The sequence below is a fragment of the Chionomys nivalis genome, chromosome 5, assembly GCF_950005125.1.
Source record: "Chionomys nivalis chromosome 5, mChiNiv1.1, whole genome shotgun sequence".
Taxonomy (NCBI): domain Eukaryota; kingdom Metazoa; phylum Chordata; class Mammalia; order Rodentia; family Cricetidae; genus Chionomys; species Chionomys nivalis.
The window spans coordinates 54,682,199-54,753,876 of NC_080090.1; the positions used below are offsets into that span (position 1 = coordinate 54,682,199).

A 71,678-nucleotide genomic window follows, 5' to 3' on the forward strand; every position below is an offset into this window, starting at 1 on the left:
CCCTCTTCTGGACTCTGTGGACATGTTTGGTCACACATACATGCTATCCTAACATATATGCAAGCAAATGCACACACACACAATTTTTGATAAAAATGAAAGCATGACTAGAGAAAAACAGCCACATAGGAAAACTACGCAAAAAAGGGAAGGAAAATAACTACAGATATATCAGAAAACAGTAATACACTGGCACATAGCACATAACCTAGCAATAGCTACCTTAAACGTAAGTGCATTAAAATCTCCAACTAAGAGATGTAGAGAGTTCAAATGGGTTTTTAAAAACACAAACACCTACCTGCTCCTGAGAGACATGATCTCTAAGAACAAAATCTGAAAGTGGAGAATTGTGGAAGCATGCTTTCTATATAAACGGAGTCCAGAACAAAGCCGGAGCAGCCACACTCACATAAGATAAAGTTAGACTTTAAATAAAACACATGCACAGGGAGATCTTTATCTAGTGATAGAGGTGTTGGTTTAACCAGAGAGAAGAACAATTATAAACATGAAAACAATATTAGATATCTAAGCAAATTTCAATGAATCTGAAGGGAAAGATAAACCCACCCAGTAACAATATAGTACTTACACACATCACCTTCACTACGGGTGGATCATTCAGGCAGAAAATCAATACACCAGCAGTAATTGCACCTAGGCAAAATGGACCTAAGAGACATCTACAAGGATTCTGCCCAAAGCTGGAAAAAAAATTCTTCTAAATATCATGTTTACCATTCTCTAGGGCATGTCATGTGACCAGTCACAAAACAATAGCTTCTAACGCTTTTTAAATTGAAACCATATTAGTTTTTCTAACTTAAAGACAGTAAATATGAAAACAAATGGCAAGAAAATGCTATAAACAATACAAATATGTGTAAATTAAACATCTTCCTAGTAACTAAAGATATTTCTGATTTCTTGGATAAAGGATAATACAGACCTCACATACCAAAAACTACAGTGCACAACAAAAGTCATATACTGAGAGAAGCTTGTGGAAATAAATGTGTTTTAAAAAGAAGTTCTCAAATGAACAAGTTAACATTGCACCAAAAGGAACTAAAAACTAAGAACAAACCAAACCCAAAATTAGTAGAAGAAATAATAAATATTAAAGCAGAAATCAATCAGATGAGAACAAAGTACAAAAACCCAATGAACCAAAGAATTTATTCCTTCAAAAAAAAAAAGGAAGAAAAAAAAGAAAGCAAAAGAAAGAAGGAAGGCACAAGCCCATAGCAAGACCAAGCAGAAAAGGCAGAAGACGCAAACATGAAAAGGTCAGAAATGAAAAATGTAGATATTGCAGCCAGCACCACAGACACATACAAATGATCACTAGACTGTTATGAGAAACTGCACACCAGAAATCTAATAATCTAGAAGAAGCATAGGCGTTCTTAGACACAAACACCCAACAAGACTAATCATGAAGAAACAACACTTCCATAGCTCCATGTTATTGTCTGAATGTGAAATGTCCCACAGAGGCCGTGCATTTGAGCACCTGATCACCCGCTGGAGGTGCTGTCTGATCTGAGGAAGTTATGGGACCTTACGGAAGTGGAACCTTACTAAAAGAACTATGTCATTGAGGACAAGTCTCAGCGATTAAAGCCTGGCCCAGCTGTCTGCTCACGCTCTGCTTCCGGACAGCCAAGTGAGGGACAAGCCTCATTTTCATGCCACCATATGGACTATATCCTTTAGAAACTGTAAGCCAAAATAAACCCTTTCTCCCATAAGTCACTTTTGTCAGGGTATTTATCACAGCAGAAAAAGGGGGAACTAATATAGGTAATAATAATAATAATAACAGGTAATAGCAATAGCAAGTAATGGAATTGGATCAGTAACAATTCAATAAGTTCCTTATTGACAAATAACTTATAGGATATTAGTAAACAATAGAAGACTTAAATGTGTTTGGACAGAGGGTGATGTGGGATGTCCTTCTGTATATGTGTTGCTTTATTGGTTCATGAATAAAGCTATTTTGGCCAATGGCTTAGCAGAGTAAAGCCAGCCTGGAAATCAGAACAGAGAGAGAGAGAGAGAGAGACAGAGACAGAGAGAGACAGAGAGAGAGTGGGCAGAGTCAGAGACACTATGTAGCTGCCAAAGGGAAGCTTAGGAACCTTACTGGTAGGCCATAGCCTTGTGGCGATACACAGATTGATAGAAATGGGTTAATTTAAGATGTAAGAGATAGTTAGGAATATGCTAGAGTCATTGGCCAAACAGCATTGTAATTAATATAGTTTCTGTGTGATTATTTGGGTCGGAGCAGTCAGGAAAAGTAGTTTCCACCTACAGGAGGGGATTTCCCCCCTGTGTTCTATTATCTTGTATGAGAAAAGTTTCTGAAACCCAAAATAGACAAACCTGTGTCCAGCCCAAAAGCTGGAATCATAAGCAGCCGGCCATCTGCAAGTGGGTAAGCCAAGACCAGATGGACTAGACAATGGTGGACTTCCAGTCCCGTCAGGAGGAAAAAAAGGCTCTGTAAATGAACATGACTTTTGTAATGGCTTTTATATGCCACACTGGAGGTTTGCTTGGCAAACACAGAGGAGTGTAATTAGAAGTGAGCTGGTGCTGAGGCTAAAACCTTAAGGCGTATTTCTGACTGGGTAGCAGGTGTCCCAGTATCCATTACAAGAAGCTAGTGAGTGGTGTTCTGTTAGGAAATGGTTAAACTGTCACCCATGGTGGCCAGGAAGACTGGCGTCAGACCTAAGGAAATGACTTTTCCGTCAGACTGTTAATGGTGAACTAACCACTACTAGATGCATTTGATGAGGTAGCAGGACAAATAGTCAAAATGATGAGGAAATTGATTGTGTGTAAATATAAATAGACCCCAAGTGCACAGAAAGTGCAGAGTTAGAAAAACGAAACTATTTCCCATTAAACTGCAAGAACTGTCAGTAAAACCAGGCTCCCACCTGGCATGGTGACATACACCTGTAATTCAGCATGCGGAAAGCCAAGACTTGAGCTGCGCAACAAGGTATGTACTTCAGAGACGTGGCACTTGCCTAGCATGCCTGAGGATCTTGGTTCCAGTACCAACTGCACCCTCCCCTCCCCACCCCCAGCCCAAACTAGCTCCAAAGGGAAAGAAAAAAGAGTAACACGAAGGCTCAGACACTTTAGGTACTTTCTAGAGATAAAGATGAAAAGTGTGCTCTTTGATGAGACTTCAGAGAGAAATCAAACACATGGAGTGTGCCCTTTCAGCTGCATTCGGGGATTGGTGGGAACATTGCATGTCTTGTCTCAAAAGCCTGAAGTAACTAACTATGAAAGCAAACTGAAGAGCTGGAGAGCTGCCTCAGTAGCTCTTCCAGAGAACCCAGGATCAGTTTCCAGCATTCACGGAGTGGTTCACCACTGTCTGAAATTCAAGTCTCAGAAATCTGATGCCCTCTTCTGGCCTCTGCACACATGTGGTATACAGACATACATGCAGGCAAAATACCCATACACATAAAAATAAAAAGAAATATTTAAAATTGACTTTTGTTCAATATTTAAAATGATTTGCAAGCTTCAAAGTCCTGTGCTGGCGGAGACTGCTCGTTTGTTTTGTGACCATCCAGGTGCGAAATAATTGCACAGGAACTGTATTAATTACAACACTGCTAGGCCTATTAGCTTAGGCTTCTTATTAACCAACTCTTACATCTTAAATTAAGCCATTTCCATTATTCTGCATTTTACCACGAGGTTTGTGGTTTATCAGTAAGGTTCCGGGGCATCTTTCTCCTTAGGCAGCTACATGGATTCTCTCTGATTCCCCCTACTTTCTTCCATCATTTAGTTTAGTTTTCCCCCACCTAGCTCTATTCTGCCCTGCCACAGGTCAAAGCAGCTTCTTTATTAACCAATGATAATAAAACATATTCACAGCATACAGAGGGGAATCCCACATCACTCCTGAAGGAAGGCAGCAGGCTGAGGTTGTTCTGTCTTCAGGAACAATGCACGCCTCATTGACCTCTTCAGAAGAGCGAAGGATAATGGTGGAAAAGGACCTCCCAGAACACATAAGCCAAGCACTGAAGAACAATCGGTTCTGGTGTCACTCAGAACAGAGCTGAATCAGGGCCCACAGGACAGTCTATACTCCCAGAGCAAGGTGATCTGCCAACATTTGTCCACTGGAAAGTCAGATTTGTTACAAATATGATTATTTAAGTTACCATCCCCCATTTTTCATGTAAAATCATTATTTCTGTTATCCTGTCTCTAAGTCATTTTCTTAACCCATAAATCTGATCAAGTAAACCTGATAAAAGCCATTAAAATTTGGACTTTGTGCTGGTGCTATGATTAGTCTTTGGGAGATATTGGAATGGGTATGGGTCCTTTCTTTGTTTGCATGAAGGAGCTCAGATATAATGTTGAAACCAAATTATTGCTCTTACTTTTTCTTTACGTTTCTTTGTGACAGTACTACTTGTTAGCACCCTTGTCATGACCTCATGGGGGGCATAATCAATCTCTATGTCTGCTGATTTCAAGTCTGACCCTGAAAGTATTTGGTCAGTGGTATATCAGTAGTGTCAAAACAAAAAGGTAATTCTCACCTCCAATGCGATAAGAAATAGTTTATCCTGAAGCCTAATATGAGTGACTATGCCCTGGAAACATATATTTAGGGCACTCCAGATTCTATGTTCCAACATGATAACAGTATTGGGAAGTTTTCATAGTAAGAGAACATATGTCACAGATCAAGACATGTTTCAAATGCCCTGGTGGAACCACTACGGAGAGTCGAAACAAAAGTGGAAGCCTGTGAGAAACTGTTGAAGAAGATAGAGGTACTCAGAGGGAACTTGAAGGGGCACATTTTATTGTCAGATGCTATCTGACACTGTACTGGGCTTTTGGTTGGTTGGAAAACCAGTGCTCTGTTTGTACATTCCAAATGACTTTCCTAATAGCCACAAAGCTGTAAAATCAGGTACAGAGGATAGCAATAAATGTCTATAGGAGGGTTAAAGATACCCAAAGATCATTGGTATTAGACTCTAGATCTGCAGCACCCCAATCCATAGCCACTGAGTTTCTAATGAATGAATCCGCCTTGCAGAAGGTGTACCTTTTCCCTGGGAACTTTTTTCCCACAGTTGATATGTAAAAGCTAAGGATTAGTGCTTTTGCACAGTGGGGTTTTTGTTTCATGACAAAACTTTTCCTAGGGAGACACAGCAAATACTTCTACTTACCCCAGACAGAGAAACCACAAAAGACCAAGGTACAGAAACTGAAGGGGCACTAGTCCAGTTAAACATGTGGCTCTGGCAGCCTTACCCTACTCCCCATTCCCTCTGCCTTACTAAAAACCATTAGATTACATTCCTAAAGCCAGCCACCAAGGTCTAGTCCCTTAATAGGCAAGCCATTTCTTCCTCCTGAGGTTGACTACCAAAGTCCAACAATCAGAAGCTCCCTTGAATCACCTAATTAATATGCCCAATTAAAGTTAAACACTTCACCCTAACCCAAGGTTTCCCCCTTTACCTTTAAACTTCCATTTGCCTATGGGCCATGTCTGTCTTCCCCTCTATCCTGAAGCAGTCATTTGCCCCTCTGGGACAAATATCCCTGCCCCCTTTTGTTTGTCCCCTTCCCCTTTTCCGTCACCCCCATTCCCTTTACCACTGCAACCTAGCCCATTCTGATACAGACTTCTCCTTTGCAGCCTATTAAAATTGTACCTGCAAGGTCATTTGCTGCTGTTTTTCTGCCTGAGTCAGAAAGCAGCCACTTTAACTTTCCTTTCCTGATTAATAGAGGATCTCTCCATGAAAACAAGTGTTTGGGTGTGTGGTGCCTAATCTGGGAACTGGAAGGGAGCCCCCACTGTGCAGGAGTCCCCTTCAAATCCCACCAAAGTCTTACTTGGTGAACTATAAGTTTTATTGGGGTTACTTACAGGAATATCAGTGAGCAGTTATAGGAAATTACTCAAATACAGCTGCATCACCATGGCCCACCCCAGCATGAGTGACAGCTCACAAAAGCTGGGAAAACTGGGGCACACTGCACAGCATGTATACAGCTCAACAGGTTGGAGCATGTCCTTTCCTAATGACCCTTGACTAAATGTCTTCAGGTAGCTCAGCTGGTTTCTGCTTCTCCCAGGCAGCTGGGCTTTTCTGAGTCTTGTTGGTACTTTGGGGGCCTGAGAGTCTTTGCATCTTGGCTCTCTGCTTTCTCTGGTAGTGAGGGGCCTAGAGAATCTAGTCAGTTTCAGGGACTTCCTGAAGCTATTTTGAGACCTTCCAGTTTAAAGTGCTTCCCTGTAGGTTTCAATCCCAGTGGAAACTGTCACACAACAGAATAACATCTGGGGCTCCAACAATTGGCAGCAAGAGGCTTCCACTAGGTAACTAATCCCCCCAAAATAATATTTATAATAATATTTCTTTTCATGTTCACTGGAAAATATCATTTCTCAATTATTTTCTAGTTAATTTAATGGACAAGAAACTCGAAACCATGTCCTGTGAGAAATTGTTGAAGAAAACAGAGTATTCAGAGGTAACTTGAAGGGACACATTTTACCTTACTATCAAAGCTTTCAGGCTTGATTTATTTGACCTCTCCCATTGTAGTTGGAGGACACTTGTTTGTTCCTGGCTGCTCAACCCCAAAATAACCACACAGACACTGTATTAGTTAAATCACTGCTTGGTCTATTAGTTCTAGCTTCTTATTGGCTAGCTCTTACATCTTAATTTAATCTATTTCTATTAATCTGTGTATTGCAACATGGCTATGGTTTACTGGCAAGGTTCCAGCTCACCTGTTCCCAATGGCAGCTACATGGCCTCTCCCTGACTCCACCTTTCCCCCCAGCATTCAGTTTAGTTTTCCCTACCTACCTCTATTATGTCCTTCACAGGCCCAAGACAGTTTCTTTATTAACCAATGGTATTCACAGCATAGAGAGGGGAATCCCACATTATCTCCCCTTTTCTGTTTAAATAAAAAGGAAAGTTTTAACTTTGACACATAAAAATTACATGTAACAAAACAAATATTCAGCAAGAATTATAGTTAAAATATTTGTATCTACTTTATCTTTTATCATAACTAAGGAAAACTATAACTATTCTTCAATTCCATCAAAGTCTCCAGAAGGATATAATAATACCTAAGTAAATAGAAAGTGCTTTATAAGCAACTTCCAAAACTCTAGAATTGACAGAGACATCTCACTGCCTGGACAGTCACCCAAAGGTCTTCCGTGTCATTGGAGCATCCATCTTCAGCCTACAGGCCCATAGTATACAGCAGACTTTCTTTGCAGCAGGAAATGTGAAGATCTGTTTTGCCTTGTAATGGCAAAGTCCATCAGTTGCTTTCCTCTGTGTCCTGCAGAATGTCTGGCAGACTCTTTCATGAAACAGGAACCCTGAAGGACTGTCTTACCTTCCTTAGGTAACTTCAGCTGTCATTTTTTCTATGGGTCCTGCATGTCCAGTTCATACAGCATAATATCAAGCAGTCCAGGCAAAATCAGTTTCTTGCTCAAATGGCTAACAAACTCCATAAGGAGCCTCTTCAATGCCCATCATTGTCTTGAAGCAGATTGGTGCTGCCAGGAGCAGATGTGTCTCATTGTCATGAAAAGTCCTAAGTTATTAAAACATTTTAAATGCCATATTCTGAAGGTTTCTGTAAGATTTGAAGAATACCTATCTAGCTGAAATATCTCTAATATATCTAGAAGACCTAACTAACATGACTTCAAGATTATTATAGATGATTATCTATTAACCTATATTTTGTAATTATACATTACATTTTTAAATAAGCTGCACAAACACAATACCTTAATTGAGAGCAGAAATAGACATATAACAAAATTGACCTTAAATTTGTATTAATAAACCAAGATCCATACCAATGCAAAGTATTCATCTCTATATTATATCTCCCTTTAAATGTAAACAAACATTTATAAAAAAATATTTGGGAATATGGGCATAGTTCTCTCCAAACTGCTTCCTTCTTTTTGTTGGGCAAAGTAATTTCTAAGGGTGTTTATGGCGACCTCTCAGGGGACTTGGTCCATCAAACCACATTAGTCTGGAAGGATTCTATAGGTTCTCATCCTCTTTTCCATGCAATATATTCTTAGACTCAAATTTTGAAGTCAAGAAACCTTTATATGTTGCTTTAGTTTAGTAGCCCATACACTGAAATGCCTCTCTGTACTTAGCTCCTTCATAGTCAAAAAAATTCAAAGAAAACACAATAATATACATAATCCAAACTCTCTGTGTATTATCCAAAATCTCTATGTATTACCTTTACATGGCTTATTTTTCTTTAATCCTGCCCAAGACAGTTTCTTTATTAACCAATGGTATTCACAGCATACAGAGGGAAATCCCACATCACCCCATGAATACCTTAATGAGTAATTTCTAAGGGGAAATCATACTTTCCTCTCCCTCTAAAATACCAGAATCTCAGCAGAGAGGATATGCTCATCGGTGACATTCTTCTTACCCTTTTCTTCCCTGCTCATCAAGGGTACCTGAGGATATCTGTCCTCCTACCCCAGAGCATGACTGTGAAAGCTGATGTTGAACACTCTCAGCCCAAGGTGATCTGGCTATCATGACGAGCATGCTCTAAAACATGACTCAGTTCTTTGAAAATAGCGATGATTCCTATGTATAGTTATTTGCCTTTGGGTCATCCAAGATGCATCCATAACACATTTCATTTGATACCCAGTGAATGAGAATGGTCCCCATAGGTTTAGATATTTGAATTCTTGGTCCCCAGTTGATGGAACTATTTGGGAAGGATTTGCGTGGCTTTGTTGAAGGTGGTCTGTCACTAGGGGCAGACTTTGTGGTTTCAAAAACCCATACAATTCTAAGTCAGCTCTGTGCCTCCTACTTGCAGGTAAGAATGTAAGCTCTTAGCCACCACACACACCATGCCTACCTGCCTGCTGCCATACTCCCTGTCATGAATGGTCATGGACTCGGTCTCTGAAACAGTAAGCCCAATAAACTACCTCTTCTATAAGTCAGCTTAGTTCTGAAATCTCTTTATAGCAACAGAAAAGAAACTAAGACACCAAGAATGAAAGTGAAGTTTGATGTTTTTGTCGCGGCAGAGGTCATCAGCTCTCAGAGGTTCATGTGGAAACAGACAAACCTCTTAGAACTTCTGCTCAGGAGTCGCACAGGGTTCTTTCTACTCACATTCTATTTGCCAACGTGCATCACATGGCCATGTCAAGTGAATGGGGCACTGGAGTTCATTCAGCACACAATACCTCAGCAATGGCACAGTGTGTAACGGGGCCACGGGTACACAAAGGACAGAGTCATTAGTTCAATCTGCCAAAGTACCAGAGAAAAGGAGGAAGTATGACAGAAGCCATGCTGATCTGAAGACTACGGGGTCTCCACTGAACAAGGTCAGAAAGGCATGCTCTTCAGAGACACTTCAGTTAAAAGTAAGTATTGTGTGGGATTCGAAGCTTTGGAGAATTTGTGGAAGTTGGGTGTAGAGAAAGAGGTCCAATGTCTGCCTCAACCACTCTCTGCTTCACTCTTTTTAAGGTGGAGTCTCTCTCTAGATCTTGAACTCTCTCTCTCTCTCTCTCTCTCTCTCTCTCTCTCTCTCTCTCTGTGTGTGTGTGTGTGTGTGTGTGTGTGTGTGTGTGTGTCCTAATTTTCCCTAGGGGCTGGCAGGCAGCAAGCCTCAGTGGCCTTCCTGTTTGCACTCACCTCTGTGTTGGCCAGAACTATGTCCAGCTTGTTACCTGTCTTCATATTTACTCTTAAGCACTGAGCCATCTCTCTAGCCCTGCCTTTTGGAATCTTATGGTGTGGTGCTGCTATAATTCAATAGGATCAAGAAAGAAATCAGACCGAGATCACCACTAAAGATTCATTACATTGGTCACATAGGCATTCTGCTGATATGTAAAGCAACTACTAGAAGAGAGGTTGGTTTCAGTCACTCCCCATTCAGATGAAGTTTTTTGAGACAGGGTTTCTCTGTAGCTTTAGAGCCTGTCCTGGTACTAGCTATTGTAGACCAGGCTGGCCTCGAACTCACAGAGATCCGCCTGTCTCTGACTCCCAAGTGCTGGGATTGAATGCATGCACCACCACCGCCCAACTAAGTACTTATTGTTTGCAGAGGACCTGGCTTGGTTCAGTTCCCAGGACTCGCATGGTGGTTCACAAACCATCTGTTACTAGAGTTCCAGGGGATCCAATGTCTTCTTCAGTCCTTCATAGGCACGTAGTGTGCATAAATACATTGTGCTGGTTGTTTCTGTCAAGTGTGCATAAATACATTGTGCTGGTTGTATCTGGGAAGAAGAAATGTCAATTGAGGAATTGCCTTCTCCAGATTGGCTTATAGGCAATTTTGTGGGTCATTTTCTTGATTAATGATTGACATGGGAGGACCTAGCCTACTGGGTGATGCCAACTCTGGGAGGTAGTTCTGGGTGGTATAAGAGAGTAGTCTGAGAAAGCTTTGGGGTGTTGGGGTCCAGCCCCAACATAAAACATTTCTCATACCAGGGTGGAGGCATGGGAATGAAGACACAATTCATACATGAGTATTGGGAGGGACTTTCAGTGATCATTCAAATCCTGAAATCCACACACATTTATTTTTCAAACAGCTTTTATATCAAGGTAAACTGAGGGGGAAGGTGACACAAACTTCATTAGCATGTTTCCTAGGTAGTGGGGGGAGAGGGAGATGATTTAGGTCACAGGTCACATCTTGCCTATGCCTATTTTGTTATGAAAACTGAAAACACCTCTTCCCCAGGTGACCTCCTAATTTACAATAGAAGGAACAGAATGTCATTAGCATATCCTGGCACCTGCTCAGATTCTCTGACCACCAGTCAATGTGAAATATGGGCATAATTCGGCCCCTACATTGGGGAACCAACCAATAAGCAGCACTCCTTCCTGGTCTCTGCTTCAGTTCCTGCCTCCAGGTTTCTGCCTTGAGTTCCTGCCTCAAGTTGCCTTCGTGATGGACTACCACTGTTAAGCTGAAATAAACCCTTTCCTCCCCAAGATGTTTTTGGTCATGGTGTTTTATCACAGCAATAGAGAACAAACTAAGACATACATGCAAACACTCACACACATAAATAAATCTTTTTGATACAAGTTTAAAAGATTCAAATAGGTCATTGAAGAGCCTCTTCTTACGGATACTTAAATAATATTGGAGCTCTTAAAGACTAGAACTTAGTATTGCTTTTTCTTTTCTTACATCAGAACGCACATTCATTTTTTTTTTTTTTTTTTTTTTTTTTGGATTTTTCGAGACAGGGTTTCTCTGTAGCTTTTGGTTCCTATCCTGGAACTAGCTCTTGTAGACCAGGCTGGCCTCGAACTCACAGAGATCCGCCTGCCTCTGCCTCCCGAGTGCTGGGATTAAAGGCTCACATTCATTTTTTAAGGAAGTTGAAGTGCCAACAATGACTCAGTACCCTTGTCTCTTCCTGACAACCTTCTTGCTTTTCCACTGGAAACTGCCCTTTCTCTCAGAAAAGCTAAAATGAGAGTTCGAGACCAGCCTGGTCTACAAGAGCTAGTTCCAGGACAGGCTCCAAAACCACAGAGAAACCCTGTCTCGAAAAACCAAAAAAAAAAAAAAAAAAAAAAGAAAAGCTAAAATGAGAATAGTAATCAAGTTAAGCTGTCACTCCTGCTTCTAAAAGATTAAATTTACACATCAAAAGAGCTGTCCATTAAGACAACAGCAAGGAATTTCTAACCTCTGCTCTCAATATTGTAGTTTCTATCCATTGATTAAGCCTTCTCCCCTCTTGCCAGCAGTAACATTTCAAAGCTGTATCCATGGTACTGTACTTTATGTGTTAAAAGCACAGTACATCTATGCCATGGAAATTGTGCTTACACGTACATCTTGTGCATGCACACGGGTGCATAAGCAATGCGTTTAAAATATATAAAGAAAGCTTCCCTTGGGGCTGTGGAGACAGCTCAAGGACTGAGCGCACTGCTCTTGGAAAGGATCAGAGTTTGGTTCCTAGCATCTCCATCAGGGTGCTTCACCACAAACTGTTAACTTCAACTCCAAGGGTATTCTGTTTATCCCTTCAGGCATAAATATATACCACGCACGTTTAATTTAAAAAAAATAAATCTTTTTTTTTTTTTTTTTTTAAAAAGGTTATTTCTTTGATCAGTTAGGCTTGAGTCCTCTCCTGAGAGAGGCCTCTCTGCCTTGGTGCCTGCCCCATCTTCGGCTTGCCCAGCAAGAAACCCCCTCAGTCAGTTTAGCACCCTTGATATCTGATCACTCCAGCCTGCTTTCAACAAGAATCCTGCTCAGTGAGTTTAGCAAGAATCCCTTAACCTCTGATAATTCCTCTTGGTAATTTTCCATCCCCTCACATCCACACCCCTTCCTCTCAGCTATGAATCAGCCCCCAAGTAGAACTCAGTCTCTCCTAGGGTTTTAATAAGTATCAACAGGGTGTTTGTTTTTTGTTTTTTTTTTTTTAAAAAAAAACAAGCTCCCAACATAAATCTAACCGGAGAATCTTCTAGAATAATGAGGGTTGCGGGGTCTCTTGGAACATTGTGAAAGAAACTAAGAGACCATGGATGCAAGCCCAGACTACTGTACCCAGCCAAGCTTTCGTTCACTATAAATGGAGAAAACAAAATTTTCCAGGATAAAAACAAATTTAAACAATACGTAGCCACAAATCCAGCCCTACAGAAAGTAACAGAAGGAAAATCACAAACCAAGGAGTCCAACAATGCCCACAATAACTCAGACATCTAATGACCCTTCACCAGCACAACTTGAAGAAGGGAAACACACAAACTCTACTACCAAAAGAAAGAAAGAGAGAAAGGAAAAATGACCGGAGTTAACAACCACTGGTCATTAATATCACTTAATATCAATGGACTCAACTCACCTATAAAGAGGCACAGGCTAAGAGATTGGATTCGAAAACAGGATCCAACATTCTGCTGCTTACAAGAAACACACCTCAACCACAAAGACAGACATCTACTCAGAGTAAAGGGCTGGAAAAAGGTTTATCAAGCAAACGGACCTAAGAAACAAGCAGGTGTGGCCATACTAATTTCTAAGAAAGTTGACTTCAAACTAAAATCAATCAAAAGAGATGGAGAGGGACATTTTTTACTCATAACAGGAACAATTCACCAGGATGAAGTCTCAATCCTGAATATATATGCCCCTAATATAAAAGCACCCACTTATGTAAAAGAAACGTTACTAAAACTCAAGGCAGTCATCAAACCACACAAACTAATAGTAGGAGATTTCAACACTCCTCTCTCACCAATGGACAGGTCAATCAGACAGAAACCTAACAGAGAAATAAGAGGATTAAGGAAGGTAATGAATCAAATGGACTTAACAGACATCTATAGAACATTCCACTCAAATAAGAAAGAATATACCTTCTTCTCTGCAGCTCATGGAACCTTCTCGAAAATAGACCACATACTCGGTAACAAAGCAAACTTACACAGTTACAAAAAAATATCGGTAACCACCTGTGTCTTATCAGATCACCATGGATTAAAGTTAGAATTCAACAACAATGCTATCCCCAGAAAGCCTATGAACTCATGGAAACTAGACAGTCAACTACTGAACCACACCTGGATCAAGGAAGAAATAAAGAAAGAAATTAAAGTCTTTCTTGAATTCAATGAAAACGAAGACTCAACATACTCAAACCTATGAGACACTATGAAAGCAGTGCTAAGAGGAAAGTTCATAGCATTAAGTGCCCACTTAAAGAAAATGGAGAAAGCACACATTGGAGACTTAATAGCCCACCTGAAAGCTTTAGAAAAAAAAGAAGCAGACTCACCTAGGAGAAGTAGAAGACTCGAAATAATCAAATTGAGGGCTGAAATCAACAAAATAGAAACACAGAAAACAATCCAAAGAATCAATGAAACAAAAAGCTGGTTCTTGGAGAAAATCAATAAGATTGATAAACCCCTATCCAAACTAATCAAACGGCGGAGAGAGAATACGCAAATTAACAAAATCAGAAACGAAAAGGGAGACATAACCACAGACACAGAGGAAATTCAGAGAATCATTAGATCTTACTACAAAAACCTGTATGCCACAAAATTGGAAAATGTAAAAGAAATGGACACTTTTTTAGATAAGTACCATATACCAAAGTTAAACCAGGACCAGGTGAACAATCTAAATAGACCTGTTAGTCGCGAAGAATTAGAAGTTGTTATAAAAAACCTCCCCACCAAAAAAAGCCCAGGTCCAGACGGCTTCAATGCAGAATTCTACCAGAACTTCCAAGAAGACCTAATACCTATACTCCTTAATGTATTTCACAATATTGAAACAGAGAAGTCATTGCCAAATTCTTTTTATGAAGCGGAAGTTACTCTGATACCAAAACCACACAAAGACACAACCAAGAAAGAGAACTACAGGCCAATCTCACTCATGAACATCGACGCAAAAATACTCAATAAAATACTGGCAAACCAAATCCAAGAACACATTAGAAAAATTATCCATTATGATCAAGTAGGCTTCATCCCAGAGATGCAGGGCTGGTTCAACATACGAAAATCTATCAATGTAATCCATCATATAAATAATCTGAAAGAAAAAAACCATATGATCATTTCATTAGATGTGGAAAAAGCATTTGACAAAATTCAACATCCCTTTATGATAAAGGTCTTAGAGAGATTAGGAATACAAGGGTCATTCCTAAGTATAATAAAAGCTATTTATAGCAAGCCGTCAGCTAACATCAAATTAAATGGAGAGAAACTCAAAGCTATTCCACTAAAATCAGGAACACGACAAGGTTGTCCACTCTCTCCATACCTCTTCAATATAGTGCTTGAAATTCTAGCAATAGCAATAAGACAACATAAGGGGATCAAAGGGATTCAAATTGGAAAGGAAGAAGTTAAACTTTCATTATTTGCAGACGATATGATAGTGTACATAAGCGACCCCAAAAACTCCAGCAAAGAACTCCTTCAGCTGATAAACAGCTTTAGTAGCGTTGCAGGATACAAGATCAATTCCAAAAAATCAGTTGCCCTCCTATACACAAAGGATAAGGAAGCAGAGATGGAAATCAGAGAAGCATCACCCTTCACAATAGCCACAAATAGCATAAAATATCTTGGGGTAACTCTAACCAAGGAAGTAAAGGATCTATTTGACAAGAACTTCAAGTCTATGAAGAAAGAAATTGAGGAGGATACCAGAAAATGAAAGGATCTCCCTTGCTCTTGGATTGGGAGGATCAACATAGTAAAAATGGCAATTCTACCAAGGGCAATTTATAGATTCAATGCAATCCCCATTAAAATCCCATCAAAATTCTTCACAGATCTTGAAAGGACAATAATCAACTTTATATGGAGAAACAAAAAACCCAGGATAGCCAAAACAATCTTATATAATAAAGGATCGTCTGGAGGCATTACCATCCCTGACCTCAAACTCTATTACAGAGCCTCAGTATTGAAAACAGCTTGGTATTGGCATAAAAACAGAGAAGTCGATCAATGGAACCGAGTAGAAGACCCTGATTTTAACCCACAAACATATGAACACCTAATTTTTGATAAAGGAGCTAAAAGTATTCAATGGAAAAAAGAGAGCATCTTCAACAAATGGTGCTGGCAGAACTGGTTATCAACGTGTAGAAGAATGAAAATAGATCCATATCTATCATCATGCACAAAACTCAAGTCCAAATGGATTAAAGACCTCAATATTAGTCTGAACACACTGAACCTGATAGAAGAAAAAATGGGAAGTACTCTACAACATATGGGTACAGGAGATCACTTCCTACGTTTATCCCCAGCAGCACAGACATTAAAGACAACATTGAATAAATGGGACCTCCTGAAACTGAGTAGCTTCTGTAAAGCAAAGGACACTGTCACTAAGACAAAAAGGCAACCCACTGACTGGGAGAAGATCTTCACCAACCCTGCAACAGACAAAGGTCTGATCTCCAAAATATATAAAGAACTCAAGAAACTAGACTTTAAAATGCTAATGAACCCAATAAAAAAATGGGGCACTGAACTGATCAGAGAATTCTCAACAGAAGAAATTCAAATGGCCAAAAGACACTTAAGGTCATGCTCAACCTCCTTAGCGATAAGGGAAATGCAAATTAAAACAACTTTGAGATACCATCTTACACCTGTCAGAATGGCTAAAATCAAAAACACCAATGATAGCCTTTGCTGGAGAGGTTGTGGAGAAAGGGGCACACTCATTCATTGCTGGTGGGAATGCAAACTTGTGCAACCACTTTGGAAATCAGTGTGGCGATTTCTCAGGAAATTTGGGATCAACCTACCCCAAGATCCAGTAATACCACTATTGGGAATATACCCAAGAGATGCCCCATCAAATGACAAAAGTATCTGTTCAACTATGTTCATAGCAGCATTGTTTGTAATAGCCAAAACCTGGAAACAACCTAGATGCCCTTCAATGGAGGAATGGATGAAGAAAGTGTGGAATATATACATATTAGAGTACTACTCAGCGGTAAAAAAACAATGACTTCTCGAATTTTGCGTGCAAATGGATGGAAATAGAAAACACTATCCTGAGTGAGGTATCCCAGACCCAAAAAGAGGAACATGGGATGTACTCACTCATAATCGGTTTCTAGCCATAAATAAAGGGCATTGAGCTTATAATTTGTGATCCTAGAGAAGCTAAATAAGAAAGTGAACCCAAAGAAAATCATATAGTCATCCGCCTGGAGAGGGGAAGTAGACAAGATTGCAGGGCAAAAACTGGGAACTTGCGGGTGAGGTGGCATGGGGCAAAGGGGAAATGGGATGAGAAACATGAGAAGGGGAGGATGGGAGGAGCTGGGGGATTGGGATGGTTGGGATATAGGAAGGGAGGATACGGGAGCAGCGAAGTATATATCCTAACTAAGGGAGCCATCTTAGGGTTGGCAAGAAACTTGACTCTAGAGGGGTTCGCAGGTGTCCAGGGAGATGTCCCCAGCTAGTACCTTGGGCAACTGAGGAGAGGGAACCTGAAATGACCCTGTCCTATACTGATAAATATCTTACATATCACCTTAGAACCTTCATCTGGCGATGGATCGAGGTAGAGACAGAGACTCAATTTGGAGCAACGGTCTGAGCTCTTAAGGTCCAAATGAGGAGCAGAAGGAGGGAGAACATGAGCAAGGAAATCAGGACCACGAGGGATGCACCCACCCACTGTGACAGTGGAACTGATTTATTGGGAGCCCACCAAGGCCAGCTGGTCTGGGACTGAATAAGCATGGGTTGAAACTGGACTCTCTGAGCATGGCGGACAATGAAGGCTGATGAGAAGCCAAGGACAATGGCACTAGGTTTTGATCCTAATACATGAACTGGCTTTGTGGGTGCTTAGCCTGTTTAGACGCTCACCTTCCTGGACATAGATAGAAGACCTTCGTCTTCCCGCAGGGCAGAGAATTTGGACTGCTCTCCAGTATCGAGAGGGAGGGGGAATGGTGTGGGGGGAGGAGAAGAGGAGTGAGGATAGGGGGAGGGGACTGGGGGGAGGGGGCAATATTTGGGAGGAGGGGAGGGAAATGGGAAACGGGGAGCAGGTGGAAATTTTAATTAAAAAAGAATAAAAAAAAAAAAAGCTCCCAACATAAATCTAACCGGAGAATCTTCTAGAATAATGAGGGTTGCGGGGTCTCTTGGAACATTGTGAAAGACCTGGATAAATCCAGGTGTTCCCCACTCCCCGCCCCCAGCAGGAAGAAAATAGCCAAAAATCTAACCAGGAAGAGAAGAATCAGGAATCTAGCGTTAGCCAGTTTAGTGACTGTGTTTCAGGAACTAGCTGAAGATAAAGTTAGATTGTAATCTTGAGAAACAGGAGAGTTTCCCCCTTGTGATTATCATTGTACTGTGTTTTAGGAACTAGCTGATTATGACCTTGGGAGTGGTCACGAGAGGCAGGGAGTTGACCCCTTGTGACCATCACTGGATTTTCGGAATTTTCTATGACCCTTTTGGATTACTGGGCTGCGGTTTCTTCCCTTAAAAACTCCTTCTCCCAGTCACTCGGGGTCGAACTCTTCCCCTGCGTGGGTTATGAGTCTCGGACCCAGTTGCACCGGTTCCGTTGCAGCAAGGACGGTCTCTCGTGAGTTACTGGGGGGGGGGGGGGGGGGCGGGGGGGGGGAGGGCTGTCGTGTTATCCGTAGACTTTAGTGAGAGTCTCCCCAGCACTGGGGGTCTTTCAATTGTTGCTATATTCTCCACAGAGTTGCAGGCAAACAACTCGAAAGAACTTCTACACAGCAGCTTCGACCAGGGGATTACATGCTTGGGAGTTAATGGTAAATACTGCAAAAATCGCGTCTCTGGTATGTCAGGAACAGCGTTCTGGGCAGAATAGGAACGCGAAGTCGGGTCACCCCTCCACCTCCTCGGTGGGCTAGGGTCACAGTGCATTATTCCTGGACGCCTGTGCCGAGCGGTCACTGGTGTCTCGCCGAGCAAACGCCCACCTCAGCGGCGACAACCGAGCCAACCACCGAGAAAGACCGCTCTGCTCCCGAGTGCTCCAGGTCGGCAGGCAGCACCGAGGTCGCCGGAAGCACCGCCGAGGCCCGCTGACGTCATCGCTCACGCCCCGCCCCTAACACCCTCGGTCCCGCCCTCCCCTCCCCTCCCACCACGTGTCCTCGCTCGGTCGCGTGGGGCCTCGCTGGGGCGGCTGGAGCGGAGGAACCGGTGGCGCGGTGAATGCTGGGCCGTAGCCCTTGTCGCCCTCGGCGGCGACACCGCCCGTTCGGCCGGGGTGAGTGCGCGCTGGACGCGGGGCTGGGGCGGCCCCTCCTCGGGGCTGGTGTCTGGGGGAGGCTGGGCCGCGGCCGGGCGGGGGCCGCGGATGGCAGCTGTCGCCGCCGCCGTCTTTGTTGTGGGCCGGCCGGGGAGGTGGGCGGTGCGGGACGTCGCCGCCCCGCAGGTGCACGGAGCACCCGAGCTGGGAGCGTGTGCAGGGGCGGCGGGGGAAGTGTCGGGCAAGATGGCTGGAGTGAGCAGGGACGACGGCGGCGGCGGGCACCTTCGCGCCGGCCCCTCCCACCTCCCGCCCCGAAGCCTGGTGCAGGCCGCGGCCAACTTCAGGCCCAAGCTCCCGGGACCTCACGGGTATTCCTGCCTCCGTAGGCTGCCTCCCGCCTCCGGAAACATTGGAGACGCTGACTCCGAACTCCGGGAAGATCTTGGCTTCGGAAGTCCCGGAAGATGGGACGCACGAGATACACACTCCCTACACACCCAGCAGTTGCCGGCAGTCTTTTAAGGGGAAGCTCTTTGTACCAGCCTGAGGAAGCTTCGAGTACAGAGAATTTGCGACCCAGAGGCGAGGAGTCCTGCCAGGTCTGGGTTGGCCTTCGCCCCCCAGGCACACCCCCTTCCGTCTCACGGACTTGGCTTTGGGAGGTCCTTTAAGGAAGAAAGACTGTTAAGTTTCTGGACTGGCCTGTGGATAGCGCCTGTGAATCTGGAAAATCCAGGTGATAAGTTTTTGTGCTAACTAGTCAAACGTCCTGTCTAGACTCAGACTCTGGCCTGGTAGCAGATCAGCACCGCTCTCCTCTGGCCCCGGTTCCGTGTTCAGTTGGTACTGGCAGTGGGAAGCTTAGGCCTGTCAGTGCTCTGTTGAAACCTCCCCTTGCCCCTCCGCTGCTCTCACTTCTGTCCTTCTGCACAAATGGTCTGGGATAACTAGTCAGGTTTCCCGAACCACAAAATGCTTTAAGTATTTGAAGCTAGCTAAATATATTATCTGCCTACAGCCCCTCTAATAATGATGAAATAGCCACTTTCCCTGAATCCCTGTCTTCTAGCTGGAAGCAGACAGTGCTTTGCCGGTTTGTGTGTGTCTTAACCACCCTCTCGGTCTGAGAGTTCACACTGACACCTGGCTTGTCTGCTAAATCTTGCGCACAGAGATGGAGTCCCCAGCCTACCCTCCAGACATGACTCCGAAAGAAGAGCAAGAGGAGGCGATTCGGATCCGGGGATTGGAGGATGGCCCCCCCATAGACATGCAGAAAGTACTGATTGGTTCCGAAGGCTCGTGGGTAAGTAAGAGGGTGTGGGAATCCAGCCTGGGAGCCAGGTTTGCCTTCGGTCTCCTCCTGGGGCAGATGTGGGAAGTAAAAATAGCCCAGACTCATGTTTGCATTCCTGAGGGAAAAACCCTGTGGCTTCAAAAGGCAGTGCGGATTGTGGAGGGAGGGATGGTGATGGGAACGGGGCCTCCGCACCAAGGCTGATTTCAGGCCTCGGGAACTGAGACCTTGTCTGCCTGACACTGTCATTCACCCATTTCCTGTGTGCCTGACTTAATAGCATCATAGATATTGTAGGCACCAAATACCTTTAAGACTCGGGTCGCTGAGTGCTGCGCGTGCGAGCGCGTGTGTGTGACTGTGTGTCTGTGTGTCCGTGTCAGTGGAAATGCTAAGCTCCAGGGAATGTACAAGTGTAAGTGCGACGGTATCTAATACATGCGTTTGCTTACAGTAGTTACTGGAGGCATGGAAACTAAGCACGAGTTGTAAATATTTTTAGTAAGTAATAATGGATATTGCTTAGTTTTATATTGTATATAAACATTATCAATATCATCAATACATAATGTCCTTTTTGCCCAATAAAAGGGAAGCCTTTTGTCATAGAACACCTTCCAAATTACCTAGTCCACCCTTCCTACAGGACCTCAGGTACCAAAAGATACCTGCTTTACTGCCCAGATCCCTGTGTCCACTGGCTTCCTGAGCCACAGCCCTACCAGCAGAGTGCGTTTGTGTGTTATGTCTCAGTGTAAACTGCCGGGCATCGCTAGGCTCTGGGCTCACTGATCTGAAGCTGTGCTACCTTTACCCGTTAGCGTTTGTCACCCTGTCTTCTGACTCACGCAGTGGTCAGTTCTGGAACTTGAAGACCTCAAAGCAGCAGAAACCCTGGATTCTAAGGTTATATCGAGCAACCCAGAATATCTAAAGAGGCTGGAGCAGTATGGAAATCGGGTGTAGTCAAAGTAGAGATCTGATTGTGTTGAAGAAATGAGAAAAGCAGGCCTTGCCCAGGAAAGAAGTGAGCAGAGTAGCTGGAGGCTGGAGGAAGAGGCCCTGCAGCTTGAGAGGTGGGCTCAGGTTTGGACATTTGGAAGCTCCAGGAAATCAGTTGTCCATTGACAGCCACTGCACAGCATTAAGACAAATCCCTGCCTTCCTGCAGCCCCTAGTCTCATAAGGGAAAGAAGCAGCCTAGAGCAGCTCAGGATTCTCACTCAGGCCTGACAGTGTGCTTCTTACAGAAAGCCTAGCCTTAAGCAGGGGACAGTTTTGCCCCTCCCCACTCTGGAACATTTAGCAGTATATGGAGGTAATTTTAGTTGTTATGACCCAAAGTAGACGTTGGGGTGTGAGGCCTTTATTGCATCCTTGGTTTGAGCCAAGGATCTCCCTATACATCTGCAGTGCAGTTGAAGGTATCCTGCACATACAGAGAGGAACTGGGTTGTCCAAAATGTCAGTAACATATGGTTGAGACGCTCATCTAGCACATTAGAAGAAGAGAAAATAGAATCTATTTTAAATGCATATTTTTTAATAAAGTGGTTCGTAAGAAGTACTCACATGTAAGTATGCTCTGTAATAGAATGGGAGTAGAAAGACAATTTCAAGTAGAATAAATATACTTTGAACTGAGCCTTATAATGAGTGGGATGAGCAGAGGAAAGGAAGAGGTCATCTCCAGGCAAGAGAACAGCATGGTCAGAGGCTTGGAAGAGAGGCTGTGGGTGGAGCTAGGAGACACCTTGAAGCTGGAACCAAAACATGCAGTGGGAAAAGGTAAAGTCGAGGGATGGGACATGGTGTGCTGTGCTGGGTAGTTAGAGCTGGCCTGAGTAACTTTGAGGAATGAGTCTTAAACCCATCAGTCTACATGAATAGGCCTCTGTAGAGCAGAGTTGGGAAGGATTACATACTAATCACCTTGGTAAGGCCAGGGTTTCCTGTTGAGACAACACTGGCTTTGGAATCACACTCTAGCTGTATGAATTCAGCTAAGCTACTTAGCCACTGCTTCCTTAGCCATAAAAGTTCAGTAGCAGTCCCTATATCCATAGCTTATTTAAATAATTCAAAGAGATAATATGTTTACGTGATTGGAAATACCCTGGGCAGTGCCTAACCTCGCAGGGCTCCATTGATACAGTGGTTTTAGCTCCTCAGGTGCAGCATCTCTAGTAAGCCTCTAGTAGGAAAGTGCTTTTCAGAACAGTTACCCTTGCAGATAAGGATTGGGACGCCAGCTTCCCAGAAGAGCAAGATAGTGCACACAAACTGGAGAACACTCCTCTGATGAGTCCTTAATCACGTGAGAGAGGAAGGACAGGAATTGCCGGTAAGGCCAAGGGGAATGAAGAAGCGTGAACTGCCTGCCGCCTGCCTGCCGCTCAGCTTTAACTGCAGCCAGCACTGCTTACCTTCTGCTGCTCTTGAGCAAATAAAAGGCCTGCATAGCAGGACCCAAAGTCTTGCCTCAACTTCACAGGGCTCTGGGGAGACTTCTAAGCCTCTCTATTGTGCTTTGGGTGCTTGTTTTGGACTTGGTTGAAGATACTTTAACCGTGTTCTAGTTAGAAGATGAGCCTCCACACCAGCTCTAGTCAACTAGGCCTGCATTCTCCTGTCAGTGAACAGGAGATTATAAATAGTTATGGCCTAGATCTAGAACTTGTAAGGGAGTGAAAAGGCCAGAGAGAGTTGTTTAAAATCTTGGGTAATAGGAATAGAGTCTGAGCTGCCTGGTTTTCAGATTGAGGAAGTCTGAGGAAAGCCTAAGAACCACACCTCCTGCTGTTCCACATGTGAAGAAGTTTTGTTCAGTTTTACTCCAAAGAGTTGACTTGGTTTATTGACAAAATTTTAATTTTTAAACTGTTCCAAGTAGGACAAGAGAAGAGAAATCCAGAGGTAATATGTTTGCCTCAATAACTCATTCAGCAATATATAGTATGTGCATACTAGCTATAGAAGTAGTTCTTAGTCTATGGATCATGATACCTCTCGGGGTCAAATGTCCTGCATAGCAGATATTTACAATTCATAACAGTAGCAAAATTAAAGTTCTGAAGTAGCAAAAATGAAATAATTTTATGGCTAGGAGTGACCACAGCATGAGGAACTATTATTAAAGGGTCACAGTGTTAGGAAGCTTGAGAACCACTGGGCTATCGGAAGCATCTTTGGCTTAGGGAAACAAAGTAATTGCAGGTTGTTTTCAGCAAAGTCAGATTTAAGTGATGAGCAGAGAAGTGAAACAAATGCACAGTGTGACAAGCCAGAGTTACAAGCAGGACATCAAGGTGCCGTGCAGGTGTGTGTACAGCCTGGAGAACGGTGTGCCTGGGCTCGGTCTTGGGAGATGGGTGGGTGTGAAAGAAGAGGACCTTAAGGGCCCAGGGGGATAGTGGGCAGAGATAGATAGGCATCAGGGAACAATGAGCAGTTAATACAGCTGTAAGATGGATGGAGAGTCCTTTGGGACAAAGCTTTCTCCTCTCTAGTGAGAGCCTTGGACTCACACAGTGCTGGGTTCGTGTCTCAACCTTGCCACTATTGACTGTGTGTCTTTTGCCTAGAAATGAGGATCCCCTGAGCCCATCCCCACGGCCCTTGATAAACTGGAAATCTTTGCTCTGTTGTGAGATTATTGGGGGAAATCAAGGAGCAGTTACAGGGCCCTTCCCAGCAAGTGTTTGCATATAGAAAAGAGTATGGTGGTAACAGTATAGTAAGTGGGTCTAGATGACAAGGGAAGAAAGGCCATGGTGTGTGAGTGACTGACAGACACTTGATCTTGAAGAGGCCGCTAGCCATATATACACTTGATTTTTTTTTTCTAAGCTAAGGAGAAAAAATATGATCACCCAGCCCCAAGATAGAGCTTTGAGAAATAAGTTTGAAGGAGAGAATGCCAGAAATAAGTTCATTGGTGATTTCTTAACACTAAATATGAGCTTTGGAGTAGGATTTCTAATGACCCCAAAAGAAAATGCAGTAGAAAAGAAAGCAAATCAGTTGGAAAAGTAAGAGATTTTGGTTGCTGGCCTTTAGCTAGGAAGGCATGCCCTCCTTCTGGGACCCAGAAAAAGGGATGGAAGAATGGGGAAGGGAGCAGGCATCCTAGTCTAGCATAAAAGCCTACCTACCATTTTGCTGGGTTCTCATTCTGTATGTGAGGCCCGAATTAGCCCTTCTTTGCTGCTTTTGCGCCTAGATTGGAAGGGCCTAGTAAGGTGCCTTCTCCAGATGACTCTCAGGACAGCATTGGTGTAGTGTTGACTCATTCAGAAGAAGAAAGTCTGTGATCCTCAAAGATGCCATGGAGAGCAGTAATCTTGTTCAGTTTAGGGTCTCTGGCTAGGCAATAGAGAGGTTGTAAGATGAGATGGACAGCTTTATGGGGATATTTATTCAGGGCATGGCTGAGTCTTGACTTTGGAGTCCCAGGTGAACTGTGAGCAGATCTCATGCAGTATCTGAGGAGACGATGCCCAGAGTCCCCCACCCTGATGATGGCAGCTGCTGTGGTGGTGGGACACAGGAGGTTTCCCACGCACTTGTCCCCAAGAGCAGTGAGAATAGACAGACCATTCCCCCTGGGTGAGAGCCCTGACCTGACCTGTGAGAGTGAAGGCTGCATTGTACCCACTTGTCTGTCACAGCCCATCAGATGTGCACACCTGTGCCTGTACTTGCTAATCATTGAGAAAGTATTGTTCGTGTTCCAGGTACCAGTCCTATTTGATGAGGTGGCCATATATTTTTCGGATGAGGAGTGGGAAGTTTTGACAGAGCAACAAAAAGCCCTCTACCGGGAAGTCATGAGGATGAATTATGAGATTGTCCTGTCCCTGGGTAATGCTTTGTTTTCCTTTGTCTTCTGGGAAGCTCTGGACCCAGAGACGTGTATCATTATCTCTGTCTTCTCTGTTGCATCTAGTCTCCTCATCTGAATGGGACTCTCCTCCCATGCTGTGCCAGCTTCATTCCCTGGTTTTGATTTGGGCAGGACATACAGATGGCGCCTTTCTATTTGAAAACTCGTGTTAGCTCTTAAAACAGTCCTCTTTTGGCCCAAGTGTTTTCGTTACTTAAAAAAACATGAGACAAAAAGTGTAGCCTTTAAAATGTCATCATGGATCTAGGAAGGAAAGCTTTGTTGTCCTCAGACACTTGAGGGTGTGCACAAAGAGTGCTCCCCCTAACACTTAGACTGGCATCACCCCTCTTCTCAGAGCATAGGCGTTTGGAAGAATTTCCCAGTTTTGATCAGTTGGGTTCCAAAATGTTGATTGTTTCCACGATTGTATCCACCCACCTCCCTGCTAGTCAGTGTACTTTGCTGTTGCTAGTACCAGCTCCCATTAGCAGAGGTCCAGGAATGCCCCGCCTGTGCTTTCCATCCTTTGTGTTTCTAAGGATCACCCAGCTCTGCTCCTGTCTTCTTCAGTGGGGTGAGGGTGTTCCTTACTCCATAATACACAGTTATTTCCCTGCTTTATTTCCTATGAACAGAATTCCCATTCCCTAAGCCAGACGTGATCAGTCGGTTGGAAAGAGAAGAGGAGTATCCTAATTCTGATGACTGGCGGCTCCAGGGAGTAACCTTTGCAGGTACTGCGTGAACCAGTTCAACATACACCCAAGGGAAACAAGCCAGGTTTTCGGTTTCAGTGTGTATTCTGTAGTGTATTTAGGAGTGAGGCACAAATGTTGTGTGTAGGCTTTGGAATGCAAAGATCCCTTTTTAGCACTGTATGGACTTGGTGACCTTTGTCTCCTGGGCCTCCAGTTCTTCGTTACTGGCTGTGAGTTTCCACTGTGATGTGCACATGGTGCATGGATGAAGTGACCTGAGGCTGACACAGCATTTGGTCCACACCAGAGAGCATGACTGCTTTGTCAGCATGCCATGTGCCTCTACAAATTGGGCATAATGAGAGGAGGGACAAAGCACACTGGTAGATTTAGTTACTCGAGGCTTCCTGTTCCTCTGGGTAGGAAAGGCAGTAAGAGCTGTAGTACACATTTGGATAGTTATTTCTAAGAAGTACCTAATTTTTCAAAAGAGTTGGAAAAATATATTTAATCCCAACACTTGGGAGGTAGAGGCAGGAGGATCTGAAGTTCAAGGTCATTCTTAGCCTGAGCTAGATGAGACAACCTCAAAAGAAGGGGGGAAAAGTATGTGTATTAGTGCACCCCCACACCCCCACATACTTATACACATATGTGTGCATATGTATCATAATTTTGAGACTACCAAAATATATTTGCTTTTCTCTGTGATGGGTTTTAAATGCTATATTTCACTGATTCCACAACATGTTTTTCTTTTTGTTTTACTGATGTTACAGTTGAGAATGCCTCTTAAAATGGATGGCATGTGATAGCTGTTTTTAATAATACTTTATGTTTTGGAAGATATGGTAATCACGATAAACCGTTTCCTGTGACTACCTTCCCAATGGAAATGTATGATGATGACACAGTTCCGTCTGTGTCCTGCAGGAGCCAGGTGTCTGCAGTATAGGCTTCATTTTGCTAACTTGGGTTTTGCTGTAGGTTTTTGTTGCTTTATTATGATTTGGTTCAGTTCAGTTGCAGGGCTGTGAGTCAGTGCATGGTGCGTCCAGATATTTGTAGTATTAGGAATATGGAGACATTTGGCTCCCCATCCACATTAGCAATGGGTGATACTGGTATAAATGGGGATGGAGACTGATAAGCAAGCTCTAGCCCCAGCTGTCTTTTTGTTTCCTTTATATTTTGAGACAGTGTGGCATTGAACTTGAGAATCCTCCTGCCTTTGCCTCCCAAATAGCTGGGATTACAGGGCTACACCACGAGGCCCACACATAAACATCGTTTTCATCCATACGTGGTCCTGATATTATTTTCTCCATGTTTAGTACCTGTATTCAGTTCCCACTGAAAGTTCTCTCGTCACTTCATAGCTTGGTGGCTGTGCTATATTTCATAGCATCTATGGTCTCTTTGCTCGAGTACTGTGAAAATAAGATTTGGGTAGCCCATGCTATTGGGACATAGATAAGGACTTAGTCTGGGTTATTTGTTAAACTTTTGGTTCACTTTTATGAGTGCCAGATTAAACATTATGGCATTATTTTTGCCCTTATTTATCTTCTAGAAAATGAAGAATCTGACTTTAACACTCCACATTGGGCAAGCCCAGTGACTGCCACCTCCCATTTCCCTCAACCTCAGCAATTCAACAGCTTTTGGCATCTGCCTCGGGACATCGCTGAGCTGCCTGAATGGAGTGAGGGGTACCCCTTCTACATGGCCCTGGGCTTCCCAGGGTGTGACCTCTCAGCTGATGACTTGGCTAGCAGGTTTCAGTTCAGTAGGGGCATGCGCCGCAGCTACGATGCCGGGTTCAAATTGATGGTGGTGGAGTATGCCGAAAGCACCAACAACTGTCAGGCTGCCAAGCAGTTTGGGGTATTGGAAAAAAATGTTCGAGACTGGCGAAAAGTGAAGCCACAGCTCCAAAATGCCCATGCCATGCGGCGGGCATTCCGAGGCCCTAAGAATGGAAGGTTTGCTCTGGTGGACCAGCGTGTTGCCGAGTATGTCAGATATATGCAGGCCAAAGGGGACCCCATCACCAGGGAAGCAATGCAGTTGAAAGCTCTTGAAATTGCCCAGGAAATGAACATTCCAGAGAAAGGATTCAAGGCAAGTCTGGGCTGGTGTAGAAGAATGATGAGAAGGTATGACCTATCTCTGAGGCATAAAGTGCCGGTTCCCCAGCACTTGGCCGAGGACCTGACTGAGAAGCTCATCACTTATCAGCAGAGCGTGCTGGCTCTGCGCCGGACACATGACTATGGAGTGGCACAGATGGGCAATGCAGATGAGACACCCATCTGCTTAGAAGTGCCCTCTAGAGTGACTGTAGACAACCAGGGTGAAAAGCCTGTCCTGGTCAAGACACCAGGTAGGGAGAAATTGAAGATCACAGCCATGCTGGGTGTCTTGGCTGATGGGAGGAAGTTACCCCCATACATCATTTTGAGGGGAACATATATTCCCCCTGGGAAGTTCCCCAGTGGCATGGAAATCCGCTGCCACCGCTATGGGTGGATGACTGAGGACTTGATGCAAGACTGGTTGGAAGTTGTGTGGAAACGGAGGACTGGAGCTGTGCCCAAACAACGAGGGATGTTGATCCTGAATGGCTTCCGGTGTCATGCCACCGACTCGGTAAAGAGTTCCATGGAAAGCATGAACACAGACATGGTGATCATCCCAGGTGGTCTGACGTCACAGCTGCAGGTGTTGGATATGGTGGTCTACAAGCCTCTGAATGACAGTGTCCGGGCCCAGTATTACAACTGGCTTCTGGCGGGGAACCTGGCACTGAGCCCCACTGGAAATGCTAAGAAGCCACCACTGGGCCTCTTCCTGGAGTGGGTCATGATGGCATGGAACAGCATCTCAAGTGAATCAATTGTCCAGGGGTTCAGAAAGTGCCACATCTCCAGCAACTTAGAGGAGGAAGATGACGTTCTGTGGGAAATTGAGAGCGAGCTATCCAGAGAACCACCAAAAGAATGTGATCCTGAAAGTGTGGCGGTCAACTGAGGGAAGAGTTGAGGTAACTGGCCAGCAGTTGATCTCACCATCACTGATGCCCCGGTCATGCCTAGCACTCACCCTTTTTCTGGCCACGAGTTTCCCTTTTCCAATTCTGTTCAAAAAAGCCTGCCATGCCACAGTGTAAACAACAGGTCATCAACATTCTCTTTGGAATCTTGTTCTGTGGCCTGGATCCAGGAATACCTCTGTAGTGGGTAAGGTGAACAGGGAGCTGCCGGAACACTTCACATGAGCGCAGTACTACTTCAGAAAGTTACTTGGTCCAACAGTGTTCCATTCACAAAGTTTGTCTGGGAAGATAACTTTCTTCTCTTAAAAATTCTGAACTTTTATGGCTGGTCTGTGTGCTTGCATTACTTAACATAGTTGCACTGCCTGTTGCTGATCTGTGGGACCATAACCCAGGGAGATAGTAGAGTCTGCTTTAGTACCTCTGAGCCTCAGCTCTGTGTCCTGGGGTGATCATCCCATGCCTATTGTTTGCTTTCCTCTAGGAAATGTTGAGAGTTTTAAAACATCATCTTAGTCTCATGGAACTTAGCTGGGGTGAACCATTACAGTCAGTTCCTATTGTCAACAGATGTCTGAAAAGTGTTAATTTGGTCTTGAAAGTGCTGCAGAGCTGGCTCAGCAGTGAAGAGAATGTGCTACCCTTGCAAAGAACCTTTGGTTCCCAGCACCTGCATCATGCAGCTCACAATCACCTGTGACTCCAGCATCAGGAGACCCAGGGACCTCTTAACCTGTAGTCACATACTCATTTCTACACAGAAACACAGTATATATATATATAAAATTAAAAATAAATCTTTGGGCTCGAGAGATGGCTCAGCAGTTAAGAGTGCTTACTGTTCGTTCTTGCAGAAGACTAGAGTTCAGTTTCCAGCACCCACATGACAGCTCACAACCAAGGGAATTCCAGTTCCAAGGAGTACAGTGCTCTTCTGGCCTCTGCCAGTACCTGCATGCATATGGTACACATATCTTTGTGCAGTCTCACACATACAAAAATAAATTTTATTTGAAAATTGGTTTCTAGAAATAGTACTATAGTGAGTGAAGTTTAAGGCCCTACGGTCATCAGGTGATATGAGGGAAGCAGAAGAGGAGCGACATTGGAAGAAAGCAGGTATGGGAGCCAGGCAGAGCCCACCTGGAAAGCCCACAGCCTTGAGTGAGCAGGAGAATACCAGAATACGGGATACATGGGAAGCACAGACACCTCACCCATTCTCATTTTCACCTACAGCCCGTCTCTTAACAGGAGACCTCAAACTATCTTAACATACCTTCCCTTTATAAAAAAGAAGAAAAGACATTTTTATTAGTGTACATTTTACTTGCCCACCCACCATCCAACATTTTGAAATCCCAATGGAAATCTCCACCCAAGCACAGGTTCTTAGTGGCATACACCTCCTTCCTACCCTGACATCCTACCCTCGACACAGCCCTAATCCTAGGGTAGAGCAGTTATAAAATTACATCCAAGATAACAGATCTATCTTCCCATGTCCCCACTCTGTGTAAAGTCCCGTGGAGTCTGGCTCCTTCCCCACTGCCCACTCTGCTGCCCCCGCCGTGTAAAGTCCCGTGGAGTCAAGCTCCTGCTGCCCCCACTGTGTAAAGTCCTGTGGAGTCCGGCTCCTTCCCCACTGCCCACTCTGCTGCCCCCACTGTGTAAAGTCCTGTGGAGTCAGGCTCTTTCCCCACTGCCCACTCTGCTGCCCCCACTGTGTAAAGTCCTGTGGAGTCAGGCTCTTTCCCCACTGCCCACTCTGCTGCCCCCACTGGCAGCTGTAGTTGTAGTTGTTTTGTCTTTTCTCATTCTTGCTTTTCCCCTCTGTTAGAAAACATTTGTAATTTTTTAAGCAATGTACCACTCGAACCCAATCAGAACCTGTCCCGGAAGAGGAGAGGGCAGGAAACGATGCTAAACCACAGTTGTGTACACAGGTACTCAGCCCAGTCAGCATGAGTTTTCTGCCCCTCCAGATGCCATCGGGGAGTAATAGAAATAGACAGGGATACACAAGGGGCACTAAAACAACCTCCTGTCATGGAATAGAATGCTATATTTTAAAGTTAGGAAATATCCAGGAATCTAAGCTAATTCATATTTAGGTTCTCTGTTTTCCAGCAAATGAAACTGATAGAAGCACCTGGAAGAAAAAAGCACTTGTAAGAAGATGGCTGCAGAGGGGCCAAAAAGGGCAATAGGCTCTGAACATCTCAGGTCTGGACAGCAGCCTGAGCATCCCATCTCAAGACAGCCCCACCCACCCTATCCCATCCAGTGGCAGCCAAGCCTAAGACCCTTAAGTTTAGCAACAAGCTTAGAACAACATTCTGCCCCGTTCCTCCTTTGGGAGCTGTCTCCTCTGCTCGTTATAGAAGCCTGTAAACACGAATGGACAAAGATATTTCCTGGAGAAGAGAATGTTGTTCAGCACCAAGATGCGCCACGTCACCACAGCTCTCGTGTCTCCTCTGTGAAGCAGAAACCTCAAGTATAAACCTTTGCAGACGCTTCAGTAGAGCCTGACTCCACACAGGTCAAGACTACAGAAAAGCTCTGGTAGAAAGCCATCACTCCTGTACTGCTGTTCTTACACATGTCACTGAGGGAATGAGATTAATAACCACAAAATCAAGACACTGGCTTGGTGCTGGAAGATGGCTTTTCTAGAGGTAAACTAGGTTAGTATGGAAGATGAGAGTTTAAAATAAATGATGCTGTTAGACTTACCTTCCTAATCTGGTCAGCAGCTAGACCTTTTTAGGGTTAATGACCCTACTTTTCCTATTACCCTCTTTAATGAGGCAACCCTTGGTATACGAGCCTTTGCTCTTCAGGCTGCTTGCAGAAGTCTCTAAATCATCTGCTGTCTACACAGAACAAGGCCCACTGACTCATACTTACTTGGTTAATTTCTTTAATATTTTAATCTAAAGGGCAGTGGGAAGGATTGGGCCGTGAGCCACAGCTGCTTTCAGACTTCACAAAAATAGGTATGAGTCATTGACTTTTTCCACAATAGTAATTTGCATTCTTGTGTAAGTCAACTGTTAAGAAAAACATTCCTTCAAAGCTATCTATGCTACAAAAATTCTACCAGAACCTCATAGGCAAAGCCGTTGCTAGGTCTGTCATTCAAAATACTCAGTCTGCCCACCAGGCTGCTGTAACCACTTTTCCTCCGCTCAGCTCATGTGGACACTGCACTGTGCATGGCATCTTTACCAGTTTCTGCTCGGGTATGCATCTTCCTGTTTGCTGTCAACTTTTCTGATCTGTTTTCACCAGTTTCTCAGAGTTCCAAACACATGAGAATGACTTCTAAGATCTGAATGAACAGACATCTTGTTTCTGATTGGCTTTGTCTGTGCTGTCCTGTCACCCCCACATGACAACTGTTACTCCCCATCCCATCAGGTTTTCCCTCCTTCCCTGTCCTCTTTCCCGACTTTCTTTCTCTTGCTTGGGAGCTTAAAAGATGCCATCTTGGGCTTTCCACATAGAAGCCAGGTATCTTAACAAAGAGGAGAAAATGGACTTAACTCCTGTTTCATTCTCTAACATCACTCATCAGCTGAGATGCCTTACAGGTTGCATAGCACTGGAACTTTTCTAGAGTAATGGTTCTGCTGCCAGGGTCTTCTGGGAGTTCTTCACTGGCTGAAGACGATCTATGCTGAACAACCCCAGTACAGCTGTTTAGCAGAATAACAGTTAACCAGAAAATTACTATAGCACACTGAAACTGCTACTCCCCACTAAATAGAAGCTGATCCCAGTAATAAACTTTGATAACAAAGACAATAGGCTCTGGTGGTTTTGTTTATCTGTTAGTATTGTCAAAAGTTAAATTTTAATCTATTGCCTATACTTGATTCATCAGATTTGGTAGCACTGTATTACACCTTTGAAGCAAAGGCCTCATGGGATGTACTGTGTTACAGGCATTTTTTTGAGGGGAATATGGGGTTTAAAACTAGTTCTTAAATGTTGGAGGGGTTTGGATAGGTTTCCTCAATAAGTCATGTGTTAGCAGTGTTAAGAACATCCATAAAGCCGGGCGGTGGTGGCGCACGCCTTTAATCCCAGCACTCGGGAGGCAGAGGCAGGCGGATCTCTGTGAGTTCGAGACCAGCCTGGTCTACAAGAGCTAGTTCCAGGACAGGCTCCAAAACCACATAGAAACCCTGTCTCGAAAAAACAAAACAAAAACAAAAAAAAACAAAAAAAAAGAACATCCATAAAAGTTACAGATGAGTCAAAGTGTGCTAACAAGTTGATGGACAGAAATCTCCATTTTTCATAAATTTCTCAAGTGAGAGCATCATTCACTGGCCTTTACTGTGCTATTAGGCAATGGAGTGTTGGGTGGACTCAGTCACAGCAGGGGTGACAGCAGTGCTCGAGTGCTACTGTTGTGTGTGCATGATCCACAAGCAAGCAAGGCAGACTTTTAGCAGTCAAACTGTGGCTAAATATGACTGCAAACCTCAGGGTAGAGATAACTACTTCGTTTCTAACAGCTTGCTTCTTCTGAGGATTTTTCCTAAGTGATCCTTGACAATATATGTTCATAATTTCTTAAATTATAGGAGACTGCACATAGACTCACAACTGGCAGAGGTATCAAAAGGAGCCAGCCTTTGGTGGAACACAAAGTTTGCAATCTTTTGTAAGAACTCTTGAATATCCTAATTATTCTTATGTCCTGACCTTACCGCCAAGCCTATCCCCCCACTTCAGAAAATCCCTTGACAACTGGCATGGAAGACAGATGTGAGTGTAGACCTCAAAATAATTAAGGTAAAATCATTGCATTGATTCTGGAGTTTGTGGTCCCACTGGTTAGTGACTAAGTGAAGGCCAGGGCCTAACACAGTGAACAGTCTACAGCTTAGAACCTCCTCTGCTACACAGAAAGAACCCTTTGGAATCCTCCATTCCAGACACACACACCACCCACTAGGCAGCATGAGCCCTTCACATAGCCGCAGTTCAAAACAAGACCACTATGTGTGTACCTATCACTCCAAACCCTTTCAACCCCTAAAAGTTCTTGAGTATCACCCACCTGACACCCGAAAAGGTTTGTACCAAGAACAACTTAAGCTGCTGATTTTTTTTTTTTTTAAATCTTAGGCCACATACCACTAAATGCATACCTTAATGGGAACCTGCCTTGTCAGTTGCCTAATAATATTCTTTTAAAGTTTGAACCAAGATATCATATGACTGGACTTTTCCTATTTCTATGGAAGATAATATTCCTTATCTGCCTGGGCAGTGGTGGCACAGCTTTTAACTTGAGTACTTGGGAGGCAGAGGCAGGCGGATCAAGGCTAGCCTGATCTACAGAGCATGTCTCAAAAAACCAGTATAAGATTATATAGTATATATCTGCTTATTTGAATAAACAGAAAAAGGTTTTCTCCCAAAATGTTTATTTGTCACATTTAAAATACAAAATGAAATCCACAGATCCAGATACAGGAACACACAAAAATACATGTATCTACTGCTTAGGCCTCTGATAACCCATCTGTACGTCTAATTTATCCATCAATACTACATGAATGAAAAGTAACATCGCTTTAAAACAAGTTGGTTACCAGTAACACTGTCAAATGTAAGATCATAGTACCACTTGAAAGAGTAAAACATTTTGTAGAAATATGAAAATCTGCAGTTTGTAAGATTTCATGAAAACATTTCTAAAGGGTTAACAGGCTTGTCCACCAGCCTTTAGACACACTAATGCTAAAACAACTGAATTACAAGGATAACTGCATTCTAAGAATTGGACTAGAGTATTAAAAGGGAAACAAATCCAACAACAACAGCAAAAACCACCACAAATCCAAATCCTGTTCTCTGGGGTGAAAACAGTGGTTGCCCGGGAACTTCTCTAGCTGCTAACTAGTCACCTAAAGGAGATTCTGACTAACATCAGGTTATTCCACCAATATGCAGAGTATAGTTCTTCAGGGAAAGCAGATTTTTTCACTGTCAGATACAGCACATACGTCACTGAACATGCAGCCCTCCTAATCATGGGGACTGTGCTACAAACAGCATCTTTATTCTAGGATGTCACCTACCTCACCATAGACCAGGGACACTACACCTCAGTTGCCTCAATCTCCCTATTCAGGTACAGAAGAATGCCTGCTCCTATACCTGGGGACACAGACACCCAGGTCATCATCAGTCAGGCATCTATTAATAGCTTCACAGTAGCAACACAAAATGTACTCAATGTCACATTTCCATAGGAAAGGTCATACATACATTATACACTTCAGTATTGAAATGTGGAGTCAAAAGCTTTCAATTTTCAGCAACCAATTAATCTAGTGATGGTCCCAAATCTTCCATTCCTGATTTAGGAGAGCAAAAGTCCTTCTTTGGCTGCCAAGCGCTGGCGGTGAACTTTGTCTTGTTGTAGCTCTTCGTGATTGGGGTGCCAGAGTTTCATGATGATCCTCTCGATGTTAAGGGCATACACAGTATGTGTAGGAATGACTTCCCTGTGTACCTGAGAGTTTAAAATCACGTTTTCTATTACACTTCAATAGACTTATTTTTCCAGCATTCAAAAGTATAACCTGTATTTTTAAAAACTTCTCATGACTTAGGTACCCTATAAACTTCAAATCAGAACATAGTGAATCCCTCGTCAGATAACAAAACTAGATGGTTCTGGGGGCCACAGCAGGGAGAGGGTAATTGCCATGCAAGCCTGATGGCATGAGTCCAGCAAAGGTGGAAGGAAAGAAATGACCCCACAAAGCTGTCCTCTGACCTCAAGGACACAAGCCAAGACACTCTGCACCCACGTGCACACACACAATGCCAATTTAAATTTTAAAATTAAAAAAAGATAAAGAACTATAGGAATGAGATATTTGTTTTAATAAGGTAGAAAATGAGAGCTAATTTAGGAGGACTTCAGGGTTGGGATTTTGAAATGAGGCTTCTACTATAGAGCATAAAAACAAGTCAAAGTGGGAACACTAGCATCTTTGTAGAGTCATTAGTCAGTAATGTATTAATAAATCTAGGTAAACCAGGAGCCAATAAATACCTGCAGAGCTTCAAAAAGGTCGTACATGTTCACTGGAGGCAAGGATGCAGGTAGAGTGTCCCCAGAGCATGCTAACAGGAACGCCGCCTGCTGTTCAGCATCGTCAGGGTGTGGCTGGGAAGCTGGATTCTGACTGGCACAGGGAGCAGAAAAAGCTGGAGGGCTAGAAAAGAAGTTTTTAAAGAAATATTCTCAGTCCCTAGAACAGAGATAAGTGAAACCAAGAATAGAGAGGCTCTCTGGAACACACCTCATTCTGAATACCTTTAATGAAGCAAAAACCCACCACTATATAAATAGAGTCCATGATCTTAATTTCTAAAGGGTCCCATGTATCAGGAGTAAACAATATAATGCAGCCACATTTACTCCCTCTTCCCACAATACTAATATATTAACTTAGCTCAGGGTACTGAACCAAACTGCTTGTTTCCCCTGAAGAGTTTCCAGTTTGGAGAAATAAAACATGCATATAAACAACAACAACAAAAGCAGTATAACTGAAGGATTATGAAACTAAAGAATTATGGAGAAGGCAAATCATAGTGATAGCAAGCTTAAAAAAATATACAGCTAGAAAAGTAGCAGGCAAAATGGGAGTATGCGGAAAACACCACCCAGATCTCGCTAACTTCCCCAAACAGGCCAAATAGAAGACAAACCGAGGAGTCAGGCCTGGCTTTACATCTGTACAGTTGCCAGGGATATACAAGGAGGCAAAGCAAAGAGTGGGGCAGCAGCTGTGGCTATGAGCGGCAGATGGAAGCAGCTCTGTTAGAGCAACAGCTTCTGGAACTGGGACAGGAATGGAGGGCTTCAGGGCAAAGCCGTCAGCGCCAACTCCCAGCACACCTCACTACAAGGAACCATCTTTTTTTTTTTTCATTTTTCCTAAGAGGATGACTTAAATATGAAACAATCCCAAATAGGTATGTCACCATAGATGGAAACCTAAACAGGGACCCTAATTTGAAATGACACTCATTCATCACCATGTCTCTACAGCCTTGGGACGGCCACAGCGTCCCCCTCCACGTGCTGCCAGCTCCCACGCAGTATCTGTCCCCTCTGTTATCTCACCACCGCTGCTGCTGCCAGCACTCCTAGCCTCCAATGCCTTCTTTGACCTTGTATTACTGTCACTTCTGTCCTCCTGTCAGTCACTAGCCAGATCACCAGACAGACGAAAGCCAGTCTTTAGAGACGTATAGCCACTGCAGTAACCACAAAGAAAACCACTGCGAGCTCTTTTCCAAAAGGCTAAAATTAACACTAAATGTTGTGGGATGAAGATAACCTGAACCAGCTCATAAAAGGGTGGCTGAGAACTGAAGATGGCCCTGGGGGGCCAAGTGGATGGTGGACAGAGGTCAATCTGCTGAGAACAAGCAGACCACGACTGAGCTACAGCCATGAGCGTCAGACATGGACAACAAACGTCCACCACTCTTCCTCCTCTTCACACCATCAGAAACCCAGCTTTAGGCCATGAGCAGGCCACCCCCTCACCAGGCAGAGGCCACCATCAGGAAACACTACCTGAGGGACTACTCCATCCCACACAAAGAGAGACAATCAAACGATCATTTCTGGTTTTAAAAGGGTAAAATAATTCATTACAACGTATGCAACTTCAGAATAACTGCACTGATGTCAAATGTTGCAGAAACACAATAACCAGTTCTTTAACAGTGGTCTCTCACATAAGGTCAGTGACCAAGCAGCAAAGGATCACTACAAGAGTAAGAAGCCACTCACCCTTCAACCAAGTTGTTGTAAGCCACCACACTATTCTTCAGGTATGGTTGTGGGGTCACGTTACTACCAAAGGCGTATTTAAAATGGCCATCTCGTACCCGGTAAGCTTTCCTTCTCGATACAACTGATGTCAGTATATCTTTGAGATGATTCTGAAAAACAAAAGAAACTAGCAAGAGCTGCTCAAAAGCAAACTATAAGATGTCCATTGTCAAGCGGTCCTTCCATTCCAAACAGTCCTTGCATTTGGTGATGGAAAGAGCCCAGGCCAATGCATGGGGGAGGGAAGGGTGTGCTAGCTTCACTTTGCTCTCTTTAAAGAGGCTGCTCCACATGCAGTGCTTTTCTTTGCAGTGGGTTTTATTTCACAGTCTGCAGTGCTGACATTGAGCATCACATGGCGCCTCCCGTGCGAGGTGAGCGCTCTCTACCGTTCCGCATGCATTAAGTAACGCTTCTCAGAAAAGATTTTTTGGTAAAGTAATTTTTCTAAGGCTTTAACTTTGAAATTTGACTTAAAATGAGACAAAAGTTTTAAGATCTGGTATTCACTGGTTACCAAAATCTTTTGCTCTCAAAAGCTCTACAAACAGAATACTGTACGTATCTATCAATTCTCATCACCTCTAGAAGAGTAGCCGGAGTGGTGGCACATGTCTTCAATCCTAGCACTCAGGAGGCAGAGGCAGGTGGATCTCCGGGAGTTCCAGGGCAAGCAGACCTGTTGTTCAGAGAAACCCTGTCTCAAACAAACAAACAAATCGAAGAACCAAGCACATTAGAGCTGGTCGGGGAGCATGAAAATAAGGCTCTTCCAGCATGTGCTAGCACGGGGGGCCGGGAGCAGCCTCAGCATTCACTTATACCAATATGACTTCTGCTATAAGACATCCTTGTGCAATTTAATACAGGTTTTCATATAGAGCTCATTCAATGTTTCTAGTGCAATAACTATCTCAGAAATGACTATGAGGAAAATGAGACCCAGAAAATTACCTATAGTTACTTGAGTACTATCTGGAATCAGTGCAATGTACATTTTGTCGAATACTAAGTGATAAAGAAATAGTGGGTCAAACAATCCACTGTTCAAATGCCCACTCTTTAAATGCAGCACTACCTCAAACACAAGTGACTTGAACCACTAGAATTTCTGATTTCTGTCTTTGCTTAAAAACTGTTGTGTGTTGACAAAACAAATTTAAAAAGTTTTACAGCCAAATGCCTCACAGTCTCTATACAGTAGATCTCTAAGGGCTCAGAGCGGAGATAGATTTCAACAGAAGCCTACCAGAAGCTCCCAGATGCCTTTGCTCTGAGCCTCGAATGAGAGAATACAAGCCCAGCTTCCAGTCACTGGAAACTCTGACGTGCTAATGACACACTGATCTGTAAACACTGACAAGAAAGCATTTCAAAGATGTATTTACAATCTTTTTTCTTCAACTCTACTGGTAATATTTAAAATCACAGCAAAAGTATGGATGGTGCAAGGAACCTTTCTGGAAAACCTCTGTCAACTAAAGGCAATTCTTCGGTTGTTAAGTATGACATGTTTCTCTTAATGACGACAGATATGAAACTGAGCAGCATTCAGTTCCTTCCTATCAGTATCATTTTAAAACACATGCATCTCATAAAAATCATTACCACCAGCAAACCCACCTCCACAGCATAGACGACGGCAGAAACGGCTTCCTCGGTGACGTTGTCCAGCCCGTGCTCATAGGCTGTCACGATCATCCTCCCTTCAAGCTGACCCCGTGTGGGGAGCATCATCGTGTGTGAACAGAGTTTCAAGTCATCATCATCCTGGGGATCCTTTGCCACAAACTGCTGAGCTCCAGAGAGGGGGTTCTGAGGCTGGAATCTATGCTGAATAAGGAGACTCAAAATTATTTACTTCAATAGCAAGTAACAGGACAAACAGAAAAAACCCATCTGCTGGCAAACAGGGACCTACAAAGCAAGTCCACCAAAACTACACCACAGGGGATTAAAATCTTCAAAGTAAAAAGTGAATCGTGGGCTGAGAGATGGCTCAGTCATGAAAGGCTAGGCTCAAACCAAAGCTACAAAAAGTAAATCATATACAAATGATTGTAAATTCAAACCATTACACAGTGAGTCAAGAAAGCAATGGCTGCATACACATCAGACTGTTCTTTGGCTTTTTTGAAACAGTCTTTCTATACTTAATACCCTAGACAGGCCTCAGCCTCCCGAGAGCTGGGATTGCATACAGCTGTGTACCTCCATGCCCACAGCCACTGATTATATTCAGTACCTTGGTGATGACAAAATGGGTGGCCTTATGCTAAAAATAACAATCGGAAGAGACGACACGAACTGTATTTAGAGAATCACAGAAGTTTAATTGTAACTAGATTCTGAAAGTATAGACATATAATTAATGCTTCAGTTAGGATTTACAAAACCTAACAAACCAAATGATAACTCTGACAAATACTCCGAGCTAATGCTATGGGACAAATGCAGCTCTGTATTGTGACTGTCTGCTTGCATTCCTAACACACAGCCTAACCTTTGTTCACTTGTCAACACTTCAGCGTCCCTATGAAATTCATATACTCTACCATCACTGGGAGACTTGTTCCTGGTACTTTTGCTTTTGCAGTGGAGACAGTTTCCATGTGTATATTATAAAAACAATACCAGCAGTTTTCCATTTCCTAAGTATAAAGTTGTGACAGAGCCAACACATTTCAAACCAGGTAAGCCTCTGGAGACAGGAAGACCCCAGGCTGAGTAGTGTTACTGACATAAGGCATCCTGGCAAGCCTAGGATGAGAAACTTTTGGAAAACTTCTCTTCCTACCTAAGAACATGTATTTCAAAGGTTTACAATTTTTATAGCCAAATGCCTCACAGTCTCTATACAGTAGATCTCTAAGGGCTCAGAGCAGAGATAGATTTCAACAGAAGCCTACCAGAAGCTCCCAGATGCCTTTGCTCTGAGCCTCGAATGAGAGAATACAAGCCCAGCTTCCAATCACTGGAAACTCTGACGTGCTAATGACACACTGATCTGTAAACACTGACAAGAAAGCATTTCAAAGATGTATTTACAATCTTTTTTCTTCAACTCTACTGGTAATATTTAAAATCACAGCTACTTAGCCAGGCGTGGTGGTGCATTTAGTCCCAGAACTGAGGAGGCAGTAGCGGGCAGATCTCTGAGTTCTCCAGGACAGCCAGGTCTACACAGAGAACCTGTCTCATCAACCCCGCCCCATGCCCAATGCCATAGCTGCTTTATCACACTAGTACTGATAACTGTAGCTGCCAGGACCTTATTGAAGAATGACCTACATCAAATTTTTGACGGACAGAAGAAAGCTTTTTCTTGCCCTTGGGTTTTCCAGGCTTGGCTGCAGAGCCCCCTGTCCAGGGCAAAGATCCAGCACCCTCTACAAGACAGAAAAATAAGAGTCACAGTGAAAAAGACAATAGCCAGAGTGAAAAATGACAACAACCATTTTTTTCTTCATTTGGAGATTAAAAGCATGGCCCATTTGAGTAATGAAAATTTAAATAATGAAGCTCAAATCTTAATCTTCTCTTTCTACGTCTCTATATATAAAATGACAAATCTCATATCACATTGTTTTCTAACTATATTTTTGAGGAAAGCAAAACTCTTTCTTTTAATGTGTTCAAGCATGTGTGCTTGCTTGGGTGTTTGTGTGCATGCTCATGCAGGCATGTGTGCATGTTCACATACATGCACTCAGAGGCCAGAGGGAATGTCCAGTATTTTCCTCAATCTCTTCTCCACCTTATTTATTATGGTGGGATCTCTCATGGACCCTAGAGCTGGATGCTGGCTGAACTAGCTAGCCAGCAAGCTCTTCCCTTCCTTGCTTTTCCAATGAAGAGATTACAGGCAGAGGATTATAGGCCTGCCTTTGACATGGGTTCAGGAGGACCTAATTCAGGTCTTCTGCTTCCGTCGCTCAGTCCTTTATTTTTAATTAATGTTTTGGAGGGCTGTAGTCCAAGCTGGTGGACTGAACACATTTATATATCTCCTTTTCAAAACCTGACTAAAACCAAAAGTAAAGGAAGGCGACCCACAAGAAATAAAGAAATGAAGTCTCAACAAGTTCCAAGGTGGACTAACGAGGTCTTACAAAGCTTAGCCAGAGAGGTTGTGAGTGTACAAGGATAGGCAGAGGCAGCTTAACACAGACCCACAGAAGTAAGGAGGGCTTGGTAAGCCTAAATAAAAGTCACTATTAACGCAAGGTCTATGTTCAAAAATTAGCCACATGCGTGCCTTTCCTCACTCCCAAGGACTAGATCAGTATGAAATAAAAACATGGGGATAGATTTAATCAAAATACATCATATGCAGTATGAAATTCTCAAACAATAAAAAAAAATCATTTTTAAAATGTAGAACTCCTTGTACCATGAACACAGCAATGAAGCACCAAACCACGTGCAGGTTTCTGTGCAGATGCAGTTCTCATGCCCACAAAGCAACTCTGCTCACTTACAAGCACGGGATGGTACAGAACAGGTACACAACATGAAGGTGAGCTGGTAGGGGGACGATAATGACAATTCTTCTCAAGCCACACTCAGCATGTCTGGTACCTGCTAAGGTAGGCAGTATGGACGCTGGTTTCCTAGATCAACGCTTTCAGCATATACCCCTTCCTAGCAGCTGGCTCTGTCGGCTCACTCTACAGCAAAATCTCCACATGGACAGCACTGAGCAGACACCTGATCATATTTGGTACTGTGGAATATTTGCCAATGGAAAAACATACTTAAGATTTTTGAGGGGTAGGAAAATCAAAAAGATAATCAGGGATCTGGCTTGTTTTTATAACAACCTGATTACTCTCCCAAGATCAGCAGTAACTGGCATGGTGGCACATGATCCCAGCACTTGAGAAGGCAGAAAGATTCCAAGTTCAAGACCAGCCTGGGCTGCACAGCCAAACTTTGACATACTATCCCACCTCTCCAAAAAAAAACTCAGGAGTTCATGTAGCAAAATTATTCATCCAAAGAGAAAAACACAAATAATCAGGAGTACAAGATACATTCATCTCATCTTGCTTCTGAAGATGGCTATTCCAGTGCCTAAGAACTTCCCACCACCTCACTACCGTCCACACACTGAAATGTAAGATCCCAATACTTAACCTATGGGGAGCAAACCACATCCAAACAATAGCACATGAATTAAAAACAAAAACAAAAACAAATCAGCTAAAAATCAGAGCAGATATTCTAGACAGAAAGTAAAAGGACTGACCCATATGCATCTGGTATCTCCAGCTAAGTCTGAGAACACATGTATCCATCAAACAAGAAAATGTTACAAAAGCCGCTGAATTCGGGAGTATCTTAAACAGAAAGCCTAGAGAAGCTGAGGAACACTCAAAGGACAAGGGTAATGAAGTAAAGAGACAGACACTGAAGCTGACAGACCAGAGACAGGTGTAAGCAACAACGAGGGACAAAGGACAACTCCCCATAAGACCGAGCACAGCAGGGGATGCACTAGGATGCAGCATCTAGTCGGGAGCAGCCTTTACCAACAACTGTCTGCACTGACTTTCTCAGAGCTATGAACAGTGTTTAATGTGCATGTGTGTGTTATGTATATGTGTGTGTATGCATATGTGTGTGAGTGTGTGTGAAGAGTGTGTGTTACACTTGGAAAAAATACCTCCAAAATAGTAATTTCAAAGTACTCCTCCAAAGTAAATAGTTTTTAAATTTTTCCTTTAATATGTTCTTGTGTCTCTGGGGGATGGGGGCGTGATGTACACATGACTGTAGGTGCCTGAGGAGGCCAGGGGCTTTGGATTCCCTGGAACTATAGTTACAGGAAGCTAGCTATAAGCCATCTGACATGGGTGCTAGGAATGAAACCTGGGTCCCCTCCAAGAGTGCTATGTGTTTTTAACCACCAAGCCATGTCTCAAGCCCCACCACCAAATCTTGAATAAGAAATACTCGTAATTGTAGTAACGGGATATACCATGCTTTTAAGAGTTATTTATTTTTATTTTATGAGTATGAATGTTTACCTGCATGTACATGTATGTATCACAAATATGCCAGTACCCTCAGAGCCCAGGGGAGGGTGTCAGATCTCCTGAAACTGGAGTCACAGATGGTTGTGAGCTGCCATTGGGTGCTGGGAACTAAACTGCTACTCTGCAAGAGCAGCCAGCATTCTTAACCAATGAGCAGCTCCCAGCCTCAGTTATTACCATTTTAATGGGTTAGTTTTTGCTTTGTTCTGTTTTGTTTTTGGAAGGAAGGTTAGTAAAACTTGGTTGGGGAGGGGGGCATAATCTGTTGAATGATTTCCCAAAGAAACCTACTCCTGCAGTTAAAACTGGATCCTAGGTGCCAGCAGGAAGTGCTGACTGCAGGGACATGGAGAAGCTGCTGTATAGGTGGTGAGCAGGGTAAGGACACAAAGGGAAAAAGAAAAAAAAGTCAGGCTGCTCCTGACTAGATGGCCCAGAGAAAGGGGGTTCCCACAGACTGAAGACCGGCTTTAAGCCAAGGCTACCATTTAAACAGACAGGGCCTTGGGCAAATTTTTAATTTTTTGTTTTGTTTTGATGTCTATTTTTGTATTTATTAAAGAAGCTAACAATACCCTAAAGAGTGGCTGTGAAGATTAAGTTATCTAACTTAATGTATATTATTAAAATTGTATAATCAATATACATTCAAGAATACTGAGTTTAAAAAAAAAGAATACTGAGTTTTTATTTAATTAATCAGCCAAATATATGCTTACTAATGCCATTTTCACTAGGAAATGTACTACTTTACATACACTTCCATCTGTTTTTCTTGTTCCTGTATCTATTTCATAAGTGTAAAAGCTTATAATCATCAAGTATCAATTATACTGGTGACAAAATCTAATCTTGAGTCCATTCCTTGCTTCCATCAGCCTGTGTTATCTCTGCCCACTGTACTTGTCTGCTGGGAGTGTGGTGCTCTCAACATGCCTACCTAGAAAGAGCCAATCCTCACAAGGTTGGCTCTTCTGCTCAGGCACAGGAGATTACCATTATGATCCAACTTTAGACATACATAAAAGAAATCTGGCTAAAGTCCACTTCTATTTAAGTTAAACAGAACCATGGAGTATGTGTGAGGACCATGTGGGAAAGGGTTGGGGAGCCACCCCATCTCCAGCGCTGACCTTTCAGAAGAACAACCACTATCCGCTACCCTCAACATCCACAGCTTCTCTAAGAGAATTAGATGGTTAGACCGTAACAAATAATCCAAGTTAGTTATAATGATAAAGAGGTATGATACAGGGGCTGGAGAGCTGACTCGGCAGTCAAAAGCACGTACTACTCTTGCAGAAGACCTGGGTGACTCACACCTGCACAGAACTCCAGCTCCAAGGGGATGTGCTGCTTGTAACTATATTTACTTTGCACACAAACACACAAGTAAAGGCAATAAAAGCAACAATTCTTAAGGGGTAACACAAAACACCAGCCACTTCCCAGCTGACTTTTAAGATAGTCAGACTCACCCTTTGCTTGACAAAAAAAAAAAAAAAAAAAAAAAAGTTGACTTATTCCACAGAGGCACCAAGTGCCCATGATCCTCGGTTTTTAACAAGGTCTAAGACAGCTTTATCACAAGTGAAGTTTTCAAGCACTTATTAACCTTTGCCTTACTACAGCTGGCTGAAGGACAAGTGTATAAACAATTGATGTCACCTTAAAAGCCCAATTTCTACCTACAACCAATTACACTTAGTCTTCACCAACCCTCCTACTAACAATTTGCCAAATAAGCACTGAACTTTTACCCCCTGTGCTGCTCTACTCTAAGCACAGCCTCCTGAATATCCCCTCCCCTCCCTTCATTTCCTGAAGGAATCCTGAGTCCACCCTCTCATTACTTCATATCGAATGTAACAAGCTGAGTGAGGAGCCGGGCGGTGGTGGCGCACGCCTTTAATCCCAGCACTTGGGAGGCAGAGGCAGGAGAATCTCTGTGAGTTCGAGACCAGCCAGGTCTACAAGAGCTAGTTCCAGGACAGGCTCCAAAACCACAAAGAAAACCTGTCTTGAAAAAAAACAACAACAAAAAAAAAAACAAAAAAAATAAGCTGAGTGAGGAATAAAAATCATAAATGTGGGGAAGTCATCTGCTAAGATAATTTGGGGAATTCGAGAACATTTCCTTTGCAAACCTGAGTGGAGTCTCATGAAGCAAGCTAAGTCCCAGTGCTGCCCATTTGCCAAGTGAGCCACACTGGAAACATTCCCACTCCCTTACCTGGTGTGGAAACCAAAATCTGACAACGCGTGAGGATGGCCAAGAGGAAATCATTGTGAGAGTGGACTGAAAAAAAAGGAGGTTGTCACAAGTCAGAGACTTCCAGCGTAAGAAAGCTCTAGCCTAGCTTACACATACTTTAATGCCCCCACTCTCTACCATTCTTTACAGTTAACTTTCAAAACTGATATTGTTAAGATTACCTTACACACATCAAAAACAAAAGTACTTATTGTAAGTCTGGAGAAACTTGAAGAAATGAAGGGCTACCGTTGTCCTGTGTGAGGAGTCTGTGGGCTTCAAGGTCGAACTCTTCCTTGCTGATCTTCTGCTTGAACCACAGCTTCAAGTTGGCCCAGTATCTGCAGATGGAGAAATAACACTAAAACCACAGGCTTTTGCCTCTGTCCCCGGGGTCACTCTAGCTGCTCCAACTCCCAAGGAAGAAGTTTATAAACCCATGTCAATGGCTGAGCTGTGGGAAGACTCCCAGAGTTCCCCTGGGGAAGCTCCAGGCCCAGGCCGAAGCCTTTATAAAGATATAACTGAGTTAGGGTGAGCCCATGAAGGTGATTGCTAATCACCTTCTAATCTAGTCAGCACTGTGAACTGGGCAGACGCTCTAAACTCCTTCAGAGAGGCTGCAGAAGGCTCAAAAGAGACCCTCCCCTTCAGCATGCTGGCCTTGGATTTACAACCTCCAGCGTCCGCTGTGAGAAAATTAATTCCTGTGGTCTAAGCAACAAGCCCGTGGCACTTGGTCACAGCAGGTTTAGCAAATGGACACACCCAAGACACAGAAAACCAACAAGAAACATCCTTTCTCCCTAAAAGGAGGCTGGTGTGGGCCCGGGGCTGACTCACAACAGGCACAGCTGTGCCTTCCCTTCTCTGGGGTCACCTTTTCAAAGGCTGCCCTCCAGAAGCTGCATGTCAGCTTCATTCCTAAATGTGCACTTTTATGGGGGGGTCACCATTATGGGTACCATGCTTCCCTTCAGATGAGCTCGCGTTTTAATCGAATCGGCAGAAAAACTGAGTTTCTAAATACCTCATCAAAAAGAAAATATCCCTGAATATGAGAAGCAGAAAGGACTTGGTTTTAACATCTGGACCTCTGGATAACAGTAAATGGTTCCCATCCATGCACTCTGTATTCGCTTCATTCACCCATACCCAGGATCACATTTAAATGGTCACAATGTACAATGCACAGCAAACTACTTAGGAGGAGGAAACATTAGAGATAAGCTCGTAAAACAAGCTCAACCAAGAGGCAGTTTTTCAAATGAAAGAAGAATCCCATACAATTCCATACTGCATCATTAACGCCCGGCACAAAGACCTGTGGATTTCCCATTACAAATCAATGAAGTTTAGACTCAGCACCATATATGACAACATCACAGTGAGCTTTGGTCTGTACAAATGGACCAGGAGTACTGCTAACTTACAAAACATTCCTGTCAGCCCTGAATTCACTGTGTGACCAATACATGTGTGATACTGGAAGACACAGTAGCGAACCAAAGTTAAAGCTAATCATACACAAGCCATGGCCTGCAGATTTAGTTCCATGTAAGATCACTCACTGCGAGAACCTTGTGAGCACACGCTGTGTACAGAGAAGGTTCTCCTGGAGGCCTTTTGAAGCCTAAGTTTTATCACTAGGTATTACAAAAGCATAAAGCCACTCTAGTGAGGGCAAAAAGCTGTCTTTTTGCCTACTAAAGTAACTTTTTAATTTAATTTCCTCCCTGCCCTCAGGGCCCTTCCATGATACTACCTGGCTGCCCACGGAGCTGGGCATCAAGGTCTCAAGGCAGGATGATCAGACTGAGAACATAAGAAGGAAAAAGAGCCCCTCACCCCAGGCAGCTTAAAACCCCTCTACAGCTGAAACCAAAACCTCCAACGCAACACCTGCCTAAGACCTCCTTCTCCCTTCCAGCTGCAAGCCTGCGATTTTCTAGTCATCCCAACAGGAATCCCTTGTGCAATCCTAATGGCTCCTTTTTTTTTTTTACTTTATCAGATATAAGCCCATATGACTCACCAGCAAAGGGGAAAAGAAAAGTATACCCCCCCCAAAAAAAAGACAGCCACCAAAATGCCTTTGCTAAGACAGCTGTGACTCTCCATTGAGAAGCCTATGCCCACACCTGGGTATTGTGGGGAGAAAGGTTAGCCAAAGAACCCACCCTGGCCCTGAGACCAGAGCAGTAAAAGAACACACCCTGGTTTTGAGACCTGAGCCAGCAAAAACGCTTTAGCCCCGAACCCAGAACCTGAAACCAGTGCCAAAGAAACAGTTTTTAGAATCAGAGCCAATGAAGGAAACATGCCCCCCCCCCCCAAAAAAAAGGCCAGTGAAAGAAACACTTTCTCTGCCCCTGACCAACTAACCAAGTCCTGAACAGAGAAAACTAAGCAATCCCTCTTCTCGGGAAAACACGGCCCCTACGAAGCCCTATATAAGCCCTGCACCTGTTCCGTCTGCTGCTGCTCCTCTTCCACGCTGGAAAAGGCGGCCACTCTCAGGATTCTTCCCTCCCAATAACTCTCTTGAACAGAGGTTTGGGTGAAGACCTTCTTTCCCCGGAGCAGAGACCGAGTGTAGTGGGGCTGTAACTCTTTCGCTGGGGAAGCCTTACCCTAACAAAGCCGAGTTGTTACAACTTCGCTGGCGAGGCCAGTGAAGGAGGAGCAGAGTGGACCAGAGCTGTAAGACTTTGGCTGGGAGCTGGGCGGAGGTGACATGCGCCTTTAATCCCAGTACGCGGGGAGGCAGAGGCAGGCGGATCTCTGTGAGTTCAATGCCAGCCTGGTCTACAAGAGCTAGTTCCAAGGACAGGCTCCAAAGCTACAGAGAAACACTGTCTCGAAAAAAAAAAAAAAAAAAAGTAAAGAAAAGAAAAAAAAAAGACTTTGTCTGGGGAAACCTTCCCCTAGTAGTAGATCAGAGTTGTTACACTCAAGCACAGGCTGTAACAACGTTGCTGAGGAAGTCCTCTCCTGCAGCAGAGCGGTTACATTGGGGAAACCTTCCCTAGAGCAGGGCTGTAAATTGCTCCGCTGACTGTGACCTGGGCTGTTCCTAGTCCCCGACTGCCAGAATGCTTCTCCACCCGAGCTGTAGCACTTAGTATTCCCTGGGCCCCGACTGCCAGGATCCTCTCCATCCCAGCTGCAATGCATACAGGTTTGTCTTACCCTTTTCCTGGGCATCTCTTTTATCTCTGGTGCTTAAAATGTACAAGTAATAATTATTCTTTTTAAAAGCCTTTTACTAAAGCGGGGGCGGGATGAGAAGCCTGAACCTACGCTCTTGAGTGCCCTGTCTTGAGAGCCTTTCCATCAGCAGACCCCAGTTCTCGTTCACTTGCGTCTCTGAACAATCTTTTCTGCATGGACGCCAGGAACTATGGGTTTGACAGAGTTGCCGGTCCCCAAAAGATTGAGGCACTTCCTCGGGACGCGGTAGGCTGCAGTTTAAGAAGCTGTCACCCCTGACAGTCTGGCTGGGCGCCTGAGGGTCCCTTTACAGCCCCTCGTGAAGCATCTCACAGCCTGAACCAGAAGCCTTGGTCCCATCCTTAACTGCTGGCTTCTGGAGAATAACTAACCTCTCGGGGTGTCGGTGCCCTGTCTATCAAATCGGAATAGTACTGTGTTGATCTCACACCCCTTTGGAGAATCAAATAATCTGTATAGAGAGCCGGAAAGGGCGTCCCACGGCCGGCTGGGATACCGTCCCTGTGGATGCTGTGGTGCTGGGTGACCGGTTTCCCCTGACATCTGTGTCCCTTCCCAAAACCGCTCTCAAAGCGCTTCTCACCAGCAGCCCCTCTGGCTCCAAAGCACCGCAGGCTTCCGCCTCCAGGAAGCCTTCCCGGCTCCCCGCCCGGGCGCGCCCCAGTGCCGCCAGATCCCTGGCATCCAGGCTCTGCTCCCGCCCCACGCGGGCATCCCTGGTCTCCGGGGAGCCCAGGAGGCAATCCTCCAGCGCCTCGAGTCCCGGTCGGGAGCGGTATGAGAGTCGCGGCGGCCGCGAGGCGCCTCAGGCCTCCGGGAAGGGAGGGAGTCCAGGGACTACGGCAGCCCCGGGCCAGAAGCACACCCACACACAGGCCCCGAGGCTGGTCCCAGCGGCTCTTACTGTTTCACGTTGTCCCCCAGCGCCTCGCTCAAGTTCTTCTTGGCCGCCTCCAGTTCGCTCACAAAGGTCGCCATTGCACCGCGCGTCTCAGGCCGACCGCAGACCGCGCGGCCCACAGCGACCAGCAACCGTAAGATCAACTCGGCGGAAGGCCTGCGCTCGGGCCCCGGCAGGCTCGACTCGACTGGCCGGCCCCGCCCCCAGCCGCTCGGGAGGCGTCGGCTTTGTTTGGTTCTCGGCCCCGCCCGTCTCACGGTCGGGCGAGCACCCGGTTAAACTCCGTTCACCAACTCCCGCCTCTCGGGTCACGTGATCCGCTTCACCTAGTGGGCGCGTGCCCAAACTACGCCCGCCCGCCCGCCCGCGGCGTTGGGACCGCGGCCTTGGCCGCCAGACCCCGCCCTGATTGACAGCCGAGCTCTGAATTCCCACGCCTTCCTTCCAGAAGGAAGAGCTCCAGTCGCTGAGTACGCACGTGCAGTATCCAAGTTATTCTCTGAGTGCTCATCATAGATGATGACGCTTAGTTGGTTTATCTCGATTTCTGCCTCCCGCCACTCAAACCTAAGTTCCCTGAAGGCAGGATTTGTGTTTCTCAAGTACTGGACCTTCAACCTTTGCCGACCAAAATAATAATTCCCAAACAGGAAACCCAAAGCTCCTCGGGGGAGGTGAGAGGTGGAGACAGGAGGACCCTGGAATAATCTCAGTGGCCAGCTAGCCTGACCTGCAGAGGAAAACTGCGTGACAGCCTCTTTCAAGTCAAGGTCAAGTGGAAAAGGACCTAGCTCTTCCTCCCTTCATGCTTAAATGCACACACGAATATATATATATATATATATATATATATGTGTGTGTGTGTGTGTGTGTGTGTGTGTGTGTGTGTGTATGTATGTATATACATATGTACATATATATACACACGAAAGTCATAGCTAGGTTCTGTTACTTTTGAAACCTAATGTAAATTCTTACTTGCGTTATTTTTTGTCTTTTGTTTCCTTGAGACAGGTCTAGAACTCTCTATATAGAATAGGCTATGACTTTGCCTTAATGTTCATACTTTTAGTGACAGCATTTTTTAAAAGATTTTATTCTTACGTATATGTTTTTGTGAGTGTATGCCTGCACGTGTGTGCAAGTTGCCCCCTGAGGCCAGAGGAAGAATCTGGAACTGGGCACTAGGGCAAAACTCCAGACCTCTGGAAGAGCAACAAGTGCTCTTGACCCCTGAGCTGGCTCTGCAGTCAAGTGCTAACAGAAGAAGTATGTAAATGACTTTCCTGATTATTAAACTATTTTTTCTGTATTAAAAGCAATACTATGACACACATCTTCATACAGATTCTCCTCATTTGGAATTATTACTTGAGGACAAAATCCCATAAAAGAATCGTGGGGCCAAATGATGAGAATATTTACATATTTAAAAATATGTCTTGGCCGGGCGGTGGTGGCGCCTTTAATCCCAGCCCTCGGGAGGCAGAGGCAGGCGGATCTCTGTGAGTTCGAGGCCAGCCTGGTCTACAAAGGGAGTTCCAGGACAGGTTCCAAAGCTACAGAGAAACCCTGTCTCGAAAAACCAAAAAAAAAAATAAATAAATAAAAATAAATAAAAAATAAAAAAAATAAAAATAAAAATATGTCTTGTTTCTATGGTCAAGTGCCTTTCAAAATTTGTAATAATCCTACAGATAATCAAAAGTAAGTCCCAACTTAAACCCACAAGCCTGTCAGGTGCTTGCAGAGTTGGTTGGGCTGCCCACTTTTCTTTAGGTGCGTTAAATGGGGGCTGCCAGGCACCTGGTACTCGCTGCCTTTCATTAGGATGGATAATTGGAAGCAGATATTACTTACATATTGCCTGTTTTCTGCGATTTATTTCCATTGGCCAATACAATACAAAGGGAAATTCCCACCAACGTTTACAATTGTTTTATTCATTTACTTAGTGTGTGGGGGGGGGGAGCTCGAGGGCCACAGCCTATGTGTGAGGTCAAAGAACAACTTGCAGGACTCAGTCCTGCCCTTCTACCATGTACATTCCAGCACGTGAACTCATGTGGTCAGGCTTGGTGGCCAGCACCTTATCCACTGAGCCGTCTCAGTGCCCTGTTTCTGTAGCTATTTTACTTACACGGTCACACAAACTTGGCCTCTGTTTATTTCTCAGGTTTTGGAATTTTATGTAGCATTATTTGTTTGGGTTTGGGTTTAGCGGTTGTTTTGGGTTTTGTTTTCTAAGAACACCACATGAAATCAATTCTTATAACAAAATTTTAAAGTGTGCGTTACCATGTGCACAACTGTGTATGGCAGACCCCTAGAGTGTTCATCTTGCTGGGACGAAACTGTGATTACTAGCTCCCAATTTCTCCTGCATCCAGTCCTACTAATGTTTGACTCTGGTAATCTGATTATTTTAAATACCTCCTATGAATGGAGTTGTCTTTTTTATAATTGTGTCTTCATATCACATAGTAGGTACCCAAGATTCAATTGTGCTGCCACACTTTGTAGAATGTCCTACCTTTTGGAGACTAAGTAGCATTTTGATATATATACTTATCTCCGTCACTTGTCAAACTTAGGCTAGGCACAACCTAACTATTGTAACTATTGTATGTACTTGCTTTTAGGCGAGGCAACAACTTAACTATTGTCACTGTTGCAAGCAGTTACTTTTGAGCTAGGCCACATCCTAGCTATTCTAAGCAGTTACTTTTAGGCTCTGCTACAGCCTAACTTTTTTTTTTTTTTTTTTTTGGTTTTTCGAGACAGGGTTTCTCTGTGGTTTGGAGCCTGTCCTGGAACTCCCTTTGTAGACCAGGCTGGCCTTGAACTCACAGAGATCCGCCTGCCTCTGCCTCCCAAGTGCTGGGATTAAAGGCGTGCGCCACCACCGCCCGGCCAGCCTAACTATTGTAATTACTACAGGTGGTTACTTTTAGGCTGGGCTACATCCTAACTATTGTAAGGAATGTTGTTTCTCTCTGAGCTCTCTATTCGATCAGTTCTTTTGGTTAAATGCCCAGAAAATCAGATCCTTTGACCATATGCTAGTTCTACATTTAAGATTTTGTGGAATGTAGCTCCCCAAGTGACTACATCATTTTTTTTTTTTTTTTTTAGTTTTTCAAGACAAGGTTTCTCTGTAGCTTTGGAGCCTGTCCTGGTGACTACATCATTTTTACATTCCCACCGAAAGATTGGAATTCCAGTTTCTCCACATCCTTACCAACAGACACTTGCTGCCGATGGACTTGTGAGTTGGTCTAGCTATGGAGTCTCTAAGAAAGGCTGCTTGGTTACCTTAGACCTTAGAAATTATCGCCCCTTTACAATGCCTGCCTGGTACAGGAGAAAAACCAGATTCTCCATTCATGAGCAGTTTAGTGCCCCTTACTGGCCATCTTCTCTACACATTGCCACTAAGTGTGTGGGTGGTTTCCATTCCAAACATCAACAACTCCGCTATGCAAAAGTTGACCCTGACCAATCCGTAATAATATTCCATTTCCTTGTCAAGTGTACTGTGATGTTAACTGTCGTTTGAAAGACTTACATGGTATGCTACAGCAATATGGTACGTGCACATGTAAACTAAACATATGATGTCTATACATAAGGTTACATGGTGTTATTTAGTGGCTCATACTCAATATAAATGCCTGGTAAAATCAAATACTTTAGAGGATTCTGTTTAATGTTCTTCCCCATATGACTGTATCAAACAATAGATTCTAATATAGTTAAAAGTTATAGACTTGGGTTATATTGGGCCCTAGTAAAATTTTTGATTTAAAACAAGTTGAGAGACATACCAGAACCCCAGAAAGAGGTCAGGGCAGGGGGTTGTTTTTGTCTGGTGTTTTGTTTGCGTTTGCGTCATGGCCTTATTGGCAGTCTGGTGATGTCTTTGAAGTTATTCTAAGAATAACATTTTTAAATGCCTATATACATATGTTTACACTTAACACGGCTTTATTGAAACACAGTTCTAGCCACAGACCCTTTGGAAACTGTACCTTTAATGCTTTCAGACATTTGTTTTTTTTTTTGTTTTTTTTTTTTTAGATATTAATTTTCTTTATTTATTTTAAATTTTTTTTATTTTATTCTTTTTTACTTAAAATTTCCAACTGCTCCCCGTTTCCCATTTCCCTCCCCCTCCTCCCACATATTGCCCCCTCCCCCCCGCTCCCCTCCCCCTATCCCCACTCCACTTCTCCTCCCCCTAGTCCACTCCCCCTCCCTCTCGATACTGAAGAGCAGTCCAAATTCCCTGCTCTACATGAAGACCAAGGTCCTCCCACTTCTATCTAGGTCCAGGAAGGTGAGCATCCAAACAGGCTACGCTCCCACAAAGCCAGTTCATGTATTAGGATCGAAACCTAGTGCCATTGTCCTTGGCTTCTCATCAGCCTTCATTGTCCGCCTTGTTCAGAGAGTCCAGTTTCAACCCATGCTTATTCAGTCCCAGTCCAGCTGGCCTTGGAGAGCTCCCAATAGATCAGTTCCACTGTCACAGTGGGTGGGTGCACCCCTCGTGGTCCTGATTTCCTTGCTCATGTTCTCCCTCCTTCTGCTCCTCATTTGGACCTTAAGAGCTCAGACGGTTGATCCCAATTGGGTCTCTGTCTCTCTCTCGATCCATCGCCAGATGAAAGTTCCTGTGCCATTCTCCTTGGCCTCTCGTCAGCTCTCATTGTCCACCACATTAAGAGAGTCCGGTTTTATCCCATGTTTTTTTCAGTAGCAGTCCAGCTGGCCTTGGTGAGCTCCCAATAGATCGGCCCCCCTGTCTCAGTGGTTGGGTGCACCCCTCATGGTCCTGACTTCCTTGTTCATGTTCTTTCTCCTTCTGCTCCTCATTATAACCTTGGGAGCTCAGTCCGGTGCTCCAGTGTGGGTCTCTGTCTCTATCTCCATCCATCGCTAGATGAAGGTTCTATGGCGATATGCAAGATATTCATCAGTATGATTATAGGATAGGTTCATTTCAGGTTCCCTATCCTCAGGTGCCCCAATGAACTAACTGGGGACATTGCCCTGGGCTTCTGGTAGCCATTCCAGGTTCAAGTCTCTTGCCAACCCTTAGGTGGCTCCCTTAACTAAGGTATGAGTTTCCCTGCTCCCCCATCCAACCTTCCTTTACCCCCAATCACCCCGATTCCCCCAGTTCCCCTCATCCTCTCCTTCACACTTTTCTCTCCCCATCTCCCCTCATCCCCATCCCACCCCACCACCCCCAGATTCCCATTTTTTGCCCATCAATCTTGTCTATTTCCCATAGCTGGGAGGATATCTATATGTTTTTCCTTGGGTTTACCCTCTTGTTTAGCTTCTTTAGGATCACAAATTATAGACTCAGTGGCCCCTATCCATGGCTAGAAACCAATTATGAGTGAGTACATCCCATGATCTTCTTTTTGGGTCTGGGTTACCTCACTCAGGATCGTATTTTCTATTTCCATCCATTTGCATGCAAAATTCGAGAAGTCATTGTTTTTTACCGCAGAGTAGTACTCTAATGTATATATATTCCACACTTTCTTCATCCATTCTTCTATTGAAGGGCATCTAGGTTGCTTCCAGGTTCTGGCTATTACAAATAATGCTGCTATGAACATAGTTGGACAAATGCTTTTGTCATATGCTAGGGCATCTCTTGGGTATATTCCCAAGAGTGCTATTGCTGGGTCCAGGGGTAGGTTGATCCCAATTTTTCTGAGAAACCGCCACACTGATTTCCAAAGTGGTTGCACAAGTTTGCAGTCCCACCAGCAATGGATGAGGGTACCCCTTTCTCCACAACCTCTCCAGCAAAGGCTATCCTTGGTGTTTTTGATTTTAGCCATTCTGACAGGTGTAAAATGATATCTCAAAGTTGTTTTGATTTGCATTTCTCTGATCGCTAAGGAGGTTGAGCATGACCTTAAGTATCTTTTGGCCATTTTAACTTCTTCTGATGAGAATTCTCTGTTCAGTTCAGTGCCCCATTTTTTAATTGGGTTAATTATCCTTTTAAAGTCTAGTTTCTTGAGTTCTTTATATATTTTGGAGATCAGACCTTTGTCTGTAGCGGGGTTGGTGAAGATCTTCTCCCAGTCAGTTGGCTGCCTTTTTGTCTTAATGACAGTGTCCTTTGCTTTACAGAAGCTTCTCAGTTTCAGGAGGTCCCATTTATTCAATGTTGCCCTTAATGTCTGTGCTGCTGGGGTTATACATAGGAAGCGATCTCCTGTGCCCATATGTTGTAGGGTACTTCCCATTTTCTCTTCTATCAGGTTCAGTGTGTTCAGATTGATATTGAGGTCTTTGATCCATTTGGACTTGAGTTTTGTGCATGGTGATAGATATGGGTCTATTTTCATTCTTCTACAGGTTGACATCCAATTGTGCCAGCACCATTTGTTGAAGATGCTTTCTTTCTTCCATTGTATACTTTTAGCTCCTTTATCGAAAATTAGTTGTTCATAGGTTTGTGGGTTAAAATCCGGGTCTTCTATACGATTCCATTGGTCGACTGCTCTGTTTTTATGCCAGTACCACGCTGTTTTCATTACTGTAGCTCTGTAATAGAGTTTGAAGTCAGGGATGGTAATGTCTCCAGAAGTTCCTTTATTATATAAGATTGTTTTGGCTATCCTGGGTTTTTTGTTTCTCCATATAAAGTTGATTATTGTCCTTTCAAGATCTGTGAAGAATTTTGATGGGATTTTAATGGGGATTGCATTGAAGCTATAGATTGCCCTTGGTAGAATTGCCATTTTTACTATGTTGATCCTCCCAATCCAGGAGCAAGGGAGATCCTTCCATTTTCTGGTATCCTCTTCAATTTCTTTCTTCAATGCCTTAAAGTTCTTGTCAAATAGATCTTTCACTTCCTTGGTTAGAGTTACCCCAAGATAGTTTATGCTTTTTGTGGCTATCGTGAAAGGTGATGATTCTCTTATTTCCCTCTCTGCTTCCATATCCTTTGTGTATAAGAGGGCGACTGATTTTTTGGAGTTGATCTTGTATCCTGCCACATTACTAAAGGCGTTTATCAGCTGTAGGAGTTCTTTGGTGGAGTTTTTGGGGTCGCTCATGTACACTATCATATCATCTGCAAATAATGCAAGTTTAACTTCTTCCTTTCCAATTTGAATCCCCTTTATCCCCTTATGTTGTCTTATTGCTATTGCTAAAACTTCGAGAACTATATTGAAGAGGTATGGAGAGAGTGGACAGCCTTGGCGTGTTCCTGATTTTAGTGGGATGGCTTTAAGTTTCTCTCCATTTAATTTGATATTAGCTGTCGGCTTGCTGTATATAGCTTTAATTAAATTTAGGTATGACCCTTGTATCCCTAATCTCTCCAAGACTTTTATCATAAAGGGATGTTGAATTTTGTCAAATGCTTTTTCAGCGTCTAATGAAACGATCATATGGTTTTTTTCTTTCAGTTTATTTATATGATGGATTACATTGATAGACTTGCGTATGTTAAACCAGCCCTGCATCTCTGGTATGAAGCCTACTTGATCATAATGGATAATTTTTCTAATGTGTTCTTGGATTCGGTTTGCCAGAATTTTGTTGAGGATTTTTGCATCGATGTTCATGAGTGAGATTGGCCTGTAATTTTCTTTCTTGGTTGGGTCTTTGTATGGTTTTGGTATCAGAGTTACTGTAGCTTCATAAAAGGAATTTGGCAATGACTCTTCTGTTTCTATATTGTGAAATACCTTAAGGAGTATAGGTATTAGGTCTTCTTGGAAGTTCTGGTAGAATTCCGCATTGAAACCATCTGGTCCTGGACTTTTTTTGGAAGGGAGGTTTTTTATAACTGCTTCTAATTCTTCACGACTAACAGGTCTATTTAGGTTGTTCACCTGGTCCTGGTTTAACTTTGGTATATGGTATTTATCTAAAAAAGTGTCCATTTCTTTTACATTTTCCAGTTTTGTGGCATACAGGCTTTTGTAGTAAGATCTAATGATTCTCTGAATTTCCTCTGTGTCTGTGGTTATGTCTCCCTTTTCATTTCTGATCTTATTAATTTGCAAATTCTCTCTCTGCCGTTTGATTAGTTTGGATAGGGGTTTATCAATCTTGTTGATTTTCTCCAGGAACCAGCTTTTTGATTTATTGATTCTTTCAATTGTTTTCTGTGTCTCTATTTTGTTGATTTCAGCCCTCAGTTTGATTATTTCCAGTCTTCTACCCCTTCTAGGTGAGTCTGCTTCTTTTTTTTCTAGAGCTTTCAGGTGGGCTGTTAAGTCTCCAATGTGTGCTTTCTCTGTTTTCTTTAAGTGGGCAGTTAGTGCTATGAACTTTCCTCTCAGGACTGCTTTCATAGTGTCCCATAGGTTTGAGTATGTTGTTTCTTTATTTTCATTGTCTTCAAGGAAGACTTTAATTTCTTTCTTTATTTCTTCCTTAATCCAGGTATGGTTCAGTAGTTGACTATTCAGTTTCCATGAGTTTGTGGGCTTTCTGGGGGTAGCATTGTTGCTGAATTCTAGCTTTAATCCATGGTGATCTGATAAGATACAGGTGGTTATTAATATTTTTTTGTAACTGTGAATGTTTGCTTTGTTACCGAGTATGTGGTCGATTTTTGAGAAGGTTCCATGAGCTGCCAGACATTTGTTTTGCTTACGCTGCTTGCCAGAATCCCATGTGGCTTAGATACGGAAACCCTGGCTAGGAGCAGGGGGGAACGAGGAAAGGTCAGGCACACATACCAGGGACAGGTTGTGTTCTCATACTTTTGAAGGCTAGACATCCATAATCAAGATGCTAGTCAATTTGGTTTCTGTGAGCACTCTCTCCCTTGCTTGTAGACTTACCTTCTGCCTGTGTCCTAGCCTTTCCCTGGGGAGTTCTCAAGATGAGGGGAAAACAGGAGTCTCTGGTGATTATTCTTGTAAGGACACTGTGCTGGTTGGCTTTTGTCAACTTACAACAAACCTGGATGTTTCTGGGAAGAGGAACTTCCATTGAGAAAAGGGCCCCATCAGATTGCCTGGACAAATTATAGGGCATTTTCTGATTAATGGTTGATGTAGGAGGGGAGGTCTCAACCCACTGTTGAGTGGGCAGTGCCACTCCTGGGCAGGTGGTTCTGGGTGGTATAAGAAAGTAGACTGAACCAGCCATGAGGAGCAGGCCAATAAGCAGCATTTCTACATGGCTTCTGCTCAGGGGTCTTTGTGCTCACAGATAAGCCCTAGCAGAGCCTATCATGCTAAACACACAGGGTTGTGCCTTCAAGGGAAGGAATGTGATACCTGTTATTCACCCAGAAGGCTGGGAGCTGACATGTTTACTAGCCTGGTGACCTGTTCTAGCCTGGTTCTGCTGTGTGACTGGAGACTTTCCCAACACCAGACCGTCCTCAAGACCCTTATCATAAATTTGTTTTTCTCAGTCAATCTATAGGACCTGCCTTTATGGACCTTACAGACTTTCAGTGTAGTCACACCTAATGTGTATTTAGTTTACTTTGTTCCTCAAAGAGATTTATATACATTTTGTTGTGAACGTGAGATTGAGCTAACTATCAGCAGAATAAGTTTTTACCAAATTATGCTGTGCCTAAATTATGTTTAAAATAAACTACTAGGGGGCTGGAGAGATGGCTCAGAGGTTAAGAGCATTGCCTGCTCTTCCAAAGGTCCTGAGTTCAATTTCCAGCAACCACATGGTGGCTCACAACCATCTGTAATGAGATCTAGCGCCCTCTTCTGGCCTGCAGGTATACATGCAGACAGAATACTGAGAATACTGTATACATAATAAATAAATAAATAAATCTTTAAAAATAAATAAATAAATAAATTACTAGGGAGTCAGAGTCTCACGGTTTGAACCAATACCAGTTACTGAGCATGAAGAATTAGCTTATTACCACCAGGAAATTTTTCACCCAACTGTACTTAAATATGCCTAAAATAAACTACATGGGGTCAGACTCTCAAGACTGCACTGTTATGCCCAAATCTGTGGGTCCTCACAAAAGCCAACAAAGTAGATCAAGTCCCATATGTAAAAGCAAAGAGCCTTTATTTTAATCAAGTTTGCAAACTCAGTTTCTCTGCATGTTCAACGTATTGGAATATCCAGAGAACCCCAAGCTCAATTAGAACTGGCTTTTTATAGTAGTAAAGGTGGGGGTGAGGGGTCTCTGAGGTCCAGGACCCCTGATTGGCTGACATTTGTCAAGAGGTGTCCTGGTGAATTGCTGGCAAGTGTTTCTATTTACAGTGCTTAGAATGCCAGGAATTTCCTTTGAATGGTCTGCTCTTGGGTGGGGGTCAGGTAATCTAGGCCTGCCAGGCATTGTCTCGGGGTAAACTATTGAGACTCTAGACTCCATTTAAATTTATCGATTGCCAAATGGATGGAAATAGAAAACACTATCCTGAGTGAGGTATCCCAGACCCAAAAAGAGGAACATGGGATGTACTCACTCATAATCGGTTTCTAGCCATAAAAAAAGGACATTGAGCATATAATTTGTGATCCTAGAGAAGCTAAATAAGAAAGTGAACCCAAAGAAAATCGTATAGTCATCTGCCTGGAGAGGGGAAGTAGACAAGATTGCAGGGCAAAAACTGGGAACTTGCGGGTGAGGTGGCATGGGGCAAAGGGGAAATGGGATGAGAAACGTGAGAAGGGGAGGATGGAAGGAGCTTGGGGGATTGGGATGCTTGGGATATAGGAAGGGTGGATACGGGAGCAGCGAAGTATATATCCTAACTAAGGGAGCCATCTTAGGGTTGGCAAGAGACTTGACTCTAGAGGGGTTCGCAGGTGTCCAGGGAGATGTCCCCATCTGGTACCTTGGGCAACTGAGGAGAGGGAACCTGAAATGACCCTATCCTATACTGATGAATATCTTACATATCACCTTAGAACCCTCATCTGGCGATGGATCGAGGTAGAGACAGAGACTCAATTTGGAGCAACGGTCTGAGCTCTTAAGGTCCAAATGAGGAGCAGAAGGAAGGAGAACATGAGCAAGAAAATCAGGACCACGAGGGATGCACTCACTCACTGTGACAGTGGAACTGATTTATTGGGAGCCCACCAAGGCCAGCTGGTCTGGGACTGAATAAGCAGGGTTGAAACTGGACTCTCTGAGCATGGCGGACAATGAAGGCTGATGAGAAGCCAAGGACAATGGCACTAGGTTTCGATCCTAATACATGAACTGGCTTTGTGGGAGCTGAGCTTGTTTAGACGCTCACCTTCCTGGACGTAGATAGAAGACCTTCGTCTTCCTGCAGGGCAGGGAATTTGGACTGCTCTTCAGTATCGAGAGGGAGGGGGAATGGTGTGGGGGGAGGAGAAGAGGAGTGGGGATAGGGGGAGGGGAGTGGGAGGAGGGGGCAATATTTGGGAGGAGGGGAGGGAAATGGGAAACGGGGAGCAGGTGGAAATTTTAATTAAAAAATAAAAAAACAATAAAAAAATTTATCAATTGCCAGAATCCCAGGTGATAATGGTTGGAAGTAAAGAACTTCCTTTCTGCCCAGATGTAGATTATCAAGGCTGGCCCTCACAGCACCACTACCAACTGAAATGAGTTGAACCAAACTGCCCAAACTGCCTTCTTGCCTCCTGAAGATCATCCCTCTGCAGGCCTAGAAAAGAGCATCCCCACCCCCACCTCACCTAGCAAGTTCCTGCCTTGAGTTCCTGCCCCTACTTGCCTTCACAATGGACGATCACTGTGGATCTAAATAAACCCTGTCCTCCCCAAGTTGCTTTTGGTCATGGTGTTTTATCAGGACAACGTAGAGGACACTGAGAGGACACCAGCGTTAATCCCAGCGTGTCAGAGACCCACCTTAAAGACCTCCGGTAACCTTAGCTACCTCCCGAGAGGCCCCATTTCCGAATATAGCCCTGCTGTGGATTAGAGCTCCAGCATCTACATTTGGGGGACGTGCGTTGATTCTATGGCAGAAATGATTGTAGTTTCGGTCTCCTTTTCTCAGACACTCTCAGAGACCAGTTTCTAGAACTGAGAAATGGAAGGCATCTAGGGGTTTATAAAGCAAAAGACTATAACCCCAGCATTGAAAAGTAGGCCTATCTTCCAGATCTGTCCCGTGACTATTGTGGTCATGGTTAGCTTGAACGAAGCACCTTTTTCTGGACTTGTGAGTCTTCAAAGGGAAAGACATTTAGGCAGTCGAAGGCCAAGGCATGATTTCTGAACATCAAAATCATTAGAAGTCAGTCAGCCATGCAATCCTCATGCATTCAGAAAGAATGCTAAGAGCACTACACATGTTAGGTTAGTCTTTTCTACGTTCTTTAGGATATCACAAAGTTTTTCCTTCCAGCTAATAGAAGGGAAGCAAAGATGCACTTTCATTTTCTCAGTTGAGCAGTGTAGGGTGAGCCTGGAGACTAAGTAGCTTCTGAGGACACAGACTAGTTAACTGCTGTGGCTGGGGCTAGACATCCCCAGGGGCCACATGTTGGAGGTGTGGTCCTCAGCTTCGTGCTACTGGGAGTGAAAGACCCCCAGTGCTGGGGAGACTCTCACTCAAGTCTCGGGATAACACGACCCCCCCAGTAACTCACGAGAGACCGTCCTTGCTGCAATCACACGAGGCTTTAATCGATGAGACGAGACGAGAACCAGTGCACTGGGGCCGAGACTCAGAACCCACGCAGGGGAAGAGTTCGACCCCAAGTGACCGAGGAACCGATTTTTAAGGGAAGAAACCACAGCCCAGTGATCCGGAATTGGCAGGGAGTGTGTCACAGAAAATTCTGAAAATACCAGTGAAGATCACAAGGGGGCAACTCCTTGCCTCTCAGGACCACTCCCAAGGTCATAATCAGCTAGTTCCTAAAACACAGTACAATGACAATCACAAGGGGGAAACTCCGTTTCTCAAGATCACAATCTAACTTTATCTTCAGCTAAATCCTAGACTTTTCCTGCTTGGATTTTTGGCTATTTCCTTCCTGCTGGGGGTTGGGGGGGGCACCTGGATTTATCCAGGGCTTTCTTTGGGGATACCTGGAGTTATCCAGGTCTTTCAGGAGACGGTGGGGCCTCTTACACATGGGTCCCTGTGAGAAGTAGTTAGGTTGCTGAGTGTGTGCCCTTATGAGAGACCCAACCCCTTCTTCATTCTTCTTCATTCTTTTTGTTCTCAGCCATGAACAGTTTTGCTCTCCTGTGAACCGTGTGGGCAACTGAGTACAGACCGAAGCTGTGAGCCAGGATCATATGGTGTCTTTTAAGTTTTCGATGTTTGGTGCACTAACAGAAAACCAACACCCCAACTGTAAGCACAGCCTTAGGTCTCTCTAGACTGTTCCTCTGAAGTCAATCTCAGAAGCGACCTTCTCACGATGGGAGCATGGCAGCCAACATCTCCTTGGTCCTACATGGTAGTAAAACAGCGCCATCTGCAGTGAAGCTGAGCAGATGGCTTTAAGAACTCCAGGTAAAGTTGTCTGTGGACATGATCATAGAAGATATGTATGAGGCCTTAAAAACTATTCCAAGCATGAGTATTAAAGTGTACCTATTGGAAAAGAGCCCTTTCCCACCTCTGCAGCCTCTGCAGTGAGCTAAAACTGAGATCTAGCAAAGGCTGGAAACACTGTAGTCACTGCTCAGCATGTGGGTGAGAGCTACAAGGTGCTCAAACATACTCAGTGTGGTGATGGTGCCAGTCACTGGAAGATGTCTGGCATTCCGACAGGGAGATACCCAAGATTTCTTTTTTTTTTTTTTTTTGGTTGTTTTGTTTTGTTTTGTTTTTTGAGACAGGGTTTCTCTGTGGTTTTGGAGCCTGTCCTGGAACTAGCTCTTGTAGACCAGGCTGGTCTCGAACTCACAGACATCTGCCTGCCTCTGCCTCCCGAGTGCTGGGATTAAAGGCGTGCGCCACCACCGCCCGGCGATACCCAAGATTTCAAATTGCCACAGGGATTGCTTGTGATGTGGGGAGACTCGCTGGAAGCAGAATGTGCTTCTGAAATCACCTGGAGAAGAAAAGGCCCTTGTTGGCCCAGAAAGACGAACTGCTGTCTGGTGTTCCCTAGGAAAATCTGACCTCGGGGAAGGAACATAGTAAATGAGTTTTACAAGATTTGATGAAGGCTCATTGGTCAAAATCAGGGAGGCGGTTTGCTGCCTGGAGTAGTACAGACAGCAAGACAGCATTACCATCCGCCTGCTACTGAGTTCTCCGTGTCCTTGGGAACATACTCTCCCCCGAGAAAGTCACTCTTACATTTCTGATTGGCTTCTTGCCTGTTTCCTTTTTAAAAGTTGGATTGTTTCCGTAAAGATGTCTTCTTGCTGTCTGTTACCTTTGTCTTGTTATGGTGTCCACTTTATTTTGTAGAGTACTGGAATGTAGCAAGGGAAAAGAGCACAGTGTTAAAAGGCAAACTGCAGGGATATTTTGACTGAGGTTGACTTCGATTCTTCCTGTGTTTACTGTTTCTTAATAACTCTGCTTCAGTTTCCACAACTGCAATGTGGAAATGATAGTATTGCCTACCTGAGGGTTGTTGTGAGAAATTATTCTGACGGATAGATAAGCATTCCTGAAAGCTCTTGGCACTATATCAGGCACAAAATAAGAGCTTGTGGGAGCAGCAAGATAGCTCAGCTGGGAAAGGTGCTTGCCACTAGACCTTTGGACCTGGGTTCAATTCCTGAATCCCATGTGATGGAAGGAGAAAATAGACTCCCACAAGCTGTCCTTTGACCTTCACACAAACACAAGGGCACACATGTATCCACCCAGATACATATTAAGGCACACATAAAAAAATAAAATGAAATAAAAATTGCAACCATTGGGGCTGGAGAGATGGCTCAGCGGTTAAGAGCATTGCCTGCTCTTCCAAAGGTCCTGAGTTCAATTCCCAGCAACCACATGGTGGCTCACAACCATCTGTAATGAGGTCTGGTGCCTTCTTCTGACCTTCAGGCATACATGTAGAAAGAATATTGTATACATAATAAATAAATAAATATTTTTTAAAATTGCAATCATTATATAATCCCCTACTCTTTTATTCTAATAGTTCCACTAAAGATTTCCTGCGATGTTTTATGTGGTTTATTATATTGTCTGCCAAAAAGAAAACCCTGTCCTGAAGTGGGAGTTCTGGGCTTAACAGCCATTTCCCAGAAGGAAGGGCAGGGACCCAGACCTTGTTTCCTGGTCCAAGGTTCAGTGCTGAATGAAGGAACTGGAGACTCCAGGTTCGCAGCTCTGAAAAGACTAGCTGATGTTTCCGCGGAAGCCACCAGGGGGCGCTGCTTCCTCACCTTTGCTCCAGGATGCTCCGATCCCGGAGACGACCTTATCTCCAGTCAACTCTGCACCCAGGGTGGCCCCAGTGGCTATTAGGCATCTCAGGTGAAACTCCAGGAGGCTCTGACTTTTGGACTAACACACCAGGCAATCCAAAGATAAATTTTTGTCAGTCTCTCCAAAAATAACATTTCTGGACTTTAACTCAAAACTGAATTCTACAAGAAGTTGAATAATTATTCAAAACTGGAAACAACCTGGAAGAGGCTTTGGTCAGCTGAGTGAGGAAGACTGGGGCCTACGGAAGAGATCTTACATATGTTGCCCCACCTAGTGGTGGGAAATAGCAGAGGCCTTTGTGAGGGCGCTTTCTTTCAGGCCCTATGAACAGAGATAACACATACTGAGTGTCTACCTAAAGCCAGGGCCGCTGCATCACTTCCACTAAGCCGCTGTACCTCACTGGGGTTTGAACTTCTGTTTTCCTCATGCCATAGATGCCCAAGATTACACAATGGGTGACAGGAATAAAATGGGGAAACTGAGTCTGAATGACAGCAGAGTCCATCGTCTGACATTTTAACCAAGTCAACAGTGGTTCATATCTGCCAAGAGCTACACCGAATACATCTTCCTTCAGATTCCAGGATTCCCATAGGAACCAAAATTGGGAATGAAGTCCATTAAATAAGGTAGAGTCATATTCATATATAATTTGTACATATCCACCAAATAAACTATAAATCTGTATTCCTTATAAGACATAATATAATGGAAATACTATGTAAATAGTTTTCTTACTATATTGTGTAAGGGATAAAAATAAGAAAATGTCTCTATTTGTTCAGTGCAGGTTTTCTTAATGCCTGCGTGTGTATGTGTGTGTGTGTGTGTGTGTGTGTGTATGTGTGTGTGTATGGCCACGGTGTTGGTTTGAATAAGAATGACCCCCATAGGCTCCCATGTTTGAATGCTTAGTCATTAGGGAAGGCACTACTTGGAAGGGATTAGATGTGGCCTTGTTGAAGTTTATGTGATCTTGCTGGAGAAAGTGTGTCCCTGGGGGTGGACTCCCTTTCTAGTTTGGTGACTTACACACATAGCTATAAAGACAAACACACACATAATTTTAAACCTAGGTACTGCATGTAACACTGAACATGTTTGCCTTCTGAATCTGCCTCATTTCTCTGTCCACAATGACTTCCAGTTCCACCTGTCTTCCTGAAAATGTCATGATTTTGTTTTTCTTTACAGTGCATAAACATTCCATTGTGTACATGCACCGCATTTTCGTTATTCAAGCATCTGTTGATGGATATCAAAGCAGGTTTAATTTCCCGGCTGTTGTGAACAGTGCAGTAGTAAGCCTCGGTGCACAAGTGTCTCTGTGACGCATTGACCTGGAGCCTTCTGCCATGTGCCCCAGAGTCCTGCAGCTGTGTCATGTGGCAGATGTTTCCAGTTTTCTGGAGGAATCTCTACAATCTCCATGACAGCTGCAATAGTTTGATTCCCATCGACGGTGACTAAGGGTCCCTGTCCCTCATCCTCACCAGCACTTGGAGTCAGCTGACTTGGCTTGGTTTGGTGGGGGTCTGTATGATTTATGATTGCCTTTCTGATGGGCTGAGATGGAATCTCACAGCAGTTTTCATTGTGCTTCCTGATAACAAAGAATATTGAACAATTTATAGAGTACATGATTCGCCATTTATATTTCTCCTTTCCAGGATTGCCTGTAAGCATTACAGCTCGGGTGAAAGGTGTCCTGGAAGCCAGGAGCCAAGGAATACCACAAAGTCACACCACACAACAAACCTCGCACAGGAGATTCATAGGGAGGAAAAAAATCAGGAGGATGGCTGCCTCCACTTGGGCAAGAAACGTCAGCAAACTAAACAGGATACACGGCTTATATAGAGCTTCTCAGGAAGAGGGTGGAACTTCTTTTCAGGGTGGAGACTGTTGGGTTTCATGTCCAGAGATTGAGTTTTTTATTCTGTAGGGTGGGGCAGGGTCCAGCAATAAGGGAAGTTAGAACATCCTGTGCGTGGAACCTGGCAGTTAGAGGTCCTGGGGAGGGGCCCGGCCTTGCCTGTGACTAGAGGGGCTTATACTGTCTATTCAGATTATGAACCCATTTAATGGCTGGTTGACTTGGAGGGGGTTGGTTTTAGCTTTTACAATTCGTTATCTAGGCAACACTAATCCCTATTTGGATGTGTAGCTGGTGAAGACGCCGTCAGGAAACGTTTCGACCCGATGACACTGCTGCAGGCTCTCTAGACTCCGGTGCTTGTTTTCTCGGTTGTGCCTTTTAATTTCATGTCTTGCTGTTTGACAATTCTTGGGTTTGAAGTCCTCACCTATGCCTACATCTGGAGCTGTTTCATTGTGTTTTCCTCTGGCCTTCAAAGTTCCAGGTCTTATTTTAAGGGTTTTAATCCATTTTGTATTGATTTTTAGAAGACTGAGATGGGCCTTTTACTCTTTATAAATGGAAATCCACAAGGTTTTTTGCACCGTTTATTCAATAGATTGTCTTTTCTCAAATATGTTTTAATGTTTTCTGTCAAAAAATAAGTTGCTCAGGGCTGAAGAGTTGTCTCAGTGGTTAAGACTAGTCAGAGACCTGGGTTTGATTTCCAGCACTCATATGGTGGCTCACAACTGTCTCTAACTCCCCTTCTAGGATATCCTACGCCTTCTTCTCTCCTCCAGGACCCTAAACATGCACATGATGCGTGGATATGTGTAGGCAAAACACACACATACAAATAATTTTAAAAATAGGTTGTTAGAACTTTGTAGCCTTATTTCTGAGTCCTCTGATCTATCTATTGCTCTGCATGTTTTTGTATTAGCACCATGATGGCTTTGTCACTATGACGTTGTAATATAATTTGAGATCAGATGCTAAGGAATGTATCGGCTGCTTAGGGAACTTAGAATGTTAGGATTGTCCTCTCTGATTCTGTGAAGAATGTGAGACTTTGGTGGTGACTACACCAAATGTGTAAACCACTTCTGAGACTATAACCATTTTCCTGATATTACTTCTACCTACCACTGAGCATGGAATAGCTTTTCATTTCCACTGGCTTCTTCAGCCTCATTTTCAAACATCTTGAGTTTTCATTGTACAGATCTTTCATCAGTCTGGCTAACTTTATTCCTTTAAAGCTATTGTGAATGGAATTCCTCCTTTTTTTTCTGTTTTCTTTCTCACATGGTCATTATTGGTGTGCAGAAAAGCTATTAATTTTGTGTGTGCTGCTTTTATATTCTGCTACTTAGTTGAAAGTGTTTGTAGACCTAAGAGTTTCTAACTGAATCTTTAGACAAATTTCCCTGGTTCATCTAGATACAAAAATCCTCAATAAAATTCTGGCAAATCAAATTCAAAAACATATTAAGATCATACATAGGCCTCAGTGATGAACCTACTTCTATTATTTTGCTAAATGAAAACAGTATCAAATTGCCCCTTAAGTTTATATTTCTAAACCAATAGCTTAGAGAAGCTCTTGGACCTCACCAGAGAAGTATCTTTGCGCAGTAGATCAACAGAGAAACCCATGACTGGTCAAAGAGCAGAGAAAAAGCGTCTGAAGTGTGCTTAGCTACCTCCACATCTTATACCTCACCACCTCGTGCCAAGACTCAAGGACCATCATAAAAGCAGGATAAAATCTTGTAAGAGTGAGAGGTCAGGGGGACCGGAGCAAACGATGCCATCTGGATATGACAGGACCACAGCACTCGTGAACTCAACTGCAGCTGTGATGACCCGTACAGGATCAAGCCAGTCCACATCCTAGCAAGTAGTGTGGAGGAATCTGTGAGCCCCCCTTGCTGAGGACCTGTTGACAGTTGGTTTCAGAGGAAAAGAAGTCAGCTCTCTTTAAGGACAGGGTCCCTGATAGGTCAACCACATTCCAATGGCTTGTCCCACACCGTTAGTATATCGGGCACACAGTCATGTTGATGGACACTATAAAGTAGTCCCACACTAACTCAGAATTGAGTATAATAAAGGGTTCTTTATTTAGGGGTAGACTCACAATTCACAGTCCTCTGCACAAACAGGAAACAGGAACCAAATCCAGCAGGAGAGAGAGAGAGAGAGAGAGAGAGAGAGAGAGAGAGAGAGAACAAGCTTTATGGCTGCATTTATGGTATAAAAGACCACCCAAGTAGGCTGGTATCTTAAGGGCTATTGGTTGAAGGAGTTCCCACAGCAAAGTCAGACTCAGTGAATTATTTATATATAAAAATAGAAGACAGGGAATTTAGAAGGGGCAGAGAGAATCTGAGGGAATTAGGAGCAGGATGGGGTGAATCTGATCAAACTATATTGTATGAATATATGAATTCTCAGTAAATAAAATATCATATATTTTTAGAAAGGTCAGACATCATGACCAAGCTGGTTTCATTCCAAAGATGCAGGGGTTGGTTTAACATATGCAGATCGATAAATTTAATGCAGCACATAAGTAGACTTAAGGACAGAAATTATGTATTTAGTTCAATTGAAGCCGAAAAGAGCTTTGATGAATTTTAACATGGCTTCATGATAAAAATCTTGAAGAGACTAGGAATAGAAGAAACATAGCTCACCATAAGAAAGGCTATATAGAGCGAACCTGTAGCCAGCGATGTACTGATGAGGGCAAAGTGAACATTTCCTCTAAAATGTAGACTGAGATAAGGAAGCCCACTGTCTTCACTCTTTACTCAACAAAGTGTCCTAAGACTTCACTACCCCAATGAGACAAGAGAAAGAAATAACTGAGATATAAATAAGAAAGAAGCCAAGTCATTCTTGGCTGCAGTACAATCTCAAGTCTCAAGTTGATCTAATCTGTAGAAGGAGGATCCTGCCCCCCAGATACTGTGTGGGTTTAGTAGTGATTGATTTACTTACCACAAACTAGTGGAGTAGATTATCATCGTTACTAGAACACAGGGAGACACTAAGCAGTCGTGGGAAATGAAGTTGTTTTCCCACCAGTACGCGGTTAGTAGCTGGGAGAGCCGTGCTTCGGTCCAGACAGTCTTGCTCTGGAGTTCACTCGGGAGCTCCTCTGGTCTACTGTGAAGTCCTTTAGAGACGGCCAGGCACACTTCTCACAGATTCCTTTAGTACAAGTTGAGGCAGTGTGGTGTGCTACAATCCGTGCAGCCGATGGCATCTGTCACCACCCTTGCTGTGTACCAGCTCTCTGAAACGCCACAGTTATTAGATCTTAATAGCTAACTCCAACATGAGGACGTGTTCTCCCTCAGAGGAGTGATGCCCTTGGCTGTTTCCTAGTAAGAACAGACATTCTAAATTACAGGAAGTATGTCACTGTTACAGCTGCATCGTGCAGCACTGAAGGCCAGTGCCTTCCTTACATGTGTGGACAGAGACATGGTGTAAAACAAATTCGTGCATGTGGTTTCTTCCACCTTTTCCCCTACATATACATGAGCTTTAGGATAGATAGCTCTCAATACGATGATAGGTCTTGGTTTGTGCTGGAGGAATCAGGGCAGGTCTAAGCAGGGGCTTCCAAGAGAGGAGCAGTGATCGTCCTCATGCTGGGATGCAGCTGGACAGCATAGGGATAGGCCAGCAGTGACCACGGGGACAAGCAGGGAGCAAGGCCCAGAACATGAAGTGGCAAACGTATTGTCTCAGACGGATAGTGCCTATGCCCCAGAGTGGTCCAAGTCCCCAGTGACCCCCAAAGTGAGGTTGGAAGTTTTAAGTGAAGGGAAGGGGTATGGTAGAAGGAATAATATTATATTTGGACATGATAAATGTGACCTCACCTGTGTTCATAAGAAATGAAATCTGCCCTATAACAGAATAACTAAATATGCATGTCCCACCTGGGGTCCAGGAACTGCTTGTTACCCTGGGTAACTGTAAATGTGACCCAATACATTTATAGGTGATAACATGTTTGTTGCAATGTCAAAATGTTAATCAATTTTCCTGCTAATTCAAATCCTGATCAGTTTTCCCTGTTGGAACCAAGCAGCATGTGAATGTGTCAGTTTCCCTCTGGCTTTAAATGTTGGACAGAAATCTTTCTGGTCGCTGTAGGAAGAAAACGTGGCCCACATCTTTCATCCCAGAGTTTGGGAGGCAGAGGCAGCTAGATCTCTGAGTTGGAGGACAGCCTAGTCTACAGAGCAAGTTC

General features: G+C 43.9%; 2 protein-coding genes across 4 annotated transcripts; one reads left to right on the plus strand and one right to left on the minus strand.

The window, feature by feature from the left end:
* Positions 1-18,792: 18,792 nt before the first annotated feature.
* On the plus strand, positions 18,793-32,653 carry Pogk (pogo transposable element derived with KRAB domain). 3 transcript variants are annotated; one of them, XM_057770208.1, is made up of 7 exons: positions 18,793-18,924; positions 19,296-19,645; positions 20,082-20,215; positions 24,943-25,069; positions 25,730-25,828; positions 27,366-28,838; positions 30,965-32,653. In XM_057770208.1, the coding sequence occupies exons 3-6, from the start codon at positions 20,084-20,086 to the stop codon at positions 28,823-28,825; spliced, it is 1,818 nt and encodes a 605-aa protein (XP_057626191.1). In that variant the 5' UTR covers positions 18,793-18,924; positions 19,296-19,645; positions 20,082-20,083; the 3' UTR covers positions 28,826-28,838; positions 30,965-32,653. The 3 variants fall into 3 exon arrangements, with proteins under 3 accessions (XP_057626191.1, XP_057626190.1, XP_057626189.1); XM_057770207.1 differs by having other exon boundaries at positions 30,981-32,653; XM_057770206.1 differs by lacking the exon at positions 30,965-32,653 and having other exon boundaries at positions 27,366-29,172.
* A 1,640-nt stretch (positions 32,654-34,293) lies between these two features.
* Tada1 (transcriptional adaptor 1) lies at positions 34,294-50,468 on the minus strand. The gene is made up of 8 exons (XM_057769982.1): positions 50,177-50,468; positions 46,288-46,379; positions 46,018-46,083; positions 41,035-41,132; positions 39,367-39,576; positions 37,702-37,853; positions 35,944-36,106; positions 34,294-35,394 (listed from the first exon to the last, which is right to left on the minus strand). Exons 1-8 carry the CDS (start codon positions 50,248-50,250, stop codon positions 35,242-35,244), a joined length of 1,008 nt encoding a protein of 335 aa, XP_057625965.1. The 5' UTR covers positions 50,251-50,468; the 3' UTR covers positions 34,294-35,241.
* Positions 50,469-71,678: the final 21,210 nt, after the last annotated feature.

What these genes read in the sequence shown, in the direction of transcription:
- Pogk (XM_057770208.1), top strand. Translation starts at nt 20,084, where the DNA reads ATGGAGTCCCCAGCCTACCCTCCAGACATGACTCCGAAAGAAGAGCAA. An exon ending in TTGGTTCCGAAGGCTCGTGG is followed by an intron (nt 20,216 to 24,942) that starts GTAAGTAAGAGG and finishes TTCGTGTTCCAG; the next exon opens with GTACCAGTCCTATTTGATGA. An exon ending in TGAGATTGTCCTGTCCCTGG is followed by an intron (nt 25,070 to 25,729) that starts GTAATGCTTTGT and finishes TCCTATGAACAG; the next exon opens with AATTCCCATTCCCTAAGCCA.
- Tada1 (XM_057769982.1), bottom strand. Translation starts at nt 50,250, where the DNA reads ATGGCGACCTTTGTGAGCGAACTGGAGGCGGCCAAGAAGAACTTGAGC. An exon ending in ACTCCTCACACAGGACAACG is followed by an intron (nt 46,084 to 46,287) that starts GTAGCCCTTCAT and finishes CTTTTTTTTCAG; the next exon opens with TCCACTCTCACAATGATTTC. An exon ending in GATTTTGGTTTCCACACCAG is followed by an intron (nt 41,133 to 46,017) that starts GTAAGGGAGTGG and finishes TCTGTCTTGTAG; the next exon opens with AGGGTGCTGGATCTTTGCCC.